At 39.1% G+C, this 71,652-nt stretch overlaps 2 protein-coding genes and 1 long non-coding RNA gene across 5 annotated transcripts in view; all 3 read left to right on the top strand.

The window, feature by feature from the left end:
* The window catches only part of tnfaip6 (tumor necrosis factor, alpha-induced protein 6), a 7,205-nt gene extending 3,155 nt beyond the window's left edge, over positions 1-4,050 (top strand). Inside the window, exons 4-6 of the mRNA XM_063499645.1 lie at positions 3,332-3,560; positions 3,759-3,799; positions 3,890-4,050. Coding sequence (XP_063355715.1) covers positions 3,332-3,560; positions 3,759-3,799; positions 3,890-3,990 — 371 coding nt within the window. The 3' untranslated portion in view covers positions 3,991-4,050. The remainder of the gene's footprint in view (positions 1-3,331; positions 3,561-3,758; positions 3,800-3,889) is intronic.
* A 10,950-nt stretch (positions 4,051-15,000) lies between these two features.
* Positions 15,001-43,822, top strand: rif1 (replication timing regulatory factor 1). 3 transcript variants are annotated; one of them, XM_063497422.1, is made up of 37 exons: positions 15,001-15,173; positions 15,643-15,691; positions 16,588-16,722; positions 16,809-16,887; positions 16,978-17,074; positions 17,252-17,382; positions 17,542-17,636; positions 18,698-18,887; positions 19,005-19,097; positions 19,274-19,412; positions 19,501-19,652; positions 20,457-20,574; positions 20,677-20,856; positions 21,258-21,368; positions 21,876-21,938; positions 22,598-22,698; positions 24,036-24,122; positions 24,208-24,281; positions 30,631-30,811; positions 33,512-33,619; positions 33,718-33,867; positions 34,138-34,237; positions 34,321-34,610; positions 34,705-34,907; positions 35,084-35,177; positions 35,259-35,390; positions 35,625-35,767; positions 35,855-35,944; positions 36,034-36,088; positions 36,418-39,046; positions 39,161-39,327; positions 39,429-39,557; positions 39,631-39,717; positions 41,344-41,459; positions 41,570-41,720; positions 41,811-41,934; positions 42,062-43,822. In XM_063497422.1, exons 3-37 carry the CDS (start codon positions 16,607-16,609, stop codon positions 42,349-42,351), a joined length of 7,065 nt encoding a protein of 2,354 aa, XP_063353492.1. In that variant the 5' UTR covers positions 15,001-15,173; positions 15,643-15,691; positions 16,588-16,606; the 3' UTR covers positions 42,352-43,822. The 3 variants fall into 3 exon arrangements, with proteins under 3 accessions (XP_063353492.1, XP_063353489.1, XP_063353491.1); XM_063497419.1 differs by having other exon boundaries at positions 36,418-39,327; XM_063497421.1 differs by having other exon boundaries at positions 15,001-15,180; positions 36,418-39,327.
* A 10,328-nt stretch (positions 43,823-54,150) lies between these two features.
* Positions 54,151-55,012, top strand: LOC134646310 (uncharacterized). The gene is made up of 3 exons (XR_010096655.1): positions 54,151-54,244; positions 54,413-54,475; positions 54,872-55,012. It is a non-coding gene; the product is annotated as an uncharacterized LOC134646310 (long non-coding RNA).
* Positions 55,013-71,652: the final 16,640 nt, after the last annotated feature.

Genomic DNA, 71,652 nt, shown 5'->3' with positions numbered 1-71,652 from the left:
AGGCAACTAGTGCAGATGAGACCATAGTGGGACCATTTTTTGTCTTGACTCACAACCATAATTTCAGTCATTAATTTCATGGTCAGAAAATGAATAAACCTGGTGGATGCCAGTGGAACTGATGAATAACAGATAACTAAGACACATTCTGGCTTATGAGCTCTAACAGCTCAATGTTGACCCTAAATAATACTGCATCATTTTCTATTGAAAGTTTAGTTTCTCTCCAGTTTAATGTCTCATTGTACTCTGAAATAAAAGCATAGTACAAATAAGCAATCGGAAAAAGAAACCAAATGAATTTACACACTAAAACCTTTGACTCATCAAAGTAGCCACCTTTGGCAGATATAACAGCTGAACACACCCGTGGCATTCTTTCTACAATAGACATCAAATATTCTTCATGAAGTTTTTCCGGTATCTCTAACAGAAGTTCCCATAAATGTGGCACTTGTAGGTTGCTTTGCTTTCACCCTTCTGTCCAGTTCATCCCAAACCAGCTGGATGGGGTTTAAGTCTGGAGACTGCGGTGACTGTTTGTTTAAGCATGTTTTCAAGCTTACCCTCTTCTTCTTTTTTCCTGAGGTAGTTCTGGCTTGGACTTATGTTTTGGGTCATTATCTTGCTGTAGGATGAACCCCTGACCAACTAAACGCATACCAGAGAGCACGCCACTGCAGAATGCTGTGGTAGCCGTTTTGGTTTAGTTTCTCTCTCACTCTGTACAAGTCACTGACCCTCAATCCAGCAAAACAGTCCCAGACCATCACAGTTCCTCCTCCATGTTCGACAGTTGATGCCACACACTGTGGAACCATCCTTTCACCTACTTGACGGGGTACAGAGATCCTGCATAATGAAGTGAAGATTTCAAATTTTGATCCATCAGTCCATAATACCTTCTTCCAGTCTTCAGTAGTTCAATGATGGTGTTTCATGGCCCAGGCAAGCCTCTTTGCCTTACGTCTTAGTAATGGCTTTCTTGCTGCAACTCGTCCTGTCAAACCTGCAGCTCAAAGTCTTCTCTTCACAGTTGAAACTGAGACTTGCTTACTACGACCACTATTAAGCTGTGCTTGAAGCTGTTGTCCTGTGAGCCCACCTATCATGTAAGCTGTTAACTCTCAGAAACTCGTCCTCTGATTCAGTTGTGTCTTTGGGTCTGCCAGACCTCTTCCTGTCACAGTTTGTTTCTGAGTGCCTTTTGATGGTGAAGGAAACTGTACTCACTGACACCTTGACTTTCTTTGCAATTTCTCTATAGAAAAGACCTTTTTAAGTGTCATGATAGTCTGTCTCTTTTCCATTGTTAATTGCCTTTTTCTTGCCATTTTTGTAGCAACACACTACTTTCTGCAGTGCAGTACTGTTCAACTGATACGAGGGTTTGGTACCATAGTGTGTTCTAACACTGCTTTTATGCAGACAAAGGGGGTTGTAATTAACCCAGAAACGTTGGAAAACCTGTAGGAATTAGCAGCTTTCAAGGCTTGATCAACCTCCATATTTGAGGAAATGTTCAGTTGCTCCATAATATATCGCACCTACTTACAGGTGTCACGATCAAGGGATAATTAGCATTATTCACTTCACCTCTTGGTGGTCATGATGTTATGCCTGTGCATGTGTGTGTATATACACACACATCAAAATTTGTATCCTTGATGAAATTTTGTTCAAGTCACAACTAAATACATAATGAAGAATTGGAATTGAGATAACCTTAGAAAGAGGCAAAACACTTAAGTGGCACTTAAGTAGAAAACAAACTGTTGCAGGATTGTCTCTTGCTGTCTTACTCCTAGCTAAGAACATGTTGTCTTATATAATGTATATGACAATACACACACTGATATGCAGAATAATAAAATACTGATGGAATTTAATGTTTCTTTTAGAAAATATTAATTTTAGTTAAACCAGTTTATGAAACTGGTTATAGTTCTCTCATCCCAAAATTTGGCAGTTTAGATCAGCACGTCAGCCAGCTGTTTAATCCCTCTCACCATGTCTGGATCAGACATTTTGGCTAAACTGTACCCTTTGATAGATGTTAGCTTACTGTTGCAAATCTGAACAAAACATGAAAGATTCTGTACAACATTAATTTCGTGTCGCTCAGCAGTGATTGTCACTGTCTCAGCATGTGTGTTTGATTTTTGTCTTGCTCAACAACAGGATTCCTTTTCTCTGTTTTGAATTTATTCAGAGCTCACATGAAAGGGACACCCCAAACTTAAATGTTTCATATGCTGAGGCACAGTCCCAGCAACAGACTAAAAGAATAAATTGTTGACACTACATTTTTCCTCCCCATTAGGTTATATTACCCAGTTACCTTTTTGTAAAGTCAAATCAGTTTTTTTAAAGTAGGTAAAATCATATATTTCATGAGTATATTCTAGAATAATCATGTGCTGCTTTTTACAGGTGTAAAATAAAGTATAGAAGGGAAATACGCAGCGAACATTGATTTTAATTTCAAAAGCCACCATATATCAATGTACTGCAAGAGCTCCTACCAGCCTTCTTCAGTGCTGGTGTACCCTACAATAACAGATGCTTGCCTTGCTATTAAAGTGATACAGAATTGCTGTATTGAGGTTATGTTCTGTAGTGCCCAGCACAAGAACACCACCAAGGAACAGTTTTTACCAGTGGAACATTCAGCTGAGCTCGGTGAGCTGTGAAAGATGTTGGCTTAAAGTATTAAACTAACTGTAATCATGTTTGAGTAAATTCTCAAAAAAGTCATGAGTATAATAAAGTATTATACATTACTTCTTACCTACACAACAGTTGTAGACTACTCCACTATTTTCCTTCTGCTGAAAATGAACTGAAATCATTTGATTGTAGCCAAAGTGCAGGAAGAAAAAGGCTGATTTGTTTGAATTTTATTTCAGTCCACCCAGGGTTAAGATAACTGAAGAACCATTGTGATTCGAGTAAGGACATTTGTGACTGTAATGTAATTACTGAATTAAGTACATGTACACATACATGTACTAAATACTGAATGCTGAAAAATATAATGTGATTAATGTTATGCATTACTTTAGAAGCAAAGTGTAACTTTGTAACTAGCAAACATGGAGTGTTTAATAGTTTAGTCCCAGTTAGCTAGCACTCTAAAGGTTCATGCAAAAAAAAAAAAGACAGTAATCTATTATGGTGAAGGTTGGGGGTGTTTATAGCTGCTGGTTCTCAGACTGATTAAACAGAAATAAAAATTTAGAGTAATAGCTGAATTTTATTTCCTTTATATAAATATATTCTCACATTATATTTTTTGAAAACCTTGATCCACTCATGTCATTTCTTATAGCCAAGGAGTGTGGCGGGGTCCTGACAGAGCAGCAGAAGATCATCCAGTCTCCTGGGTTCCCTGAGGAGTATGAAGATGAACAGATCTGCTACTGGCACATCCGAGTCCGCCTGGGCCAGAAGATCCGCCTCCACTTCATGGAGTTTGATGTAGAGGATGATACAGAGTGTCTGGCAGATTACTTGGAGGTTTACGACAGCTACGATGACGTATCGGGCTTTGCTGGGAGGTGAGAAAAACTAGCTGGGTAGTTATTTAGCACAGAAGATGTCCGAATTTAGGAAAAATGTCAGTTAAATGTTTCAAGAACCCAAGGTAACATTTTCACAGCCTCAAATGCCAAATCTTTTAATTACAAGAAAAACAATGCAAGAAAGTCTCTAGTCTAAAAAGAATGTGACCCTGACTTTATAAAATCTATTTCCAGGTTCTGTGGTGATTATTTGCCAGATGATATAATCAGCACAGGTGAGAGCCCTCACATTTTCACATCAAAAGAACACAAAGAAACATTTGGATTTACAGCAATACAAAACATTTGTTTGTGATGTTTTCCAGGGAACGTGATGACACTGAAGTTCCTCTCTGATGCTTCGGTTACAGCTGGGGGCTTCCAGTTACAGTATACTGCTTTTAATGCATCTCTCCCACATAAATAAAGCCCCTCCTTTGACTGATGGTTTAATACACTGATATAATCCTGTTGCTGTATTTATAATGTTACCTTATGTACTTGATTAAAAATTCTCTGTAGCTGATTAAAGGAATAATTATTTGAGAAAAATAAGGATACATTCTTTTTTTTATGTCAGAGCTGGTGAAAGACAGGAGAAGATAATAACATAAAGACAAGAAGGAGGAATCAAAAAAGTAAAGGGACAAAAAGAGAGAGAGAAAAAGACAAAAGTCGTTGATAGACCAAACAGATCTGTGTCAAACACACAATAAACAAACAGCACCTAAAAGACAAAACTGAGACAGGTAGACAACCAAACAGAATTTAGCTGTTGCAGTGAAGAGGTGATTGAGACCGCAAGGTGAGGAAAAGCAGACCCAGGACCCATGTCAACAGCCCCCACTGTCCCGACTGACGAGCTCAAATTGGGGGCCCAGCAAGACACGGGAACAGTAACCCACTCAATCGACAATGCTAAAATATTACATTTGCAGCATTCTTCATCTGTTCTAACCACTAATGGGTTCTGTGTTCATTCCAAGTTTAGTTTCAGGCATAAAATTTTATTCACAAAACAAAAACAACACTGGCTGTTACATAGGGTGACTGTAACTCAGCTGGTAGAGCAGAAGGTTGCTGGTTTAAAACCTTGGCTACTCCAGACTGCATGCTTGGGCGAGATACTGACCCAATAAGCACAGATAAAGTGCTTTGAGTGCTCAGGAAGAGTAAAAAAGCTCTATATAAGAACTACCTTAAAGTATAATGTTTTGTGCTGTCTGTTTTTTTTGTTTTGTTTTGTTTTTGTCTGTATACTTAAATACAGCAACCCACCCCAGATAAGCGGAAGAAGATGGATGCATGGATAGTTAAATAAATATCTACCATATTAGCAAAACATTTTATTATTAGCTGTCAATGTATTTTTTAGAACCATTCCTTTAAAAAAAAAAAAAAAAAAAAAAAAAAAAAAGAACATAAAAGAATAAGCAATAAAACGCTACACTTAAAACTGCCCATATGGAAAAGATATATATAAATCTTATAAAGTTTGTATCTGTCTTGTGTGAAACTTGTATGAAAAGCATACAAGAGTGAAAACAGATATAAGATCCCTTGAAAAATCATATCAATGAAACTTGTATGTTTTGGATACTTACTAAAACAATATATAAAAATGTAATGAGAAAGTGGCCACTTTCATGAGTAAATCATATAAGCCTTATATGATTCACTATATGAAGTAGGCCTCATCTTATGTAAGTCTTTCATAAGTTTTTACTATTTCTTTTCCATATGGGTGTATTATTGGCAAAATGCACATAAATTATCAAAACTAAAAGGCTAAAACTATCAAGGTTTTCCTTGATAATGTGCTAAAGGACTTATTAAAAGTTTCACACTGCACTCCAAATTGGTCAGGAAGAAAAAACTGTCTATTTGCTAATGCTAGTTTTGTTCCACACAAAATGTGGTTTGTAACTGATCTCAGAACAGTGAAAACAGAGCCAGCTTTAGCTTTCCTAGCCTGCTAATCTCCCAGCGTTTTCCTGTTAGACACTGATTTACAATGCACATGCTCAAACAACAAGGAAAAAGCTGCGAGCTGTTATCCTCTCGGCTTGACAAGCTGAAGTCATTGATTACAGGAGATGGACACTTTTATACAGTCACTGAGATGGAGATGCCCGTGAAATGGAGCCATGCTCCAGTTTCCAGTAAGAGCCAAGAGAAATATGCTTTCAGTGACAACAGTTAACTAAGGCAAAATGATAACAGTAATGTAAAGGACTGATAACGGACTCACACATTCCCACAGAGCTTAAAATATCAAACTGCTGTACAGAGCTTTTCCTCTCACACCACTTATTTATCTGCAGCAGCTGTCTTGCTTTCAAGCTGTGTATGTAACGCTTCTTTTTTTTTTTTATTCATTGTGCCAATGCAATTGCATCCTAAACATGAAAAACTTGATGAAGAGGAAATAAACACGAAAACCCTTAAACGTGGTAACTTGACATGAATAGAAGGAGGCATGGCATGTACCAAATTCTTCTCTCTATAATTTGGAGATTAGCTTTCATTAATTTCCTGTTGATGCTGTTGTTAGAACACAGTGGCTAATCAACATCCACAAGGACAACTTTAGTCCCACAAAAAACATCTGCGTACGTAGCAGGCACTTCAGTGAGGAGTCTTTGTTGTGACTGCTGGATGACTGTGGAAACTGAAAAAGGGAGCTCTATCACTCACTGTTTTCATGGGATGACTACAAAATACCCACAGTGAATGTTTGGGAGCAGCGATCACTTCAACGGAACTGAATGTCGACTCTGAGGCAGAGATGGAAAAAGCAGGGCCTGATCACGATTACTGGGTGACACCAAAAACAGCAGCGATGGCAAAGGAGATGGCTAATTAGAAACAAAGCCTTACAAACACCAGATAGAGGTGCTACAGCTGCAATCCCATTTTTGCATACAGCATTCTGCAAGCTCAGACGAAGACATTTGTTTTTACACCAGGTTGGTTGTGTAAATCTTTGGGAGACCACATCAGAATTCAGTGGCTCTGTGAGTTTGTTTCATGAATTGGAGGCTTGTCCATTCTTTTTTGTTGTTTGTTCTTTTCGTTGTATGTTGAGTAAGTTGAGTAGGTTGCTTATATTGTGTTGGGTAAGTTGCTTGTATTGACCTTTGTTCCCACTACTTTTCTGGTTGGCAATTTTTTCTTGCCTGTGAGGGTGTCAAAATGGAGCTTAAGTTGGAAGACTTCACTTTAAATCCAACTTAAGTAAAGTTGAATAGATTTAAGAAGGGTGAGTGCTTACTTACACTTACTTACCCATCCCAGTTATTGAAGAGCCATTTCAGCATGTTTTTGTTGAATGTCTCGGACTACTTCTAAAAACAAAATCAGGAAACCAGTACGTTCTCACAATGATGTGTACTGCAAACCGGGAGTGTGACGAGGGGCTGCCTCTGCTGTTATTCGCTGTCAGAGAGACAAATCAGAAACCTTTAGGGTTCAGTCCCACTGACTGTTTTTGGCCACACTATACGTGGACCATTGCGTCTGTTAAAAGAAAAATTCCTCTTGGACAAGTTAAATTCCAAAGAGAACATACTTGATTATGTTAGCTTGAGGCAGAGATGGAGCGACTGCATAATACCCGCAGTCTTGATTGTAATGTGCTTACAGGTGCTCAGAACAAAGACCCACTTTGGCAAATCGTCTGTTGCACGGTCCTTCCAGTCAGGTGACTGTGTTTTAGCTTTGTTGCCTGTCGCTGGCTCTGTGCTACAGCGCAAGGTTTTCGGGTCCATATGTCATAGAGCACAAACTCAGTGAAATTGATTATGTTGTCCTCACCCCAGACCGTGAAAGAAAGGTTGTTGTTTTTTTCTAAAATCAGTAATTGTATTATAATTACTAATTAAAAACACTATGTTGTTCCTGTTGCAGTAGTGATAAATGCAAGCGCACACTGGATAAATAATTGGATTTCTGTATTTTACATTGACCTCGTTATCTACATATAAATCATTTTGAATAGTGTGTGTTAATAATTGATTCATTAAACTGTCAAATTTTGACATATTCATTTTCAGTATTTCTTTAATAAGGTAATTATTTTAAACCTGAAATCTACAACATATTGCATTTAGTAATGTTAATCTAAAAACACAATATATTTAGAAGCTTTCAAGGAGCTTCAAAGGTTTACTGCACGAGTAGTACTCCTGCTTTAGCTGCCTTAACTCTTGCAGTTATTACATAGTCCAGTAAACTTTTTAGTGCTAGAGTATTTTCAGTGTGCCATTTAAACTTTCATTGACCTACATGTCATCAGGACACTGCTCCCCAGCACACGGTAACATAAATGGTTTTAAACTAGTTTTATGTTCAATGACAGTATTTGTCCTCAGTTCTATGTCTGGAATATACCAGGTGTACCAAAAGCATTATTATAACCTGTAGCAGCAGATTGTGAGCAGGACTCATGATAGCCAGCCGAAGGGCCCACTAGAGGGCCCACTTGCAAATATTACAAATGACATATCATACTTAGCAAACACTGAGAATTAAAAAGTCATTTCAGTCTAACCTATTATGTCAGACATACTCTAAATCTGCAAAGAATGAACATTTAATCATAGCTTGTACAGAAAGATCAAGAAAGAGTCTTCTCGCTTTCTTTCTGATGATCCCAAAGCACTTCAGATGTACATCCCAGTCATCTTGTAACAGTCACTACCACCCAGAGCTCCTGAACCCTATGCATCAGTCTTCCTTTTTTAACTTCCACCATTTATTGCTTTGTTTTCCCTTTACTGGTTTTCTCTTCTTGATTTCCACAGGCATTCTAGAGACTACCATCCAATGCTATCCTCATATCAACTTTCAGCCTCCCATGTCTTTCAGATTGCATCTTGTGCACACAGTAGTCCACACAGGTCTTATACATCTCCCTGCTCCTCCCTCTTGCAATGTGTTCAAAAAATCCATGTCCATTCTTTATGCAAAATCTACTACTATCTGCACATCTCTCCTTAACACCATACCAACACCTCCCCATCACCTCTGTTCCCTCCATCTACATGTGTGTTGAAGTCAGCTTCATTCAGCACTCTTCCCCCTGGGAACACTCTCTACCACTTTTAAAACGAGGCACAACTGTAAACAGCTATTCACAATAATAACTGTACGCTCTGTTGTCTCTCAGAGCCTTTTAAAGCTGACGCTGTCAGCCTGGGGTTCTCCTTGGCTGTATCCCAATTCAGGGTCTGCAGCCTTAAAGTACGCAGCCCCAACGATCCTCAAGGGCCGCGTACTCAAAGACCGCTAAGGCCGGAAGTGCGAGGCTTGTGAAATGGGACGGTCTAGCCTCCGTCGCGCTTCCCAGGTTGCCTAGCAACCATGATACTAACCGCTGGAAACGTTTCATACAACTTTGTTTGACAGAAATGAAGGAGAACATATTTTGTTCGTGTGTTTGTTTCTACACGAGCTTTGTGTGATTTAATAAGTATCTGAGGCTGAGACCACAGGACTGTAAAACATGATTGTTGGCCTTCATTTCTGTACTGAACAGTCATTTAAGATTAGCTAGTAAATAACAATTAGCTAATGTTGTTCATGAGACTAAAGTCAGTGTAAATATAATATGGCCAATATTATAGTTATTATATTAATCATTATAAGTTATTACAGCAGTGAGTTTGAACTCTCAAATCAAATCACTTCTATTGTCACATCACATGTGCAGGTACACTGATACAGCACATGTGAGTGAAATTCATGTGAGTGAACTCTGTGTCAAATACTGAGCTTCAGTAAAGATTCAAGTTGCAGTTATTTATATGTCCTATCACCTTAAATCTTCACTCAAAGACAAGTATCTTTGACAGTGTATATATAGATGTATTATATATAAGAGACAAATATTGTCCGTTTAATATGTTGGCATTACTAAATTTGGCTCAATGCTTACATATATGTGTAAAAAGAAAATGTACGAGCTGTGAAAACTGTTTCTGATAAACAAAGAGTAGACTGATATATTAAATATCCCTTTATTGGGTGAGAAAATCAGACCATGTCATAACTGCTTAAAGTCATACAGAATAGATATCAGAGCCTTAAACAGGCTGACTTCTGCTAAATGGGTCAAACTGGGCAGAAAGTATACAAACACATAACATCCTTATAGAATATGATGTAACACTATAGATCAACTTACCTCAGACTATATAAAGCATATAAACAATTACAGCAATATGATGCAACAAACACAGCAGTGCTACTAATCCAAAATACTCAAAGCTTCATAGAACTGAAACAAACATTTATTTTTAGGTCCATTCTGCTGCTGATACATACTTTAGGTTTCTGAATATTAAACTTGTTTCTGCCTTTCATAGTGTTTAACTTGAAGGCCCTGAGTACTTTTTCCCACACTGAAAACACTGGAATGATCAAATTATTTGAACATTACCTAATAAGACTGATTCAGGACAGACAATTAGTGATTTTAAACTTTTCTAGCAGTCCTTCACAAACAGGGAACAGTCTGTCTATTCTCTCCATCTGTCAGCTGCTGCTGGCTCTTCCTCCTCCTCTTCCTCACACACTGCTGAGTTTGTCCTGGTGGATCATCAGGGGTGCAAAGCCTCACAGATGATGTGCAGCAGTGGGTCCCTCAGTCTGTCCTCACTCTGGACACTTGCAGTTGTCACACATGGAAATCAAATGTGTGATAAGCTGCAGGATTCAAACACACGTGTAACTTATAAATACATGTTCATACTTTTATTCCACAATCAGAGAGAAAGAAACAGAGAGAGAGTGCAGGACAGACAGACAGGTGACAGTCTCAGGTGTATACACTGCTACAAAACAGCACAAGAGAAGGAGGATTTAGTGTTTGTGTTATTACGAGTGCTAAACAAGAAGAGTTCCCAGATGGTACAGTGGACACATGTGTGACTCATGTGATTAAAGCATCTTTCTTTCAGCTTAACGAGTGAACCGTCAGCTCGTTCAAACACACCTTAAAGTCCGTTTGGCTCGACACCACCGAACAGAGGCAGCAATTGACTATGTGCACGTTAGCATATGCTACTTCCGGTGCGGAAACTCCTGTGGGGAGCTTTGTTTCCGGTGTCCTATTCACGCCTTGTTTACGGTCCAAAACAAGTTAAGCAAATGAATGAATCAAGCGGCGATTTACATTTCTATAGATGTCTTGGGCATTTACCCAATATATCTGTAAATGATGTTCATCGACTTGTCTATATTTTTCCCCCGCGCCTCAGAGCAAAAGAGAAAAGGGATTCAAATGTTATATTTCTCAGCTGTCCCTCGTTTATCGCGGGTGTTATGTTCTAAAAATAACCAGCGATAGGTGAAATCAAGTAGCCAATTTTATTTTTTGACGCGTGGACATCGTGGACATACAGTACTGCACTTCAGAGTCACACTGCTAGCGATCGATGCAGCGATTCTGTACTGTACAGGAGAGACGTCACGGAGGAGATCGTCTGCAGCGATCAGGACGCAGGACACAATGTGATGTAAAAAAAAAAAAAAAGCATGCAAACTTGCACTAAAAAATCTGCGAAACAGCGAGGTGAAAGGTGAACTGCGTTATAGCGAGGGACCACTGTGATTTTGAAGGTAAGTCACAACATACCCTTCGTAAATACTAATGTATAGAAACCCTTACCAGCAATCGTTCATTTTTTTGTGTGGCTTTTTTTCATGGTTTGTTAACATGCTGTGTAGGTGTGTACTTGACTAGCTGATATCGACATAATGGGGAAACATCTGGTTTTACTATTCTTCACCTGTAGTTTGAATGCTGAACATTTGCCTGTTTAAATCATAAGACCAGTCACTATACAGAGATGTGCTTCTAAATGTGGACGATGTGTCTTCTGATTCTGTAATGCAGTTCTGCTTGTTTTGAGTGATGTAAACAACTGATCGATCTAAACTCTTTAAACGTCAAAATTGATCATTAGATTTTTTATGACACAACAGTGGTGAGTGTTCCCACCTTCTCCTCTTTGTAACTTAATGCGATCTTTCCGTTTTCAAGTTTTGGACATGATTTTGGAGTATATCTTCGCAGTAGCGATTGACCGCAAAGTAAAGCTACCAGAAATGTACAACCCCACATCCGGTCTCAAACCAGGAAGTTAGCATTTTCTCGTGCACATAGGCCGTTTCTCAATATGCGTACTTGTGCGTACTTGCGTTCTCGTGTACTCGTGATACGTCATCAGTCGGAGACCAAGTACTTTTCCAATTCGAAGTACGCATCACGCCGAGAACGCAAAAAAGTCCCGGATGTGTTCTCGATCCGCCGTTTTATCGAGCATGCATCGGTGTAGACTTGGGACAGCTAAATATCCCAGAATGCATTTCGTCCAAAACTCAACAGCGGACTCCCGGCACATCGTTTCCAACCCCCCCCCCCCCCAAACCGCTCGCGGACTTCTCACTACTCAGGTTAAAGAAACTCCAGCAGCTGTCTATAGTATTGAGTGTCCACTAGAATAGAAATAAAAGCGTTCTAACATCTCACCTGCATGTTTTTATTAAGGTATGTACACGTATGTACATGTACACTATTTTTATTAATAGAGAATAGAATAGAATAGAATAGCCTTTATTGTCATTGTACAGGGTACAACGAAATTGGAGTGCCACTCCCTTGGTGCAAAATGCAATAATAAATATAATAAAAAAATAGTAAGATATAAAAGGTACAATAAAACAAACATAAGTACTCAAACAAAAGTAAGTATGATATTTACAGGATAGCAGCATTAATATAATGACAGTATGACAGTATGAATAGCAGCATAATAATAATAGCATAATATAATGGCAGTGACAATATGGTATGGCTAAGCAGGTTCAATTGTTTTTGTGCTTATTTGCAATGGTGATAGCTCTGGGAAAGAAGCTATCCCTGAATCTGTTTGTTCTGGTTTTATGTGACCTGTACCGTCTGCCTGACGGTAATAGTTCAAACAGTTGATTGCTGGGGTGAGAATGGTCCTTGATGATATTGCCAGCTCTGCTGAGGTATCGAGAGTTTGCAATGACCTCCAGGCTGGGCAGAGAGCAGCCAGTGATCTTCTGGGCTGTGTTGATGACCCTCTGCAGTGCTTTCCTGTCTGCAGCTGAGCACCCTGCATACCATGTTGTTATGCTGTACGTTAGGATGCTCTCTATGGTGGCTCTGTAGAATGTCACCAGCAGCCTCTCCTCCAGGTTGTTCCTCCTGAGCACTCTCAGAAAGTGGAGACGCTGCTGGGCCTTTTTTACCACCGCCGTGGTATTTGCAGTCCAGGAGAGATCATCAGAGATCTGCACGCCCAGAAACCTCATGGAGTGTACCCTCTCCACACAGTTCCCGTGAATGTAAAGTGGGGCCGGGTCAGCTCTTCCCTGCCTAAAGTCCAAGATGAGTTCTTTAGTTTTTGTGGTGTTCAGTTGGAGGTTGTTAACTGAACACCACTCAGTCAGTCTGTTGACCTCATCTCTGTAGTCTGACTCATCCCCCCTTGAGATGAGTCCAACCACAGTGGTGTCATCCGCAAACTTTATGATGGTGTTTGAGAGATGGGTAGGGGAGCAGTCGGATGTGTAACCTCACTACTGAGGTTAAAAATGATATATAAGTCACTTAGATCACTTCTAAATGTTAATGTTTGGTTTATTTCAGTGTTTTATTTGTTCCTGAGTAAACCGGTTTGGCTGTGATTAAAGTTAAGCTTCATAACATGTTACTTACAGTTAAATTAAGAGGGGACGGCAGTAAAAACTCCGGACCTGTGACATCATCACGTACGCTGGTGTTCCGACTGTACAAATCACGAGTCCGTGCTCGCGTACTTGAGAATTGAGAAACGGCCCACGAGTCCGTGCTCGCGTTCTCGGCGGGTACGTACTCCCGTGCGTTCTCGGCGGGTACGTACTCACCGAGAACGCGAGTACGTACTCGCGTACTTGGGCATTGATAAACGGCCAGGCCGTTTATCAATATGCGTACTTGTGCGTACTTGCGTTCTCGTGTACTCGTGATACGTCATCAGTCGGAGACCAAGTACTGTTCCAATTCGAAGTACGCATCACGCCGAGAACGCGAAAAAGTCCCGGATGTGTTCTCGATCCGCCCATTTTATCGAGCATGCATCGGTGTAGACTTGTGACAGCTATATATCCCAGAATGCATTTCGTCCAAAACTCAACAGCGGACTCCCGGCACATCGTCCCCCCCCCTCCCCTCCCCGCCCGCTCGCGGTCTTCTCACTACTCAGGTTAAAGAAACTCCAGCAGCTGTCTATAGTATTGAGTGTCCACTAGAATAGAAATAAAAGCGTTCTAACATCTCACCTGCTTGTTTTTATTAAGGTATGTACACGTATGTACATGTACACTATTTTTATTAATAGAGGTTTCACTACTGAGGTTAAAAATGATATACAAGTTACTTAGATCACTTCTAAATGTTAATGTTTGGTTTATTTCAGTGTTTTATTTGTTCCTGAGTAAACCGGTTTGGCTGTGATTAAAGTTAAGCTTCATAACATGTTACTCACAGTTAAATTAGGAAGGGACGGCAGTAAAAACTCCGGACCTGTGACATCATCACGTACGCTGGTGTTCCGACTGTACAAATCACGAGTCCGTGCTCGCGTACTTGAGAATTGAGAAACGGCCCACGAGTTCGTGCTCGCGTTCTCGGCGAGTACGTACTCACCGAGCACGCGAGTACGTACTCGCGTACTTGGGCATTGATAAACGGCCACAGTCAATATAACATAGCTAACATTAACAGTGCAGTGAATCCTGCTTGTGTCGTGATATTCAGGACTGCAAACCGAGCAGCATCACTGACTTTCAGCTTGTTGTGTTTGTGGATATATGACTGACTTTAATTATCCATAAAATCATCACATTCTCTGTAAGATTAAAGTCAGCTATTGTATTATATTTTAAAGGCTTTAAAACCAAGTAAACGCTGAAAGTACAAACATCGCTAACGGCAAATAACTTTGCCGACATGTGGCCAACAGTAATGTTTTAATGTTCCTCATTATTAAACATTTGCACATAAATAAGTGACATAATATTCAGTACTTACGTTTAACAGTTTACTCTTCGGCCGCTACGCTTATCCACAGTGACTGCCGCGCTATGAATTGTGGGATATGTTGGGCCACGAAGTCTACATCGCCACAGCCTTAAAATTCAGGGAAATGAAGGCCGCATTTCAGGGCCGCATTTCGAGCAGCCTTTGAATTGGGACAGCCTTCGGCGCGCCGCTGTGACGTAATCGGCCTTAAAATGCAGCCTTTAAGGCTGCAGACCCTGAATTGGGATACAACCCTTATAAGTTCAAAGGGGCAGGCCGAGTGTGACGTAGCGGGGTCAAAGGTAATTTTGTACGTCGGCGTGGTGGTTTGGCGCCAGCAAATTTCGCGGGGTAACGGCACAAGACACAGAAAAGGAGGCTGCAATAGGAGCCATTAAAAGCTGCACTTCACAGAAAACAATCCAGATAGTGAAGCGTGGTGGCCGCTGAAGTGAAGCTTATTTGCTGCCGTCGGCGCTGTGTATGTGTCCCTTCTCATAACTCCGACCTAGGTGAGCAGTAAGTGTCAGCAGCGGGGACGTGCTGTGTGTGTTGGCTCAAACAAACAAACAAGCAAGCAAGTGTAAACAGTCGTTTGCTTAGCCATGCAGGTTTGTGTTCTTGTTAGTGAGGCGAAATAAGGGCAGATGAGCGGGGACGTTTTAGCCGCAGCGTCGTCTGCCTGTGTGTGCGCCGGCGCGAAGGCAACTTTGCTAGCCGGAGACTCGACGTTTAGCCTGCTAGTGCTGCTAATTTGTTAAAGCTAGTTAGCAGGCTGCTAATTGTTCAGTCACGATTCAGAAAATGCGTCCAGAGGTTTTGATGTATCAGTTCAAAATAGTTGCTCTATTTGTGTAGAATCCAGCAATGGCATTAGTAGCGAGACACTGACAGACTGATTTGGGAGGCGTTTACATCGCCAGCTAAAACCAACATGTGTCGCAAGCCTGTATTTGAAGCCCATTCTTCACTGTGTTACAGCTGTATCTACAGTGGCGGGTGATCGCAGCTTCACCTACTTCTCACTGAGGTACGTAAATGCATCTTTTTACTTGTGTGATTATTTTGCAATGTGACAGTTCTGGGGTAGAAGCCCGCTGTTATAAACAGCTAGCTTATGCAGTGTGAAATATTCAGACAAGGAAATTGCCCCCCCTTCAACCCCCCAACACACATATAGACACACAAAAACTAAATTCAAGTGGAAATCATCACTAGTACTAACGATGGAAAATTAGATAATTGGGATAAAAAAAAATATGTCAGAATATCAGTGATGCAAATATATGGCATTGACTAATATCTCCAGATATGGCGTCTGCCAGTGCTGTGTCACAACTGTGTCAGTTACAAATTTAACTTTGTATAATATTTATTAACACATCCAAACCCAATATCTGAATGAATGGGAGATGTGTTTACAGATGTGTTAGTAAAGACGAGTAGGAAATAAATGTGAGTTGTGAATGGAAATTTTTATTTTATGTATTTGTGTGTAGTTTTAAAAATTAAAAAGCAAAAGCTAAAAACCAATCTCCATATAGCTGGAGGGCAAACAGTGTGTACGTACCCTCAGGTGGTAAATGAGAAACGTGGTTGAAGAGAGACACAGTGGATTGGATGTTGCTGTGGTTTAAAGACAGTGAATTTGATAAACTCCAGAGTCAAACAGAACAACAGACGTTTGGTTTAAATTAACTGGGTGAAGATAAACCTGTACTTTTGGGATTTTATTACAAATGTGAGTCTGATTTCTACTTTTTCTGTTGAATTCTGACTTGAGCTGCCACTAGGCTGCACTTTTCAAGAAGATTCTGATCTAGGGCGCATAAACTCTGGACAGTCTATTACAGGGCACTTCTATAAAAGTTTCTTTTTATCCATTTTCCTGATGTTTCTCCTCCTTTTCTGCTCCCCCTCTTTAAGGGCGAGAAGGTGAGTAATAATGATGGCGACGGCAGGGCCTCCGAGCACCTCCAGCTTCCTCCCTCTCCTCGAGTCTCTGGAGGACAGCACTGCTGGACAGTCAGAGCAGACAGATGCCTACCTCACCATTGCCAAGTAGGTTACGAGCCCCGGTATGTCAGAGTTTGACGTTAGTTAGGACTAGACCACAAGTGACAGAATATCCTGTTGTTCCTGTACAGTCGGCTCAGTGGAGAGGAGGGGCGCCAGTTCCTCCCTGCAGTTGAAAAGCACTTTTCTCGCTTGGGTAAAGCCATCTTGGTGAGTCTTCTGTGCACAAAATTGTCGGAAACTTACATTTTCCATGCTTATATTTAAATTTTAAGCCTTATTTTCTTATGCCACTTCCAGGCTCACATAACTAGTCCAAATGCTGAGCTGAGCCAAGCTGCCTTACAAGCCTTGGGGTTTTGCGTATACCATTCTCATGTTGTCTCTGGAGTGTCAGGTAACTTCATGTGTACATCAGACAGCATTTGTGTCTTGCAACAAAGAGAGAATTTAATTGCACAGAGAAATGTTTTTTCTTCTTGTACATATGACAATAAACGCTTTGAATCTTGACATCATCACTGCAGATCTGACTTGGCCAGATGGAACTGTTATTTTTGTTTGTTTTTTGCAGAAGTCTTTGCAGTGGAAATACTGTCAGCACTATGCTTGCTGGTGTCGAAGGCGACTGATAAGAACACTTGCACCAGGGCATTGTGGGTGATTTCCAAACAGAGCTTTCCTGCAGAAGAAGTCGCTAAAAAAGTGAGCAGGACCTGAACCTTATGTGCTACAATTTCAGAAAGCATCGCTGTTACTGAAAATGTTGTCAGGTCAACACTGCTGAAAATGTAGCAGTGATTTCAGGAGCGGAGGCGTTTCCAAAGCTGCTGTATTGATTCGCGTTGCTTCTTCTACACTCAGGTGCCGTCCATACTGGGAACACTGGAGAGCGTGTGGAAAAGGGAAGACATCCACTCTGTGGTAATGGAGCATGAAGCCTTGAATGTCATAATCAGGTAAGATTTATTTGAAGCCAGACTTCTGGATAACCAGAGTATTTTATTCTGCCCTGTTTTCCTTTAATCATGCTCTGTGGGACATTCTCACTTTTGATCGAGAGAAATGTCACACAAAATGGAATATTAACACTCTCTGCAGCTTTCTAAAATAAGTAATTTTACATGATAATGAGAAATGGATTACACATTTTATTTGAAAACCCCAGCATTGCTTTTTAGTCTGGATAAATAGAAGTTGCCAATGTCCTTTCTTTAGTTGTCACACCTCTTTCATGTTAGCCTCTTGTGGAAGAAAACACATCTGCTTTTAGTGCTGTTGCTTAGTATAATATGAGTTAGAATACTGAGCATCTGTTTGTGAACAGATGTTGGGCAGGTAAATTGCATTTTTTTTCCCCTGCTGTGGAAGGCATGTCAGGGGCCTTTGGACTTCTGGCATAGACCAAGAAACATTCTTTCTAATGGCCAGCAGAGGGCAAAAAGTCCAGCTGTGTAGAAGTGTGACAAAACAATCATTATGAACGCTTTATGGATTCAGTTGCTAGTTTGAATTCCTCGTATGAATACACATACTTAGTCAATAAAGCTCATTCTGATTATTGATTACAACATGAAGGTAATTTTGGAACTTGTGGTCTTCATTATGGCCAGAAAAAGAGGAGTATAGCTAAGGTTGATTGGCGAGTTACTGCCATATGAGCATGCATGCATGAGCGTGTTCCTCACTTACTTAGTCAGAGCTACCCCTCACTCTTCACATCCAGTTTCAAAACGCTAATATGGCATTGGCCACACAAAGAAGCTTCACAGTGGGACTCTGTGTGGACCAGAGCTCTGACTGCAGCTGATCGGCTCTCGCTGAAGTGCTTCACAAACCTTCAGCCAACTCCAGCAGGGAGAGAAATTACACATTTTGGATAATGAATGTTCCCCCAAGTCTGATGTTACAGCAGTGGTGGTACTCTCCATTGGTGCAGCTTTCATTTCAGATCTAAAATTCTAGCTAAAATATTTATATTGGAAAATGAGATGGGGCTCTCTGTCCTTGGTGTTTATAGGATGCTGGAGCAGGTGCCCACCCAGATGGGCGAAGGAGCAGTACAGTGGGCAAAGCTGGTAATCCCTCTGGTGGTCCACTCTGCATCAAAGGTGCGTCTGCGGGCCGCCGCAGCCATGGAGATGGGCATGCCCCTTCTACTGGAAAAGCAGAATGAGGTGTCTGCTGTTATTGAACCAATGATGTCCACAGTGAGTAGTCTAATGTCTCTATGGAGTTTGATGCTTGGTGTTGCTTGTGCTGAACACCTGTCCAGATAAAAAGGGAATTGTAATAATCTCTGCTCAACTGTCTTTGTGTCTTCATAGAAACTGATCCCAGAACTGCAGAAACTTTTCATGTCCAAGAATGAAACCAATGTCCTGAAGCTGTGGCCTTTGTTTGTGAAACTGCTTGGGAAGGTAAAGTCTGTATATTTGGTGTCCGATATTTAAATAAATGAGTGTAACTTAGTAGTCATTGCGTCCAGAAATTCTGAGAAAGGCCTGCTGGGTTTGCTTAAAACTTTGGAATTCCTTGTTCTATTTGAATGATAAGAATGGCCTGATCAGCCAGGTTAACTGTGTCTCCTGCACAGCTGCTGCACAGAGGAGGTCCCTTCATCAACTCTCTCCTGCACCTGGAGGAGCTTGGTTTCCGCAGCTCGTCTCCTACCATTAAGAAGATCGCCTTTCTTGCCTGGAAGAGCCTCATTGATAACTTTGCTCTGAATCCAGGTGAGCCCCATTACACTCATCCTGTCTTTAATAGGAAGTTCAGTGGTCAAACTGAAATCTTAAACCTATACCCTTGGTGTTCCCGAAGACATCTTGTGCAGTGCCAAACGTATGAAGCTCCTGATGCAGCCGCTCACATCCATCAATGTCAGAACAGAAGCCCTGCTGCTCACCAAGGTGGAGGTGTGGTGGTACCTGGTGATCCAACTGGGGCCCAACCTGTCACCCAACTTTGATCAGGTTAGATTCCCAGTTTGTTTTTCCTAGAAAAAACAAAGATTATTTCACAGAATTAATTTTCTTCCTTGCAGTTCTGCTTCTGTGGCAGAGGGGACTGGCTGCAGCTCCACACACTCGTCACACTGATTTGCTCTGTTCACAGTAAACTTGGTCATACATTATCCCTAATTCTCTGACTTTGTGCGATTTTAGTGTGTGATTGCAGTCACTGGTGAAGCTATAGGGTAGTTTTTCTCAGTAATTAGTCGTGTTTAAAAGGTACTGCAGACTCAAGCTAATTGACACTGCGGTAATAACTAGAGATCTGTTAAAAGTGATTGCAAGTGTTTAAGTGTGGGACAATTACAGTAAACAGTCAGACATCCTGCACTGTGCTTATTTATTTATTTAAATGCACCTTATTCCAAATTCTTTTATCAGTTCAACTTTGACCAGTCTAAGATGAGCTAACCTTCAGTAGTACCAGAGTTGGGAACTTAGCCCTCTTTCAGCAGTAGATACTCGTCCTACTTTAATACTTCATATGCATCATAGCTGTATAATAGTGTAATCAACTCTTTGGGTTACATGCTGCTATGAGTCAATGTTTAGACATCTTGGTAACAGAGTTTACTTCAACAGGGAACAGTCACAGAGGTCCTTTTTTATAATTTCATGTAACAGTACTGCATTCTTCTTACTTCTTAACTCATGCAGACACAACTTTATTTCCATCTACACCGAGTTTACTAGCTTGTCAGTTTTTCCTAATGTGTGATGAAGTGTGAAACTCTGGTGTGAGTGAAGTGTTTCTGTGTCTCTCAGGTTTCTGTACCTCTGCTCCAGTGCACCATCGGCTCCGACTCCTCCTCTTCTATACCAGGCACTCCTTCCAGAGCTGTCGCTCAAAATAGCGCTGCTACTCCTAGTACACCCAAGACTGGTACGGTTACTCCTCCACAATCAATGCACTAATCCAGCTTACACAGACACTGATGTTGTGTTAGAGTGAGTGCACTGATGTAGTGTTTGTTTCTGTCTGCAGCAAGTGCTCCAGGCTTCAACAGCCCAGCCAACACATCTCGGATGAGCCTGAACTCCAGCATCCAGCTCGCCTCCTCGATACCGTCGATTCAGCTGCTCGGACTAGAGATGCTGCTGCACTATTTTCGAGGTCCAGAGGTTGTTGCGACTGCAGCAAAACACAAACTCATCCTGAGTCTCGGTGGGTCAGAGTCACATGTTGTCTGCATTAGCCTGCTTTATAGTTGTTCCTTCAGGCTCCACACAGGGAGGTGCAGAGATAAACACACTGTTTCTATGGAATGCTCCTTTTAAATTTCAAATACTTTTTCTGTTTCATTTTCTCCATTGCTCTATGTCCAGTTCCATTTTGGTCTTTTTTTTCTGGCAATGGGGCCACAGGGAAGAGAAAGTGTTTTACTGTAGATGTGGAAATGTCCCAGAAATGCTCATGTTTCTGCAAATCTGTCTCCCAAGTGCAAATTTAAAAAAATCATTCACAGGAACACAGACAAGAAGATCTCATCCAGTTTGGTGTTTAAAGAAGTAAGTTTAAAGAGTTTAGTGTGTCTCCTCTATACCTTTAATTGTTTTTCTTTGTAGAGCCCCTGAACCACCTGCTCCTCTCTGGTGCTTCCTCCTTTACTAAACATGCTGCTGTGCTCATCTCGAATACCAGAGATGGCTTCATCAACATCGGAAAAGATGCTCCAGGTAAACCTCACAGAAACATCCACTGACTGACATTCACCTCGACTTTGATTTTGTAGATGAATTTTCAAAACTAAATATATTTGAATGCATTAGAAGAAAAATGGCATTTTGTCACCTGTGCTTATTCACACTGGTCCAAACAAAGCCATTGCTGCTTTCAGGCGTGATGCGAACTGATGCATTATTTTGGCTGTAAAAGTTGAGCCTCGCCACTTGTAAATGAGTCAGAGGGCTTTTTTTTTTTTTTTTTCCCCTTCCTTTTTTTCCCCTTAATGTTGTCACTGGGAATCCTGATCTTAATGAGGAAATCTTTTTAAGATGAGGAGTTGGAGAAAGGAAGCAGTGTTAGGGCGACAGACTGCTAATCATGTAGGTCTGTGATAAGAGGTCTAAAAGTTCTTTGTCACACACTGTTGAAGGATTTGTTGGAAAATAGGGTGACTGATTACTTAAACCTGAAACCTGCTCTCCTAAGTCCATATAAACACAAGCTCTTTTCTCCTGCAGAATCTCTTCTGACCCTCATATGGACAAGTCTTGTCCGGTTTGTTTCCCTGACCATAGAGTCTGGTAAGTAGTGAAGGTACCTGATTGATTTGACAGTGAAGCTGACTGGTTTGTGTGTAATGTTTATGGTAGGATGTTTAATTCGTTTGCATGTATTTATTTGTCTCGTTAACAAATGTAAGTTAGATTTGGTAAAGAAGTAACAAAGCATGGAGAAAGCTGCGGGAGCCTTTATGCACACAGACTTTAGTAATCATTCATCTTTGCTGGCAAAACTGTGGCAGTGATTATCTGCACACATGAAATAAGCAGACAAACAGAAATGTCAGCAGTTTCCACTGCTCTTTGTTTTTGTTGTAGTTAAATAACTAATCATGGGTTAAATTTCTAGTTGTGTTGTGGCTGCTGCTCAGCAGGGTGGGCTCTTAAAGTCATGGGTCTGACCTCAAAGCACCACATAGAGCACTCAGATTGGGTCTGGGCTTTGTTCCATGGGAGGACGAGCGAGACCTCACTGTCCTCTTCTGCCTGACCCTGTCACATCTCATCATCAGTTTAAGTTGGAGCGTTCAGGTCTTCAGTCTGGACTGCTGTGACAAGACTACAATTCTGAGGGGATCTGTCCCCAATGATGACTCTCCTCTCATCTCAAGCAGAGCCTGAAAAGACGACAATATTGATGTTGGACTCGCTGCTGAATAATACTTGTGCTCTGTCGTTAGGCAATAAGAAGGAGCGACAGGGAAGCGAAGTACTGACACTGATACTTCAAGCTCTGCAGAGTATCATCGCCTCAGAATCTCTGCCTGCAGACAGAGTCCTGGTAAGGTTATGCAGAAAGCTTTAAGACTGACTCACTTACTGAAAATGTAACTAGAATTAGTCTGTTCATAAGAAACGCAGAGCTTTACAGACTGTCACTTATAGAAATAGTTTGAGAAGCAGCACCAAAGGATAGGTTTTTATGTCAGAGTGTATCATTCCTTGAGTTTTTTCTGATATTGTTAGCTTTTTACCTGTTTTAATGAATCAGAATACTTTATTAATCCCGAAGGAAATTATAGGTTACAGCAGGCAGCACACTAATGGCACATGCGCACTTACAAAGGAATCTTCTGACCAAACTTTACACAAACATCATATTGGGAAGACATGTCAGAGAGTTAGGCTGATAGGAAAAGACAACGAAAATACATAACATGAGGTGAGAGGAGCAGAAAAAAAACTCCACTCAGACTGAGCTCCTAATGGGAGAACAGTTTGAGAACAGAAAAAAACACTCCAGCACAAAAAGCACATGACTGTCAATACACCATAGAAACACAAGACAAGCAACAGGGGTGGGTAAGGGTGAGAGAGAGCCGGTGTAGACAGCGCATCCGGTCTTGCAGCATGTCTGCGCTGGTCCAGTCGACCTGCCATCTGCCCCGGGAGGGGACAAGCAAGGCGTTTGGAAAGGGAGGGGGGGATGAATGTGTATGTGTATGCGTGTGTGTGTCCAGAGTTCAGCTGAGACGGTGTCCTTCACCCTGCCAGGCTAAGTAAACAATCTTCCAGGTGGCCTTGCGTAGGATAGGAAGAAACAGTCTATGCACCGTCTGTTATCAGGGTGTTTTTGTTCAGCTCCAGCCTTGAGACCACAGCTGGCGCCGAAGTGGTAGCTGCATGAAATGATGGTGGTTTTTACATTAGTGCAAACAACTCATGTGAATTTCAAAGCTGTTCTAGCAGTCCGACACTGGTCTCTCAATCTCCCGTTGGAGAGCCGTGAGCTTCTCCAAGATGTTATCCAATTTTCGCTCAGCGGTCTTATTCTGAGTGTTCACGGTAGCCTCAAGCTTCTCCAAGATCTTATCCGTGCTGCGTTCAATGAGCCCATTTTGAGAACTCACAACTCGTCCCGTCGTTTCAATCACAGCAGGCAGCCTTGTGGGGTTTTGAACAGCCGGTTCCACTTTCTTTAATCTTTGATAAGCCAGGGCCAAGCCAGCTCCGATCAGCAAGAACCCTGTTATCATGGTTCCGAACAGGTAGATGTCTTCGATCGACAGTCCCGCCAGGCACTGGGCTGCTTCTTTGGGTGTTGGGTCTGTTTCAGTGCTCAGAAGTTGTAACTGCACTGACTGTTTTTTTTTTTTTGTTTTTTTTTCTTAACCTTAGGTTCTGTTTGAAGCCACAGTGAAAGGAATTCCTCAGAGAGTTCTCAGTTCTGCATCTTATCAAGTGGGCAAGATGGACGTGCTAAATGTGAGTGCTTCATGGTTCAACGATTAGCATAGCTCCATAGAAGTGCTTACACAGAATGTTGCTTAAATGTTGTTTAACTCCTCAGGGAACACCTGCTCTCTTCCTCATCCTCCTCCTCTACGACAGCAGCATGCTTCCAGCCTACGTTGAAGATGAGAGGTGGGTCTACTACTTAGTTTGATTCTCATTCCACAGGAACACAATAAAAGATACTGGTAACATCTTGTGCATTACTTCCAGTAATTTTACTGAAAACTCTATAAACTGGCGGGGGGGGGAAAAAAACAAGACAGTTCGTCACTTAGTCAATACCTGCTACAAATGGTAAATGAACTGTTTCTTGCATAGGGCTTTTCTACTCTTCCTGAGGACCATACATACAAGCACATTCTATGATTAAGTGCCTTCTATCTACCATGAGAGCTGAAACGGCTCACCTGGCTCCTTTCAGTGTTGAGGAGAAGAGGCTCTACTTTAAGTCTTGAGTCCCAGCCAACATTTGATGGAAAAATTTTTCCTTTTTTTGAATCTGAGACCTCCATTCTTTTGCTCACCACTCAGAACTCGGGACCACAGGTGAGGGTAGGAACGTATTAGACTTCTAAATTGACTGGGGCGGCATCACTGCTCCAGTCCGTCCGTCAATCTCACGCTCCATTCTCACCTCACTGGTATACTTAAAACGGCTCCACCTGGGGTAGTTACTCATCCCTGACCCAGAGTAGGCACTTCACCTTTTTCTGGTCTCAGCCTTGGGAGGCCCAACAGTCACTACAAACAAGTCCGACTTACTGGTGGCAGTACAACACAAGCTCTCGCTATGGTTGAACGGGGATCTAATGACCATAACGGGCCAGACACCCCGTACTCCTGAAGCACCCTCCACAAGGTCCCATTGGATGCTGCTCCTCTGTTGTGTCTTCCTGTGGACGCATCAGTACAAGTAATTATAACCACCTAAATTCAAATGAAGTGTACAATAATTTTTCAGCCTGTCAGCCACTTCCTCTATCTGCCGGTGGTACTTACCGTGCAGGCGCTTGTCCTTCCATGATGGTTCCTCCTCTTTCTTCAGTTTATGCTGCCTTCAGCTCCACTGAACGTGCAGCTGGTTGTGGCCATCTTCCTGATGTATTCGTGGATGTTCATAGTCTCATCCTGGACCGTGGTACTGGCACTCACTAGTCCCTGGCCTCCTTCCTTCTGCGTAGCATACAGCCTCAGCGTGCTGGACTTGGGGGTGAAACCCTCCTTGCATGGTAAAGAGCTTCCTTGTTTTGATGTCAGTGGGTTTGATTTCCTCCTTTGGCCAGGTTATTATCCAAGCAGGGGATCACAGGGCAGGGCGTAGGTGTTGATAGCCTGGATCTTGCCTAGGGACCCTTACTGGATACAAACCCCACCCCGATATCCATTTGCTTATATATTAGATATCTTTTTTTTTTTTTTTTTTATATAATTTTTTATTTTTCCATTGACATTCAGAAACAGACATTCACAGCGTATACATCACGTGAGAATACTTCTTGCATCTGTTGTCTGCCCTTATTGCCAAAATAGTATTTTAGTTTATATCCAGGTTATAAGAAAAAAAAAACTTACAGCTATAGCAACAGTTGGAACAAACAAGCAAAAAAACAAAACAAAACAAAAAAAAAAAAACTATGTACTGATAGGGAGTGATCTTACTCTTGCATACTCTCATACATCATAACTACTGGTTTGTGAAAATAAAATCTGGCCTATGAGGCGTGACATATTTGGCCCAGTTTTCCCAATATGATGTAAATTTATCCAATTTGTGATTAACAAAAGCTGTTATCTTTTCCATTTTATAGATGTCCATTGTGATGTCCATCCATATATTTATAGTTGGGCTCTCCGGGGATAACCATTTTCTGGTAATACCCTTTTTACAGGCCATCAGCAAAATATTTACTAAATGTTTATCACTTTTCGGCCATTCCTGAGGTACGTGTCCAAAAAACATAGTCTTACTCTCAAAGGGTATTTCACATTTGAAGATATACTGTAGAGCGTTGTGTGTTTCTCTCCAATAGTCCCTCAAAACAGAGCAATCCCAAAAAATATGGTAGTGGTTTGCACTTTGGTTTCCACAGTTTCTCCAGCAGACAGGGGAGTTATTATCATAGTGAGACTTCTGGGAGGGTGTTATAAAGTACCTAATTAGGCTCTTCCAGCCGAATTCCCTCCATTTTTGGGAGCTTGTACACTTCCATTGATACCTCCATATTGCCGTCCATTCTTCCTCAGATATTCTTATCCCTCCTTCCTTCTCCCATTTTATTTTAATATATGAAGTTGAATGTGATGTCAAGTCCAAAAGACCCTTATACAGACATGAAACAATTCTATCAATAGTTTCTGAATTATAGCTTTTTATAAACAAATCGATCAAACGTGTGCCTGTCTTTGTTGCATTTTTCGTCTTCGTATCCACATAATGCCGTAGCTGCAGATATCGGTAGAAATCTTGTTTTTCTAATAAATATGTCCTTTTAAGCGTTTTGAAAACTGAGCAATTTTCCATCTTTCATTATACTACATAAGTCTGTTATACCCTTAGCTATCCAATCTTTGAATCTAGAATCCAATTTATTAGGTATGAACTCTGAGTCATAAGCACACCATTTAAGAGCTATAATGTTAGCCTCTAGTTTATGTTCCTTTATAACAGTTTTCCATGTTTTAAGGGTCCGTTTCACCCATGGGTTATCAATGTTATTTATGTAAGTTTGTAAATTATTATCAGCTAAAATTGCCTGGATGGGAATGGGCAACATTTTTTCCTCAAGGTTTTTCCATTGGGCAGTGTATGACGGGTTACACCAGCATATCACTGCTCTCATCTGCACTGCAAAATAGTAATATCTGAAATAAGGCAAGCCCCATCCTCCCTTTTGCTTAGCCAGCTGTAAAGTTTTGAGGCGAACCCTTGGTCTTTTGCCTTGCCATATATACCTCGATAACATTTTATCCCACTCATTAAACTGATTTTGGTTAATCTCTATTGGTAGGGTTTGAAATAAATATAAGAATCTTGGCATTATATTCATTTTAATAGAGTCAATTCTTGAGCTAAGGTTAAAGAAAGGGATTAAATTCCATCTTGCTATGTCGTCCTTTATTTTTTTATGTATCGGTAAATAATTCTGTTCAAATAATTTTGTAAGATCTTTTGATAGGTTGATGCCTAGGTATTTAAACGACTCTGTTTGCCATGCCAAGGGGTAACTACTTCTTATTTCTTCTGGTGGGCTATAATTATGAGAGTAGCTGGGTTTTACCTATACTGATTTTGTACCCAGATAATTGGCCGTATTGTTCAAATGAGTGCATCAATTTAGGTAAAGAGTACGTTGGGTGTCCAAGATAAACCAGAATATCATCCGCGTAACAGGCCAATTTATATTCCGTCCCTTTAATAATGATTCCCTTGATGTCTTCGTTTTGTCTAATGAATTGAGCTAGTGGTTCCAAATATAGTGCGAAGAGTAGTGGTGACCATGCACAACCCTGTCTGGTGCCCCTTTCTAGGGTAAAGCTGTTAGATAAATATCCATTGATTTTAATCCTAGCGGTAGGATTGTCATATAGTGCCTGTATAGTTTTAATAGTTGTATCATGGAAGCCGAATTTATATAACACCCTGTAGAGAAAATTCCAATTAACGGAATCAAAGGCTCATTCAGCGTCTACGCTTATCACAATTGCTTTAATTTTGTTTTTTTGTATATGGTCCATAATATGTAGTGTCTTTCGTATATTGTCTTGTGTTTGGCGTTGATGTATGAAACCTGTCTGGTCGTTATGTATCAATGTTGGTAGAAACTCTTCTAATCGTTTGGCCATAATAGACGTATAGAGTTTATAGTCCACGTTAAGAACAGAAATTGGCCTATAAGATCCACATTCCATTTTATCCTTGCCTTCTTTTGGTATGGCTGAAATTATTGCCTCCTTCCAACTGGGTGGCGTTTGTGCCTTTTTCAAAGCCCAGTTCAATGTGGGAAGTAGAACAGGTATTAATTCTTTTTTAAATTCTTTATACCACTCTGCGGTGTAACCATCAGATCCTGGTGACTTGCTTAATTTAAGCCTACTAATTGCAGCTTTTAATTCTTCTTCAGTTATGTCCGCTATCATTGTTTGATTTTGTTCTTCATCAAGAGTGGGTAGATCTAGAGAATTCAGGAAGCTGTCAATCTGAGTTACCGTCCCACCAGGGACTTCAGAATAAAGAGCTGTATAGAATATTTCAAAAGCTTCCTGAATTTCATTTAATTTATTTTTTATCACTTTTGTTCTTGGGTCCCTAATTTTATAAATTGTATTTTCCGCTATCTTTTTTTTTCAGTTTCCACGCCAGTATTTTCGTAGATTTAGAGCCGCTTTCATAGTGTCTCTGTTTCAGAAACATTAAATTTTTCTTAATTTCTTGTGTGGCTAGATTATTAATTTCATTCCTAATATTTTTAATTTCTCTTAATGTATCCTGTGTAGAGTCTATTTTATGTTTTCTTTCTAGTTCCTTTAGTTTGTTTTTTAGGTCCTCTAATTTCCTATTCCTATTTTTTTTTTTCTTGAATGAGGATATTGCTATAATTTTCCCTCTTAGTACGGCCTTCAGAGTATCCCATAATATGGGAGGTGAGACCTCTCCAGTATCATTGAGCTCTAAGAAGAAGCTAATTTCTGATTTAATTTGTGCCTTAAAGGATAGGTCATTTAACAGGCTTGAGTTCAGTTTCCATGTATTATTTTTAAACCGTAGGTCAAAATCAATAGATAGATATATTGGTGCATGGTCACTTAGATCTATTGTCCCAATTCCACAAGTATGTATTTTATGCTTATCTTTGGCAAATGTTATAAAATAATCTATCCTTGTATAGAGAGAGTGAGAGGCAGAGTAGTAAGTGTAATCCCTTTTGTTAGGGAAAAGGTCTCGCCATATGTCAATTAATCCTACCTCTTCCAGAAGTGTATTTACCTTCTTATATAGGGATTTCATATCATGAGTTTTCCTACTAGACGAGTCTAACTTTGGCTGTAAATGTATATTTAGATCCCCTCCACAGATCAAAAGGCCTTCTGTTTCTGTTACCATAATATTAATGATATTTTGGAAAAAACTAATATCACTCCCTGGGGGGGCATAAACGTTCAAAAGGGTGATTGGATTCCCATCTATCTTTCCTTTTACTAAAATAAATCTGCCTTCTTTATCACCCATTTCGGATACTTTTTCAAAATTTAATTTGCTTGAAATAAGGATTGCAACTCCTCTCCTATGTCCTGATTTGTATGAAGAAAAGAACAAGTTAGTGAAGCCCATTCTCTTTAATTTTACGTGCTCCTTATCTGACAAATGGGTCTCCTGTAAGTAGGCTATATGGGCTTGTTCTGCCCTTACTTTAGATAGGATTTTGTTACGTTTAATTGGGTTTAACAGCCCATTAACATTAAAAGAAATAAATTTTACTTTGTCACTAGCCATGCATATTAACTGTGTGTCCACAGAATAAACAAAATAAAACTTAGTAGATCTACTCCCTGAACAAACAAAAACATCGAACATAGGCAACAGATAAAGAAATATAACTGTGATTCCAAGGCTGGGGTCTCTAACAAATGACCCTGGGCTGAGCTAGAGATAACATCTAGCTGTGAGGGAAAACCTCTCCCACCTGTGGGCTGAGGGCCCCCACCATGGCAGTTGAAGAAAAGGGGAGAAAAGTCTCTGTTCATTAAGCAGAAAGTGTGTCCTTATGCATCCCTCGCTTATGTATGTATGTATGTATGGATGGATGGATGGATGGATGGATGGATGGATGGATGGATGGATGGATGGATGGATGGAGAGAGAGAGAGAGATCATTCTCACCCAAGTGGGGTAGCGGTATGTGCAAATATTTTGGAGTGAGCGTAACACCGCATGTTTTGAGTTCGATTTAATTTTACCTCACTTTAGAAGTCAGTCAGTGCTTATAACTCCTCTGAAGAGGGTGTGACCTGTCTTCTGAAGGCACGCAGTCTCTCCCTGATGTTTTTCTCTCGCTCCTCATCTATCCCTCGCCGGTTCGGCCCTCCCGCTGTTTCCCAAGCGGTGCGGGACAGCTGCTCAGCCAAACTCTCCTTCGGTATAAAGACGCTGACTGGTAATCCTCTGTCCTTCATGTCTGTGGTCGCCTCCTCCGCTGTCTGATACAGACGTGTTCCATCCTCATAAAACACTCGTAGTTTAGCCGGGAACGGAGTGTGGAAGCGGATATTTTTCTGCTTCGCCTCCGCATATTCCTTCCTCTTCTGCAGTACTGCTGGAGGGTAATCCTGGTCAAAATATATTAGCCTCCTGTTCAGAAAAACCTTCTTCTTTTCCCAAGCTCTGCGTAATATCTATATATATTAGATATATTAGATATCTATGTGTGCACACACTGTCATCTTCTTTGCTTAATGCATTGCCTCCTGAATCTGTCTGCAGGTTTTATCACTGCCTTCAAACGCTGGTCAGCTGTGGACTGTCAGGTCCAACCTCCCCTCTAGCATTTGCAGAATCGTTGTTGGGTGCCATCAGCCGCAGCGCCACGTCTCTGCAGAACAAGGAGCAGCTGCTGAGAATGTGGAGCGTGGTCGTCAGCTCCCTCACTGACATCGTCACACAAGTAGGAGCGGGATTATTGACAGTCACTGCTGTTGTTTAATAGGGACATTTAAAAATCTTTGTTTCACTTTGTCTGCAACAAGTCAACTTTGAGAAGACAATATTTTTACCTGTCTGAATGTTGAAGTTGTAGTCCAGATTTTAGAGGCTTGTTTGATCGGCAGAGGGGTTCTAAGCAACACATTAGCCTGCTTTATAAAGTGGAACACAGGCACCGTGTGTTACACTTTCTTTTGAGGACTGGAGGCAGCACTGTTTAGATAAATGTAGGGGATAAACTAGATGGGGCCAAGGATCAACTCTGACACTAACCACTAAGATTAGGGTTTTTCCATTTACTATTACAATAACTAATGTAGTACAAGAACGTTTACATAAATTGAGAGTAGTCGTTGTAGTATTGGCAAGTAAAACTTAAAGCAAAGTATTAAGCTGTGTCCAAATCGGCTTAAGTTCTGCTGTATGTTACTCTAAAGAGAAACATTTTTCCAGGTGACTCTGAGTACTTAGTTTCTTAAATACACAACTGCCAAAAGCATGTTTAAAAATGATTACTTTTGATAGGGTCAAGGTTATTTAGTATCCTTTCATAATATCATGACAGTGTTAGTTTTTCTACCTGTGTCTGTGTGGTTTCTTCCAGCTTCCTCCCACAGTCCAAAGACATAGATGTTAACTGTTGACTCTAGCTCTTTACACATCTAGGGGAAAATTAAAGTGTGTAGAATGAGGAATGTATGACACTGAGTACTTTTCTTTTCGGATCCATGTTCAGGTTTAAGGTTGCATCTGCAGCAGAGCATCAAACCATATTTAACCCAATTTACAGACAGTGATGAAATGCTTTAGTTTACATTACCTGTTGAACATTGTATATGTTAAAAAAAACAAACAAACAAAAAAACGCAACATAATTCTCCAAAGCTGGAAGCAACTTTAGGGTTTGCAGTGCAATGGTGGAAACCCTGAGTACGAAGAACAAAGCCTTGCTTGGTGGCCCACTTATTAATATATGGATGTGGAAAAATGCAAGTTTAAAAACAAATAACTTTAGAATATACACCGTGTTCCAAATTATTATGCAAATTGTGTTTAAGTGTCATAAAGATTAAATAAGTTGTTTTTCAATTAAACCCATGGATGGAATTGTGTCTCAGGGCTCTTTGGATGACTGAAATTAATCTCGGACACCTATGATCATTAGTTTGCCAGGTGAGCCCAATTAAAGGAAAAACTACTAAAGAAGGATGTTCCACATTATTAAGCAGACCACCATTTTCAAGCAATATAGGAAGGAAAAATGATCTCTCTGCTGCTGAAAAGCGTGAAATAGTTGAATGCCTTGGACACGTAATGAAAACCTTAAATATTTCACGAAAACCTAAGCGTGATCACCATAATGTAAGAGATTTGTGGCTGAGTCAGAGCACACATGGGTTCGTGCAGGTAACGGCACAATGATGAAGGTTTCTGCCAGACAAATACATCAGATTAAGAGAGCAGCTGCTAAAAGGCCATAACAAAGCAGCAAACAGATAATTGAAGCTGCTGGTGCCTCTGGAGCCCTGCGAACATCAAGGTGTAGGATCCTCCAGAGACTTGCAGTCTCTAACCAATGCTCACAAGCAGAAACGGCTGCAGTGGGCCCAGAACTACATGAAGACTAATTTTCACTGTTCACTGATGAGTGCAGTGCAACCCTGGATGGTCCAGATGGATGCAGTGGTGGATGGTTGGTGGACAGCCACCATGTCTCAACAAGGCTGCAACATCAGCAGTGAGGTGGTGGAGTCATGTTTTGAGCCGGAATCACGGGGAGAGAGCTCGTTGGCCTCTTTAGGGTCCCTGAAGGTGTGAAAATGACCTCGGCAAAGTATGTGGAGTTTCTGACTGACCACTTTCTTCCATGGTAGAAAGAGAAGAACTGTGTTTTCTGCAACAAAAACCATCTTCATGCAAGACAATGCACCATCTTATGCTACAGCGAACACCTCTGCATCATTGGCTGCTATCTGCATAAAAGGAGAGAAACTCATGGTGTGGCCCCCATTCTTCCCTGACCTCAATCCTATTGAGAACCTTTGGAGCATCCTCAAATAAAAAAAAATATGAGGGTGGGAGGCAGTTCACATCCAAACAGCAGCTCTGGGAGGCTATTCTGACATCCTGCAAAGACATTCAAGAAGAAACTTTCCAAAAACTCACAAGTTCCATGGATGCAAGAATTGTAAAACTGCTATCAAATAAGGGGTCCTATGTTAATATGTAGCTTGACCTGTTAAGATGTTTTTGATTGAAATAGCTTTTGATTTCAGTAAAATTGATCTACTAATGCTGCAAATTCAACAAATGACCATTTTCAATTCTCTACAATCTATAAAATGTTTTGAAACTCTGTGCGTAATAATTTGGAACAGTGCATTTTAAGTTTATTTTATTTTTATTTTTTTTGAAAAACATAGTGTTTTCATTGGCAGTTTTGAGTAACATTTGAATTATACTCTAATTATGCTGACTGTCATTTGAATCGACTATTTAGGAAAATCAGAGAAAAATATCATAATTTGCATAATAAATTTGCATAATAATTTGGAACGCAGTGTAAAGGTTTTTATTTTTGTACCTTAACGTTCTGTTAAAGTCTTATTTAACAAATGTAACACCAGCGTTTAACTTCCTTTGACTCTTTTGCTTTTGACAGACTAATGAAGTGAACCAAGGTGACGCTCTGGAGCACAACTTCAGTGCCATGCACTCTGCCCTGATGCTCCCCATTACACATCTCTTACACGGCACACCACTGCCACAGGTCTGGTGCAAATGGAAAAACCATAAACAAATAACAAAGTCATGCTTTCCATTCAGTCAGCTTCAATGACCTCATTCTCATCCCTTTAATTTCTTCAGCTGGCTCAGAAGTCGATGCTTTCTTCATGGTCCAAGCTCTACAAAGTATTTGCTTGCTGCTCTGCATTGGTGGTCACAGCTGAGGAGAACATCTGCTGCGAGGAGCTCTGTGCAAAGATGGATGCTACAATAGACAGAGAAGCCCTAAGGGTGAGTACACTGTGACGTATAAACAGCTTTACATAGAAGCTTTCCAGCAGAGCCGAGTATAACAAGCTCAATCCTTAACTAGACTTATTTTTGGTCCATGTTCCATAACAAATATGGACAAAACATAAACATTTTCATAGATGTGAATATTTGGAAAATAAGCTGATTCATCAATCTGTCATGATTTTAAAAAATTCCACAGTGGTGAGAATATTGCTTGTAGCCTTTAAAAGAACTCTAATCTGACTCTGAAGCGGTCTGATCCTTCAGGTTCCTTCGACGTTGAATGCCGTTGCCAGTATCCTCCATGTCATGGTCGAGTGTGTGGACTTCTCTCCGTACACACCTCAGTTTCAGCAGAAGCTTAAGTGTAAGAACTGAAACGAGCTTTACTTCATCTTTTATACAAATTACACACATGCACTTAGTTTCTAACCCTGTCATTTCTTCCAGCCCCCCATACTCCTGTGAATTGGATGCGAAAGAGGAATAAAGCCCTGGGCAACCTGTCTATGTTCCAGTCCCTGCTGGTACAGTGTTTAGAGGTTTATCTGGAGGACCCTGAGACTTCCTCTGAGGCAGTAGGCTCGGCCCTGCTGTCCGTCCTTTCTGCTCTCTTCACCAACCTCGTTCTGGCAAATGTTGTCCAGGAGGCTCTGAACTCTCTGATTCAACCCCTCACTCTCCTTTATAAACATGCAGCCAGTGAGCCATCCAAGTTCACCTCACAGCTTCTGGGAAAGGTGGGCTCCTCATCAGCTGACCAAGTAGGTTTTTAGCATTTATCATTTTAGGGTTTAGTTTTAACATCTGTCCTTTTCTCTTCCCTTCCTACAGTTGGAGAAGCTTCTTGGTGAGGTTTTCAACTGCTTGCAAAGCCGTTCCTCTCTGGCCTACAATGATGAACTCCTGGCTTTGCTCTCTCCTGTGCTTTGTGTGGTGTTTCCGCACAAGAACAAGCACCTCCGCACCTCAGTCACCCAGTTCTGGAACTCCACCTTTGCCAATGCAGTCAGCCTCACGTATCCTGATGAGATGAGGTGATTGTCTTCATTAATTTTTTTTTAATGAGTTCACAATTTTTATTGCATTTAAAAACTACTGCTGTGGAAGAAAATACTCCTACAGAGGCTCCTAGTCCCTGCAGGGGCATTCCTATGGTTTTAAGACTCTAATGTCACTAATATTACCCCAATATTTTTTTAAATAAACACAGGCCAGTACTGAGCCAGGTGAAACAGAAGACCCCGATCATTCTTCCTGGCTTCGAGGTCGTCAGTTTTCCCGATGAGCTCAGTGGACAGTATTCAGTGAGTTGCCCTAGTTATCTTTGTTTTTCACTTTTGTGATTTCAGCTTTATTCAGCACTTTCTCTCTGTCTCTGTGTTCAGAGTGAGAATTCTCAGTTGGAGACAAAGCTCAGCGGGATGCCGGTTTCATCTGTGGGGAAGAGGGACTCGCTGCTGGGAAAGACTGCTGAGCTGAAGGAGAAGAGCTCAATGAAGACCAACAAGCCAGTTTCTGTAATTTTAGAATCAAACTTGATAATTTCCTGAGGGACATGTTGGATGAAATAAACACATTGGGGGGGGGGGGGGGGAGAAAAAAAAAAAGACACAATTTGAGCCTCAAATTAACCAGCCAGCTTATCCATATTGACTTGATTAGATACTCATATTAAAAACACAACATCAATTAGACATTTTATAATTAATAATCCCTTATTGTCGCCCTTAATCGCATCTGTTTCCCTTCAGACAAAACTGGACTTTGGTTCACCCAAGCCACCCCGCAGGGAAGTCTTGGAAGAAGAGGCATCCATCGACTTTGTGTTCATTCCTCCTGAGGCGAAGGAGAGAGTTCTGACAGAGCATCAGAAAGAGGTGAAAAGGACTAAAAGGTCAGGGTTCCCCTCTTTAGCCTGTTTTCATTTGCTCATTTGGATTTCACATGATTGTTTATGTAAAGCAAATGCTTTTCGTTAAAGAGTTGACATTCCTGCCATGTACAACAACCTTGATGCCTCTCTGGATACCACGGCCTTCACACAGTACACACAGAGTCAAGAAGACTCTTTGTAAGTTCTCAGAATCACAATAAATCCCTGCTTCCTAACAATAAAACATTCAGAATTAACAGAGAATTTATTTATATTTTCCTCCACAGGGACAAATTGCCAACTGAACAAGTCGATGTTGTAAACAAAGAGACTACTGACAAGGTAACGAAACACACAACTCTAGTCGGGTTCAAAGTTCCAAGTCTCCTCTTGGGGGAGGGGGTTGATTCCATGTTTTTGATTTGTTTGGACAAATCAAATGGACATTTTTAGTTGACTACATAAGCTAACAGCAATGAGTACATACAGAGATAACATAGACAGTGTTTTGTTTTTTTTCTTTTCTATAGGCACCGATCAGCTCAACATTGAAACCAAACTGTGCAATTGCCAAATGAACACTATATAGATATATTGATCAGTTAGTTCTGGTGTACATCTGTAGAGAGAGTTGATAACTTTTTATATTTTGTTTCTTTTACCTTCCTCAGATGGACACTGAAAAAGAAGAAGATGCTGAAATTCTAACGAAAGAGACTCAAGACTATGCCAGCCCAACAGATGCAGAGAAGTTGACAGAAAATGGCAAGCAGCAAGAGAATATCCCAGAGTGTGCAGATGTTTCGATGGAGAAGCATGCAAAGAGTGACGATAGGGGTGAAGATGTAGACAAAGAGTTTAAAGAAGGCACAAGCTCTAACATCTCTCCCTCGTCCGATTTGGTTTCAGGGACTCCCCAGAAACCCAACAGTCGTCGTCAGTCTTTTATTACTCTGGAGAAGTATGTTGAGGGAAAACCCGCCAGCCCCAGCACTGCGTCCTCATTTACAGGCCCTCTTTTAAAGATATCCAATAGCCAAGAACCCTCTAAAACCAGCAAGACATCAGCCTCTCGGGATTCACCTCCTGTCACTTGTCCAAACTCTCAGGATTCCCAATCCATTCAGACAGGAAAATCTAGCTCTCAGTGCTCAGTTAGCAATGCCGACGAGTCCCCTCGAAGACCCAAAGACTGTAGAACAAAAACTGAGCCCGTAAAGCTGACTGAGAGACTGTCTAGTGACTCGATGGAGGATGAAAATGTCATCCCAGATACACAGACTGAAATGGAGAGCACAAAAAGAGCTTCTATTTCACAGGAAATAATTCCCTCAAGTCAGGAAGAGGAATCTCAATCACCGCTGGAGGATTCTCAGTCATCTCCAAGTCAGACATCTCCCAGTGAACCCAGACGATCTGGACGCCAGAGAGTCAGACCTCAGCTCCCTGGAGAGGACCCTGAGGAACGGGAAGCCAAATACTCACATGTTAAAAGGAGACGTTCTGGAGAAGAGCCTATCAGTGATTCTCCAAAGTCTCTGATGCAGAGCAGACCAAACACAAGAAGTAAGCAAGCTGCAGAGGATACCGGTAGAGAAGGATTGCGCTCAAGAGCTCAGAGGGACTCGGGTGAGTCGAGCCAAACCAATTCTCAGGGTAGAGCTCGCAAGAAGATCAAACTGAACACCAGTTCACAGGAGTTACTTGATAAACCTGGGCGTAAAAGGAGAAGCACCAATGAGTCCAGCCAAACTGATTTAAGAGCAGACAAGCAGTCTAATCATGAAAGCCAATCACAGGGTAGACTTAGTCAACAGAGCAAAGCATTCAGTGATGAAGATGGATTGGAAAAAAACGTTTTTCCTGACACAAAGGAGTGTTCTCAAACTGCCACAGATGAGAAAGTAAACCACATTGAAAAAGACAAGGAGTCAGATACAGACTCCCAAGCAATCATTCTTTCTCCTCAAACTGGCGGTGAGTCCCAAAAGTCAGAAAACAATGGCGAGAAACAGAAGGACCCTGAAATGGTTATTTCTTCACCTCAAGTTAAAGGCCAGTCGCAGGAGTCTGAGCCTATTGGAGACGCCAAAAAGGATTCTCAAGTTGTCACTACTTCTCCAACTAATAATTCCCAAGTTGGCTCAAGCACGACAGATATTTTAGGCAAAGAACTACTCAAGGATGAAGACAACGAACTAGAAAGTAGAGAAGACTCTCAAGTGATCACACCTTCATCTACTGATAGCCCCTCTAAACGTAGATCAAGAAGAAGTAAGGCATCATCTGAAGTGTCAGAATCTGAAGACAAAAATAACGATACAATTTCATCAGGAAGGCAAATGAGGTCTAATTCTCAGATAACAAATTCTGTAGTCAGCCAGGCAGACGCTCGAATTGGAGGAAGGACTAGAAGGAGCAAGTTATTAGAGGAGCAACTAAAATCAAGTCCTAGCTCTACACCAGAGAGTTCTCAGTCATTAGATCTTTCCGGTTCAGAGTCCTCTCAAGGCAGGGGCAGATATTCCAGACGAAGGTCCTCTCCAGCGTTAATGGCAAGTATGGAGTCCTCAGAATCTGAATCCTCTGAGGTCAGAGAAAACTCAGTCATTCCCAAAAAGAAAAGAGGGAGGCCCCGAGCATCACTTCAGAGACTTCTTGCAGTCGAATCGAAGGACACTATTGAGAAAGATATGGAAAAGGTTGACACCGATGCCTCTCAGGAGTCGGATAGTCAAATCACCGAAGCAAAAGATGTCACTGATTTGGAGGAATCAAAAACCCAAGATTCACCTAGTTCTGAGTTGATCCAGCATACAAATACAATTGAAGCTCAAAGTAAAGAAGAGTTGCCAATGGAAGTAAATGATGTTCTAGGTCCAGAACCTCAGGCTGATGACTCAAAGACTGTGCCAGCTAGTGAGACAGAGCAAAGAGACTCTGAAACAAATGGTGATGATTCCACCACACAAAATCACACAGGGGACTTGGAAATGATTGAATCTGTCGAAGTGTGTAATGAACAGACACTTGCACCTCCTAATGAGGCAACGCACAGTGTGCAGGTCAGGGAGTCACCAGAGGAGAAAGCTGATGAAGTGGTGACAGAAAAACAAATGTTGGATTTAAATTCAGATCCCCAAGGACCTCCTGAGGAGAACACGGACACGCAAATGGAGAGTCAAAAAGTTACTGGTGACCTTTCAGAGGAGGAACAACATGCTGCTTCAATTCAGCATTCAGAGGCCAGTGCTGCGAAAGAGACCACACCACCACAGGAGAATGAAAAAGATGGTCAAAGTGAGATTGTGGAGGATGAACAGAGTACTGCCAGCACTGATGCTTTGACTGATGTTTGTAACACTTCATTGCAATCAGAACCTACAAGTAAAGGCGATTTTCTTGATTCTCCAGTGAAACAGAAGGACCTGGAGACTGTAATGGCTCCAGATACTGGACATAGCCCCAGCAGTGGCAAGACCAGAGGTACCTGGTCTCCTTCTGCTTCACCCTCTACCAGTATTCTTAAGAAGGGCCAGAAGAGACCACTGGAAGTGGACACCCCTTCACCTCTTGTTAAAGTGAGTGATGAACACATTTTGGTAAAATGTATTTCAAATGAACATTGGCTTGAAATATTTGTAACTTTTTTGTTGTTGTTGTTGTTGTTGTTGACTTGTAGTCCAGGCGTGTGTCCTTTGCTAATCCAATCCAGCAGCAGGAAACTGCAGACGACATCGATCGTCGTAGCCCAGCCATCAGAACCAGCTCACCTAGAAGGTCAAGGGTTACTAATATTCCACAGCCAAAGGTATGTTTGAGCATGTTTGTAATTGCGATATTTTACAACCATGCAAACCCTGACGGTCGTCTTCTTCTTTTAGCACGTCACTACTCCAACAAAGGGCTTGGTGATACTGAGTCCTAGAAATCTTCACAGCCCAGGTTACAAGAGCTCCAAGAAATGTCTGGTAAGCACACAAATGTGATATTTCTCACCAGTAAGCTGCCACACACAAACAACGTTTTAGCCCAGTGTGTTCTTTACTTCTAAAGCTTAGTTTCAGACTTCAGAAAAATACATGTGGCTTTTCTTTTGGATTAGATGGTGCCAGTTAGCTGCCCAGGTAGCATGCTGGCTGGTCAGGTACAAATATGAAAGAACTTTAATGTACCAATCAGATTTTCTTCCTAAAGAAGTTCAGAAAGGAGTGCTGTTGCCATTGGAGATTATTAATACTCTGGTCTTTAATAGTTATTGATAACGCTGATCTCTCTTTAATGTCCCATCTCTCTCCCCTCATCCCCAACCAGACTCAGCAGATGTATTATTGTAGGGTCTTCACCTTCAAGCGACTGTTGTTGGGATTTGGCACTGTATAAATTGAATTGAAAAATGTAGCCTCAGGCCCATTTAGTACAGATGGATTTCAGTACCCATCCTTAGTTTTGCAACTGGGATGTATCTGGAATAGGGCTGCCACAAACGATTATTTTGATAGTAGACTAGTCACCGGTTGTTTTTGTGATTAGTCGATTAATCAGATCATGCGTCCATTGGCCGTAAAACGTACAGCTTATTGCACCAGCATGTGTCTGCTCTTATATAACTATCATTAGCTTACAGCTTTAAGTGTTTAAGGTATGTGCTAACTAAAAATAAAAACAGATTATAGTTTATTAAACTTTTAATGAAATTTGCAGATTGTCTCAGTGGAATTTAATAAACTCAGCGGTCTGCTCCTTGCTATCTAAAATATAACAGGACACTGGAGTAAATTCGATGTGCTGGGAGTTTGGTGTTCTCGCCGGCTCTAGTGAGCCTTGAACCCCAGCTAGCTATCGAGCTGGTGGGTAACAGATGTCTCAGAAAATGTCCGATCACTTTTGCAAATATGTGATGTCTTGATAAACCAAGAAGATATTTGAAGTTTACACAGCTACATTCTTGCCTGAAAATATGTTAAAAGTTTATTTTGTGACCCAGAAAGAGTAATAAGAGTAATATTAAAACTACGTAGCTGCCGCTATTGTTGGAAACTGGAACTGGCTGAGCTGCGCTATGAATTCTGGGATAGGTTGGGCCACGAAGTATACCTTTGTCGCGTTGCTGTAACATAATCGGCCTACAAATGCAGTCTCTGAAGGATGCGGCCCCTGAATTTGGACACAGCTATGATACCGGACACTGCTTTTTCTTCTTCGGGGTTTAACGGCAGCTGGCATCCTTGTACATGCAGTGCTGCCATCTTCTGTTTCAGTCTGCTATTACACTCTTAAATCCTACTACTTATTCCTGCGTCTTTCGGGATCTTACAAAGCTTCAAACGACGCGTTGACTATTAAATTAGTCGTCGACGTAATTGTGACTAGTCGACTAATTGTAGCAGCCCTAATCTGGAATCCTGCATGAGGCTTCACTCATGTTTTTAGAATAATTTTTGGTGTTGTTTTCTTACCAGAAAGAGAAGGAATGACCCAAAAAACGCTGGCATGGGTCCAGAATTTCAGTCGTAGTAGCATTAACATCTTGATTATTTCAGCTTTACATAGGTATCAGACTTCATCCTAATGGTACATGGAACCTTTTTTGTCAGATTTCTGAAATGGGCCAGGAACCTCGACCTGTCTCCAGAGACTGCATCTACCCTGCCCTGGTTGGCTGCTCTACACCTGTGGAAGCTGTGCTGCCTCAGATTTCCTCTAACATGTGGTGAGGACAGCACGGGGTTCACCAAAGGAAAATTTTGGTCAAATATTTATTCTCTGTTAATCTCTGACCAAAGTAACAAAGACTCATTTAACCTTCAATCTTCCTCATAGGTCTCGAGGTTTTGGGCAGCTTGTTCGTGCCCGAAACATTAAAACGGTCGGTGACCTGAGTGCACTGACTCCCAGTGAAATCAAGACTCTGCCAATTCGCTCCCCAAAGATCTCTAATGTGAAAAAAGCACTCAAAATTTATGAACAACAGGTACCTCAGTAGGCTAACACCACCCAGCACAAACACTAACATTACTGCAGCTTTTCCACATGTACCTGATGTCTCACTGTCATTTTCCAGCGTAAAGGACGGGGCGGGGATGAATTGAAGAGTTTTGATGAAACAGAGATGATGACTTCTGAACTGGAAGAGACAAGTGTCCCTCAAAACGCAGAAGAGGATAAACCCTCAGGCGACACACTGGGTATGTAATAATTGCGTATTACATCAGTGACAAGTTAATGTCCTGAGTGATGCCATGCTAATGATCTCTTGTGTAAGTGTTGATCTCTTTAGAATTATGTAAACAGAATTCCTCTTTGTGTTTGTAGCAACAGAGCTGGTGGACGAGCCTGTCTGTGCAGATGAGAGACCTGAGCAGGATGCCTCTGGGAATCTGACACCAGAGGTGCCAGATGGAGATGAGAAAATTGAATGCCAGCTACCCCGAGACAGTCTGTCATCAGAAATAGAGGCACTGTCCTGCAGAATGACACCACAGGAACTGAGCGTCTGCTCACCACAGCAGCTTGTTGAGATGCACGATCAGTTGGGAGGCATGATGAGACGTGTCGTGGTTGAACTGCAGACTCGCCTTTGCCAGACAGACGGCAAACACTGAAAGGACTGAAGCATCAGATGGCTGTATCTGTTATGAAGCACACACCGAAGGGTTTCAAGGACTCTGCAACAAAAGATACAAATATGAGAATGGTTTAATGAGCCCATTGTACAAAGAAGATTTTAGGGTTTTAACTTAGTATCCCTTTCGGGGGGGGGGGGGTGGCGTTTCCCTCTTGCTTGAAGGACTTTTTAATAAATGCGAGCAACACATTTCACATCATCTCTCATGCTATGCTTGAGGTTGGGTTTATACATTTAAGAAACACTGAAAGGGAAGCACAGTTGCACAGTGAGGATTTTTAATAGCTGCAGTCTCTGCATTTTACATTTCAACTTTCTCTGCACATTGTTTTAAAGGACTGAGACATTTATAAAGTAATTCAATGTGCCCCATGTGCAGCTGAAGCCTTCATGCCTTGTACATATGCTTTCCTCCCATGTGCCTGTTCTACAGGCTGATAAATTCCTCTGTGTTGTGATGTTTTGTAGTTTCAGAGTTTCTTTGCCTTTTGTCATCTCACTTAAATATCCTGTTTTGTTTTTTGTTTTGTTTTTTACGTAGACATTCAGCACTTCATTCTTTGTGATTTTTATTTTTTTTTAATGCTTAAATAAAATAATTTGAATATGCTCATTAAATCCTTAAACAGGTCTACATCTCCTTCTGAAAAAGTACAAAGATATTCGGTGCATTTCTCAGTTTTCTTGACATGTCTCCACATTGGTTGCTGGTCACAGTAAAGTTTTCTGCGCAGATTGCTGACTTGAAACAAAAGTCATTGCATTGAAATATACTTTTAAATACTAGTACTGCTTGTTTTGCTTACCATCTGATTTCACACTTCCTTCTATTATGGGATCATAGCCGTTGATATGCTGCTGTTATACATTATTGCAGTTATTGATTAAAAGGAGGAGAGGAAAGGAACACTCTTAAATCCATAATTTTCCAGCTCCAGTCTTGGCACAGGCATCATTTTAGCGTCTCCATTTGGATCAAACTGATCTGTTAATACGTGAAGTATTTTATCAATATGCCACACAGATGTGTGAATTAAAGTTAATGATCTCTGCTGTGTGCTCATGTTGTGTTTTTGATATCAATCTTTGCTGGAAATTCAAAATGCATCCAATCAGCACCGTCACTTTGAGTTATTTCCAAGCACTTCTATCTACGTTGTAAATGTTTCCCTGTCCCTTTGCTGCCTGTTGCACCTGAAGCCCCTGTCATAGTGCACTGATGACAAACCCTGACACACCATAGTAGCCAGAACACTAGAAAGAAGTTATATAAAAAAAAAGAAAGAAAAAGACCTAGCCTTCCTCATAATGCTCTTCCCTCAACCCTCTGTTCTTCTCTACAACACATCAGATTACAGGTAAACACATCTGCCTCCTACATGACTTCACACAGGATTCAGGCCCCACTAGTCCAAATGAAAGTGCTTTATGCAAAGGAAGATATAAAGAACCTGTATCGTTATTATCATTTAACCGATTATTAAATGCATATGAGAGCATTTGCTTACATATAATTAAGTTGGCTTAATGCCAACCTAAACTGATTAGCATAGCTATTGCTATTGTAGACAGAGGTACCACTATTCTTAATTCTACTATTGCTAATAATCAAAGGTTAATAAAATGTCTTGTAAATGATAAAATGACCTGTGTTCATAATAAAAATGGTTGGCTTTGTACCCTGTTAGCTTGCTTAGCTTTAATTTGTCAGGTCTAGGCAGGCTACAGCATAGCCTGTATAAATTTAATTTACTTCTGTGGTGGAAAAAATGCTAATCTCAGAAGCTAGTGTACACTTTAATATACTCACTGTAATAGAACTTTAATGCCTGTTACAGGTAAACTAATAAGTTGGAAATTTGGTCTCAACAAAGTGGCCATTTCCAGGGCTGAATGATATCAATTTCGCAATCCTACTACTACTTGAGGCTGCTAAAATGTCCATCTTAACAGAATGAAAAAGTATGGTCAAAGCCTGGTGCTGTTAGAAATAGGTTAATAAGTTTCTTTTTAACATTAATTGCAATGTATGCTCATAATAGAGTTGTTACCTCGTTAGAAGGATACAAGCACTAACCCCACAGTGTAAAGCGTTAACTAAGAAGCAGGAAAGCTGATTGTTGAAGGGAACATTTCTACCCGCTTACACAGCACAGTTTCACATAGGGAGAGGCTGCCTTGTCCTTGTGTGGGGGTATAGCATGATGTTCCAGTACTGCTGATAGTGCAACAAAAAACAGAAACCACCAGTTAAGGCTGACACTAATGTAGAGATAAAACATGTCCGGTAACAACTGTAGAGTAGGAAGGAGTTTCTCACACAGGACAAGACCCCTGACTGAAGGACAAAGGCTGTTGCCATGTGGAAGGACCATGAGGAGAATGAATCAGGGAGCGCAAAGTCTAAACCACGGCCTCTGCCCATCGATAGCCAATCACAAATATTCCTGTTTTGAAGTGTCAAATATATGCTTTGAATTATGAATTGTCCTTCACTTTTCTGTGCGCAGACTGTCTGACACAGAATGGGTAGCTTTGATGAAATTCAAAAAACAAAATTTGGTGTTTGTGTCCAAACCACATTGATCTCATGAGGAAATTTATGTAATTCTATACCGATGGTGGGAAAAACTTTGGGGCCACTTATTGGATTAGGTTGAACAATATGGGTCTAACATGATGCCCATCTAGGTCCCATCTGGGGAAACACAATTGAAACTGAGGACAAAGACAGCTGGGTCCCAAGTGGGCCCCAAGTATCAGACCTGCTTCTATTCATCTGGGCCCCACACATGTTTTGGTTGGCTGGGCCTGATTTGGGCTCATCCAAGGCCCATCATTAACCCATCTTGGCAAACACACTGGAAACACCATGGAAACTGAAGACAAAATTAGCTGGGCCCCAGCTGGGTTTCTGAAGTGGGCCCCAAATTTTAGCCCCGCTACTTCCCATTTTGGCCCCATATGTGTGTGTTGGCTGGGAAGAGACCTTGACCAAGCAACCATATATGACAAGTAAGGAGTGAGAGAAAACAAGCGAATGAAAGGTACTAAGATGTCATGGTTCCTTAACACGTTCTCATCTCAACCTGTAAAATAACAACGATTGAAATGAGAGCAGGCTGGAATGAATCTATAAATGTGTTTTGTGTGTGAAATGAAAATAATAAACCTAACAAAGCATTATGTATGTTAAATCTGTTCACTTTCAGATCCTGAATCACTTTGGAAAACACTATGTGATGGCCACAACATGAAGCTATTTTATTGTTGAATTATTAGTGATACTTTGATGTGTTTGTGTTTGAATGGATGGCTGGAGCCTCTAAGCATCTCTTATCGCCAGCAGGTTTATATTGGAGTCAATTGAGAACCCAGAGCATATAATAAGGACATGGAAAGGTACCTTTTGCTTCAGTATGAGAGCCCTAGGGGTGTGACAAATCGCCAGTATTTTACACGTTGGGAATGATAATGTTCTGGGTCCCTGTTTCTCCCCAGCTAGCTCACTCTTGGACATGTTTGTTGTTTTTTTGTTTCCTCTCTTGCTCTCTCTCCACTGCCTCCTGTCTGTCTGGGCAGAGCTCATTATGGGCACCTGCCCTTGGCCCACGCACCTGGACTGATTATCTCCAACTGCTGGTCATTGACCTAGTTTCCCTAGCAACTACTTGTGTCTCAGAGCGTCTCAATGCTGGATCGTTGTACAACCTGAGTTCGTGTAGCCCCGGCAAATTCCTCAGCTTACTTCCTTGTGATTTTCTAGCTTTTTTCTAACTATTTGTCTCTGTAAATAGATTCCCTGGACCTGCCCCTGTAACCTGTCCCAGATTCCCGAGTTCGGCTGAGTGCCATGGAGTGAGAAGGAGTGAGTGGCAGAAGAGCAGTGTGTGTAAACAGAAGAGAGTGTGGTTGTGTGCGATTTCCTTCCCTTGGAGCCCTGGACCCCTGCACATTGTATATATTTTGCAAACACATACACACACACACACACACACATTATGTTTAAAAAAACATAAACAGACGGGCTGTTCTGACTATTTCACAAACTGATGATCTTTGAATTTTCACGCACAACCATTTGTACTTAGAATGATCTGAAAATGAGAAAAAGAATCCAGTGATCATCACTTCTCTAGGTAAAAACGCCCTGTTGATGTCTTATATATACAGTCTATCACAGACAGAACATGTTTTTTTTTTTCTGTATTTTTCTCTCATCCACATCGAAAGGAGCCAGTTAAAGTGGTTCTGGCATCTGACAAGGATTCCTCCTGGGCGTTTCCCAGGTGAGGTGTACTGGCCGTCTCCCACCAAGAGGAGGCCCTGAATCAGACCCAAGACATGATGGAGTTCCCCTAGATAAGCTGGAGGAGGTGGATGTGGAGAAGGAGGTCTGGAGTTCTCTGCTTAGGCTGCTGCCCCCACAACCACCACAGCCACAGATAAATGAAATAAGTAGACCAAATATAACTTGGTGTTCTAAAGAATATTGTTGTTTCCTTGCAGGACACCAGGAGAGATGAGCCCTCCATCACAGATGGTGTGGTCACCTGCAGGTTCAAGGTCATTGCATCTCCAGCCCACATCTACTGCCACTGTACTTAAGGGAAGTTGGGACAATGTTAAAGACTTTCTTCAGACAATTGCATTTGGATGACCTAAATTCATGACAGGCATTCAAGCAGTAATGCCTCGACTGACAAACGAACATACCAAGCTTCTGTGTTGTTTGAGCCAGAGACTGCACTTGTGGATGAATAATAAAAACATTTTATATTTATTATATTAGTAATGTAACTTGCAATAAAAAGTTATGGGAAGCTTGAACTTAGTTTCAGAATAATTAAATCTGAGACTTTGTTTTATTGAAGTTTTAAATTGTGTGACAAATAAAATAATAAATTATTAAGTAACACCAGCTACAATATTGGAAATATGTGTGTTGTTCAGCAGAACAGTGTCCAGTATGTTGGCTGAAATGCTTTATTTAAATTAAAAAATAAAAGTTGGGCTGATTTCAACGCATTAAAAGGAGTGTTTTAATTATTATTATTTTAAATAAGCATACAGTGTTTATATTACGTGTTGAATTAGAAATAAGTTCAAAGATAATAAAAGGTAATGTGATTTAGTTGCATTCAACTTATATGCAGCAAAACTAAAAATAAGTTACTGAAGTGTTCAAATAATATCTGTGCTTTTAAAAATGCTCGTCTATTTAAAGACTACATAATCTGTGTTAATTATAATTATACCAAAATCCCTTGCCTGTTGTGTTAAATATACATAAACAGTATGTGTTATCAGATGAAAGTACAAAACTCTCAAGAACCCCCCTCCTTGCACTGGTTGCATAAATTTCAGGTGGCATTTTTAAAACATGCCATGACATAACACACAGCTGCTATAATCATACAGTGAGGTCAAATGTCAGTTATCGTTATAGGTTCTTGCTATATGCTATGACATAAACAGCACAGTTGTAAGAATCATAGTTTCTAGGTTCTAAGGCTTTTTGTCAGCTGGAAACAAGACCTCAAGCAATCCTAAGGCTAATTACCACGGCTAGCATTTTAAAAGACATTTGCTAAATGTTGTCATTGCTAGGATATACCTGAATTACAGCATGGTAAGTAGCGAGAATGCTAAGTTTTTGTTACCTTTGAAAAGAAAAATGTGAAAATGTAATATTAGCATGAGCTATGCTAATGATTTTCACTCAAACAAACATCTCAGGTACTGACTTGCTGCTTTCTAATATCTGTGTTTATTTCTGGATATACCTACATGGTTATTAGACATCCCACATAAAGGGTGACAAAGGCAGTAACTATAAATGACCATAACTTTACTGTAAATTACACTGCCATGGGCTCAATTCATATAGTTCTATCACGTGCACACGCATGTTAGCAACCGTAACCAAGGCCCGCTGTAGGTATATAAATGCTGCACAAGGTTCCAGTCGGCCGTTACACTCGCTCTTGGACTTGTCTTGACCTGCTCCAAGCTCAGCTTGTGGAAAGATAACGTTTGGAGAATATTTCTACAGAAAGCGGATTTTATTACAAAGCGACAACAACTACTGCATCTTTGGATCTTTTGTACTTGTGTTTCATCATAACAGCAAAGCTTGAAGATGGCTCGTCGTGGACCCCGACTCCTCGACAGACACCTGGTACATTTCAAAATTTCTTCAATTATTTGAAGAGTCACTAGATGACTGTAATAATTTAACAAGTTCCAGTGTGAATATCAAGTTTTAATGTGATCAAAATAAGTGTATTCCAAGACTTTTCCCGGTAAATTGCTTTTATGCTTTAAATTTTCCAGGAGAGGTGTAGAATTTATTACCGACTAGTGTATGAATGTGAAAAAAGGTGTTACTTTGATTTGAAGCCTTCAAATTTGACACTTTTTTCCAATGAAATTGTTAAAATTAGCTTAAAATTCGTAAAATGCCCCTCCCCCAAATATACATATGTATATGTGTATTTCGGTTTCTATGGTAACAGCATCTCCTCACAATGGTAGAACATGTAGGAGTAAACATCCCAGATCCGTAGGTCCTAACATCATTTTCTTCTCTGGATCAAAGGCTTCATTTAAATAAACTATAACTTTTTCCCAGCTACATAATGCGATGATAAAAAAAATAATAAAAATAAAATAATACAAAAAAAGAATATTGAAAACATTAATCATAGTCAAAAATAATCATGAAGTCAAACTGTTACGAAAATTTGTTTTCTTATTAAAATTGTGCTTGGAGTTCTACTGCCTTTTTTGTATTGGCAATATTTACGACATGGAATTGGTACATAGTGAGTTTAAATGTAGCGTTATATTTTGCATCGTTAATGAAAGAATTAAAAAAAAAATAAGGGAATGAGCTGCGAAGATAGTAATAAATTTACTGTAGTGTATTTATATAAAAAGCTGTTCATGTCCAGTTCTTTACAAATCAGTACCTATTATCCATTACCTACTCCAACACAGTGTTTGAATAAAGGTTTAAAAAGAACAAATAAACAAAATGAACGTATACAAAATACAATACTGTTACCTTAAAAGTGTAGTATGCACAGAGTGAGCTGCCTTGGCAGAGATTTGGTGCTCTTCTTAAAAAAAATGGATGCTTCACTTAATGATTGTGGACATAGTTGAAATCTTGTTTTATTCTCACATGAACAAGTAAAGTGTCATTCAGTCTGACATAAATGTAGCCTGTAGCTTTAGCACTGGGTGTTTACTACATTCCTAATGTTATTTTAAACTTGTTTCCTTACAGGCTGTCGTGACTACATTGTTGAAAGTCCCGAGAACAAGACCTTTCTGAAGTCATCAGGAACCCTGATGACAGTCTCCTGAGCGCCATCTCTTCTGATGAAGCATGGGACACTGATATCGAGCGTGTCAGTAAAGGTGAGTACATCGCCCTCTCCCCCTCCCCCTCTTCTCACGAAGAACTAGATGCTGATGCGTATCAGCGAAGTGGAAGGTGAGTACCCCCCCCACCCCTCCTCCCTTTCTTGCACTGAGGTCTGCTTATTGTAAATATCTTGTACTTGTTTGAACACCTTTTAATGTTAAAGTTGGCCTCTGTGCTTTTCAGTGTTGGAAAGACACTTTCTTGCACTGAGGTCTGCTTATTGTAAATATCTTGTACTTGTTTTTATACCTTTTAATGTTAAAGTTGGCCATATGTGCTTTTCAGTGTTGGAAAGACACTTTCTTGCACTGAGGTCTGCTTATTGTAAATATCTTGTAGTTGTTTGAACACATTTTAATGTTAAAGTTGGCCTCTGTGGTTTTCAGTGTTGGAAAGACACTTTCTTGCACTGAGGTCTGCTTATTGTAAATATCTTGTACTTGTTTGAACACCTTTTAATGTTAAAGTTGGCCTCTGTGCTTTTCAGTGTTGGAAAGACACTTTCTTGCACTGAGATCTGCTTATTGTAAATATCTTGTACTTGTTTGAACACCTTTTAATGTTAAAGTTGGCCTCTGTGCTTTTCAGTGTTGGAAAGACACTTTCTTGCACTGAGGTCTGCTTATTGTAAATATCTTGTAGTTGTTTGAACACCTTTTAATGTTAAAGTTGGCCTCTGTGCTTTTCAGTGTTGGAAAGACACTTTCTTGCACTGAGGTCTGCTTATTGTAAATATCTTGTAGTTGTTTGAACACCTTTTAATGTTAAAGTTGGCCTCTGTGCTTTTCAGTGTTGGAAAGACACTTTCTTGCACTGAGGTCTGCTTATTGTAAATATCTTGTACTTGTTTGAACACCTTTTAATGTTAAAGTTGGCCTCTGTGCTTTTCAGTGTTGGAAAGACACTTTCTTGCACTGAGGTCTGCTTATTGTAAATATCTTGTAGTTGTTTTTACACCTTTTAATGTTTAAGTTGGCCATATGTGCTTTTCAGTGTTGGAAAGACACTTTCTTGCACTGAGGTCTGCTTATTGTAAATATCTTGTACTTGTTTGAACACCTTTTAATGTTAAAGTTGGCCTCTGTGCTTTTCAGTGTTGGAAAGACACTTTCTTGCACTGAGGTCTGCTTATTGTAAATATCTTGTACTTGTTTGAACACCTTTTAATGTTTAAGTTGGCCATATGTGCTTTTCAGTGTTGGAAAGACACTTTCTTGCACTGAGGTCTGCTTATTGTAAATATCTTGTACTTGTTTTTATACCTTTTAATGTTAAAGTTGGCCATATGTGCTTTTCAGTGTTGGAAAGATACTTTCTTGCACTGAGGTCTGCTTATTGTAAATATCTTGTACTTGTTTTTACACTTTTTAATGTTAAAGTTGGCCATATGTGCTTTTCAGTGTTGGAAAGACGCTTTCTTGCACTGAGGTCTGCTTATTGTAAATATCTTGTACTTGTTTTTACACTTTTTAATGTTAAAGTTGGCCTCTGTGCTTTTCAGTGTTGGAAAGACACTTTCTTGCACTGAGGTCTGCTTATTGTAAATATCTTGTACTTGTTTTTACACTTAATAATGTTAAAGTTGGCCTCTGTGCTTTTCAGTGTTGGAAAGACACTTTCTTGCACTGAGGTCTGCTTATTGTAAATATCTTGTACTTGTTTGAACACATTTTAATGTTAAAGTTGGCCTCTGTGCTTTTCAGTGTTGGAAAGACACTTTCTTGCACTGAGATCTGCTTATTGTAAATATCTTGTACTTGTTTTTACACCTTTTAATGTTAAAGTTGGCCTCTGTGCTTTTCAGTGTTGGAAAGACACTTTCTTGCACTGAGGTCTGCTTATTGTAAATATCTTGTACTTGTTTGAACACCTTTTAATGTTAAAGTTGGCCTCTGTGCTTTTCAGTGTTGGAAAGACACTTTCTTGCACTGAGGTCTGCTTATTGTAAATATCTTGTACTTGTTTGAACACCTTTTAATGTTAAAGTTGGCCATTGTGCTTTTCAGTGTTGGAAAGACACTTTCTTGCACTGAGGTCTGCTTATTGTAAATATCTTGTACTTGTTTGAACACCTTTTAATGTTAAAGTTGGCCATATGTGCTTTTCAGTGTTGGAAAGACACTTTCTTGCACTGAGGTCTGCTTATTGTAAATATCTTGTACTTGTTTGAACACCTTTTAATGTTAAAGTTGGCCTCTGTGCTTTTCAGTGTTGGAAAGACACTTTCTTGCACTGAGGTCTGCTTATTGTAAATATCTTGTACTTGTTTGAACACCTTTTAATGTTAAAGTTGGCCATATGTGCTTTTCAGTGTTGGAAAGATACTTTCTTGCACTGAGGTCTGCTTATTGTAAATATCTTGTACTTGTTTGAACACCTTTTAATGTTAAAGTTGGCCTCTGTGCTTTTCAGTGTTGGAAAGACACTTTCTTGCACTGAGGTCTGCTTATTGTAAATATCTTGTACTTGTTTGAACACCTTTTAATGTTAAAGTTGGCCATTGTGCTTTTCAGTGTTGGAAAGACACTTTCTTGCACTGAGGTCTGCTTATTGTAAATATCTTGTACTTGTTTGAACACCTTTTAATGTTAAAGTTGGCCTCTGTGCTTTTCAGTGTTGGAAAGACACTTTCTTGCACTGAGGTCTGCTTATTGTAAATATCTTGTACTTGTTTGAACACCTTTTAATGTTAAAGTTGGCCATATGTGCTTTTCAGTGTTGGAAAGACACTTTCTTGCACTGAGGTCTGCTTATTGTAAATATCTTGTACTTGTTTGAACACCTTTTAATGTTAAAGTTGGCCTCTGTGCTTTTCAGTGTTGGAAAGACACTTTCTTGCACTGAGGTCTGCTTATTGTAAATATCTTGTACTTGTTTGAACACCTTTTAATGTTAAAGTCGGCCTCTGTGCTTTTCAGTGTTGGAAAGATACTTTCTTGCACTGAGGTCTGCTTATTGTAAATATCTTATACTTGTTTGAACACCTTTTAATGTTAAAGTTGGCCTCTGTGCTTTTCAGTGTTCACTGTAAAATGTAATATTGTGTTTACTTAAAAATATTAAATAGGCTGAACTTAATTTTTATCAATTTGTTATCAGAACTCGATTTAAATACGTTACCAGTACTTTTTATGCAAAAACGCTGATAAACTCAATTTATTTGAGTTGTCTTAACTTAGAAAAACTAAGTAAGCTGGAAGTTTTGCTTCTCAGGGCGGAAGGATGAAAGATGTGTTTTGAAAATGCCACGTGACTACCGTCCTCCTCCCTCCCGGATCAGTCCGCATGTTCATGGCGCCAGCATTTGTTATGGAATATATTGAGCAAACCTGGAGATATTATTGTTGTCATTGCTGTGGATCTTTACTGACTTGGTGAGTAAATGTTTACTCTTATTCAAACTGATTTTGTGGCTTCTCTTAGTTTAGCACCAGGTTTCTAATCTTGCTAGCTAGTTAGTGTTAGCCTAGCGTTGCTGCTGCCGCTGGGCTCATGTTACTTAAAAATTAACACCACAGCTTTAAAAACCTTATATACAACTATGTCTGTGAAATTTTCTGTTGATTGTTTGAAATAAAAAAGTGAGATAAGAGCCCAGACAAAATTCTTCGGGAGGCGCAGCCGTTAGGGGTGGGGTGGGGTGGGGTGTGGGGGATATTTTCAATCCATAGCCATAACTAACTAACTAACTAACTAACTATATATATCATGTTTAACCTGAGTAGCAAAACACCGCAGGGGGGTTGAAAACAATATGCCAGGAGTTAGCTGTGCTCCCGGACTCTATCAAGCCTTGACCTCCCGGTCAGCTATCGCGCTGGTGGATAACAGAGCTGTCCGAAAACGTGGAAGCACTTCTGCAAATATGTGATATTTTGATAAATTAAGTAGATATTTGAGCATTACACAGCTACATTCTCGCCTGAAAATATCTTAAAAGGTTATTTTGTGACCCAGAAAGGGTAATCTGGGGAAAAAGAGGATCGCATTTGTCGGCCACGGTTGTCGGAGCATGTGTACTTGTAAGCGCGGCAATGGCGGAGGAGCGCGGCTAAAAAACTTATTACTTTTTCTGGGTCACAAAATAAACTTTTAAGATATTTTCAGGCGAGAATGTAGCTGTGTAAAGTTCAAATATCTGCTCGATTTATCAAGACATCACATATTTGCAAAAATGCTCCGACGTTTTCGGAGACGTCCATTTTTTTTCATGCTTTGTGGCAGCTTTAGAACATCTGTGGCATCTATTGATGTCAAATCTAGCCTTTATTTATCAACATAAGCAAACTCTAAGTTACAATGATTGCACAGCCATTAAGGATCAAATCAGTTTCTGAAAAATGTTCTGTTTTTTTCTCCCTCTGCTTGCTTCTTACTGTCTTTGAGGCTCGGGACCAGCACTCCTGTTGTTGGACAGAAAGACATCAACTCAGTGGTAAGTGTTTTGGTTTTCCAATATATTAGCAACTGTCAGTGACATTTATATTAATCAGGCTGAACTTTAATCATACTTTAGATCAGCCTGTTTTACTTATTGTTGTATTTGTGCTTTGGTTTGGGGAAGTTGTTTCTTTACTGATCTTTTCCTGTCTTCTGTTATTAGACTTGAGATATGACTGCACTATGCTGTTGCTGTGACTCCAGTTAATTCTACAAGACATGCTGTGTAAGTAAACAAACAACAACAGTTTGGTCTGCATTTCTTGAAAGATCACATCCCAAACTTAGTTTAGAGGGTCTACACTGTATATAGTGAAGTCTGCAAGTTTTCTAACAGCAAAATTTGTTTTGTGCCCAAATCATTTTGCACATCATTAGAATGAAAGTTATTGCCCATGTTTGCATAGCCCTTTTTAAAATGATGCTTTCATGACAATATTGTGTGTTGTGTGGTGGTCACAGCTATCCAGATTGACAATTGGGACATTGAATGTCACCTCTCCGGTGGGGAGGGAGCCTGAGATTGTCTAAATTGGAGTCTGTTTTATACCAAAAGCAGAAAAAAATGTTTTAAGAAAGCAATTAAGTTCATGTTCCAAAAAATATGATTGTTTGCTTGCAGGACACCAGGAGAGATGAGTCCTCCGTCACAGATGGTGTGGTCAGTGAAGATGGTCGCCTGCAAGTTCAAGCTCATTGCATCTCCAACCCACATCCACTGCCACTGTACTTAAGGGAAGTTAAAGACTTTCTTCTGCACTTACATTTGGATCAGCTCGATCCATGACAGTCATTCAGGCAGTAATACCTGGACTGGAAACAAGCATCCTTAAAATATTACAACATTCCAGCTCATGTGTTGGAATGCAAAATATATGTGTTGTTTAAATTAGAGACTGCACTTGTGACAGAACAACAAATATTTTATTTTGATAATATAAGTAATGTAAGTACAAAACAAACTTGTGGTAGGCCTAAACTTACTTTCAGAATAATTACATCTGAGACTTTGTTTCATTGTAAGATTATAACAGTGATGGCAATATAATTGTTTGTTGTTCAGCAGAACAGTGTCCAGTATGTTGGCTGTTGTACTTTGTTGTGTTTGAAAATAAAAGTTGGGCTGATTTTAACATCATTACAAAAAGTGTTGTTAATTATTTTTAGTCATAATCAGGTTACCACAAATTGTTTTTTCATTTAGTTGAACTTGAAATGTTTGTCAGTAGGTAAACAATTAGTATTGTACAGTCAGAAATATCAAGTTATTCTTAATGCTGCAGACTTGCAATGTATAAGGTGTCCTAACAGTCATCTTAAGTAAGCTTTACTTAGTTTTTTTGAGGCAACGAGTTTCCTCAATTTTTTTGAGTTCTGGGAACTAACAAGGCTGTACAGTGTACTCAAAATGAGTAAGTTGCCGTAACTTGGTCATCTTACGTAAACTTGATCCAATTTTTTTGAGTTCTGGGAACAAATGAGCTTGTACAGAGTACTCAAAATAAATAAGTTGTCCTAACTTAGTCATTTTTAGCTAAGCTTTACTCAATTTTTTTGAGGCAACGAGTTTCCTCAATTTTTTTGAGTTCTGGGAACTAATTAGATTTTACAGTGTTGGAAAGACACTTTCTTGCACTGAGGTCTGCTTATTGTAAATATCTTGTACTTGTTTTTACACTTAATAATGTTAAAGTTGGCCTCTGTGCTTTTCAGTGTTGGAAAGATACTTTCTTGCACTGAGGTCTGCTTATTGTAAATATCTTGTACTTGTTTGAACACCTTTTAATGTTAAAGTTGGCCATATGTGCTTTTCAGTGTTGGAAAGATATTTTCTTGCACTGAGGTCTGCTTATTGTAAATATCTTGTACTTGTTTGAACACATTTTAATGTTAAAGTTGGCCTCTGTGCTTTTCAGTGTTGGAAAGACACTTTCTTGCACTGAGGTCTGCTTATTGTAAATATCTTGTACTTGTTTGAACACCTTTTAATGTTAAAGTTGGCCATATGTGCTTTTCAGTGTTGGAAAGATATTTTCTTGCACTGAGGTCTGCTTATTGTAAATATCTTGTACTTGTTTGAACACATTTTAATGTTAAAGTTGGCCTCTGTGCTTTTCAGTGTTGGAAAGACACTTTCTTGCACTGAGGTCTGCTTATTGTAAATATCTTGTAGTTGTTTTTATACCTTTTAATGTTAAAGTTGGCCATATGTGCTTTTCAGTGTTGGAAAGACACTTTCTTGCACTGAGGTCTGCTTATTGTAAATATCTTGTACTTGTTTGAACACCTTTTAATGTTTAAGTTGGCCATATGTGCTTTTCAGTGTTGGAAAGACACTTTCTTGCACTGAGGTCTGCTTATTGTAAATATCTTGTACTTGTTTGAACACCTTTTAATGTTAAAGTTGGCCTCTGTGCTTTTCAGTGTTGGAAAGACACTTTCTTGCACTGAGGTCTGCTTATTGTAAATATCTTGTACTTGTTTGAACACATTTTAATGTTAAAGTTGGCCTCTGTGCTTTTCAGTGTTGGAAAGACACTTTCTTGCACTGAGATCTGCTTATTGTAAATATCTTGTACTTGTTTTTACACCTTTTAATGTTAAAGTTGGCCTCTGTGCTTTTCAGTGTTGGAAAGACACTTTCTTGCACTGAGGTCTGCTTATTGTAAATATCTTGTACTTGTTTGAACACCTTTTAATGTTAAAGTTGGCCTCTGTGCTTTTCAGTGTTGGAAAGACACTTTCTTGCACTGAGGTCTGCTTATTGTAAATATCTTGTAGTTGTTTGAACACCTTTTAATGTTAAAGTTGGCCTCTGTGCTTTTCAGTGTTGGAAAGACACTTTCTTGCACTGAGGTCTGCTTATTGTAAATATCTTGTACTTGTTTGAACACCTTTTAATGTTAAAGTTGGCCATATGTGCTTTTCAGTGTTGGAAAGATACTTTCTTGCACTGAGGTCTGCTTATTGTAAATATCTTGTACTTGTTTGAACACCTTTTAATGTAAAAGTTGGCCTCTGTGCTTTTCAGTGTTGGAAAGACACTTTCTTGCACTGAGGTCTGCTTATTGTAAATATCTTGTACTTGTTTGAACACCTTTTAATGTTAAAGTTGGCCATATGTGCTTTTCAGTGTTGGAAAGATACTTTCTTGCACTGAGGTCTGCTTATTGTAAATATCTTGTACTTGTTTGAACACCTTTTAATGTAAAAGTTGGCCTCTGTGCTTTTCAGTGTTGGAAAGACACTTTCTTGCACTGAGGTCTGCTTATTGTAAATATCTTGTACTTGTTTGAACACCTTTTAATGTTAAAGTCGGCCTCTGTGCTTTTCAGTGTTGGAAAGACACTTTCTTGCACTGAGGTCTGCTTATTGTAAATATCTTGTACTTGTTTTTACACTTAATAATGTTAAAGTTGGCCTCTGTGCTTTTCAGTGTTGGAAAGATACTTTCTTGCACTGAGGTCTGCTTATTGTAAATATCTTGTACTTGTTTTTACACTTTTTAATGTTAAAGTTGGCCTCTGTGCTTTTCAGTGTTGGAAAGACACTTTCTTGCACTGAGGTCTGCTTATTGTAAATATCTTGTACTTGTTTTTACACTTTTTAATGTTAAAGTTGGCCTCTGTGCTTTTCAGTGTTGGAAAGACACTTTCTTGCACTGAGGTCTGCTTATTGTAAATATCTTGTACTTGTTTGAACACCTTTTAATGTTAAAGTTGGCCTCTGTGCTTTTCAGTGTTGGAAAGACACTTTCTTGCACTGAGGTCTGCTTATTGTAAATATCTTGTACTTGTTTGAACACATTTTAATGTTAAAGTTGGCCTCTGTGCTTTTCAGTGTTGGAAAGACACTTTCTTGCACTGAGGTCTGCTTATTGTAAATATCTTGTAGTTGTTTTTATACCTTTTAATGTTAAAGTTGGCCATATGTGCTTTTCAGTGTTGGAAAGACACTTTCTTGCACTGAGGTCTGCTTATTGTAAATATCTTGTACTTGTTTGAACACCTTTTAATGTTTAAGTTGGCCATATGTGCTTTTCAGTGTTGGAAAGACACTTTCTTGCACTGAGGTCTGCTTATTGTAAATATCTTGTACTTGTTTGAACACCTTTTAATGTTAAAGTTGGCCTCTGTGCTTTTCAGTGTTGGAAAGACACTTTCTTGCACTGAGGTCTGCTTATTGTAAATATCTTATACTTGTTTGAACACCTTTTAATGTTAAAGTTGGCCATATGTGCTTTTCAGTGTTGGAAAGACACTTTCTTGCACTGAGGTCTGCTTATTGTAAATATCTTGTAGTTGTTTTTATACCTTTTAATGTTAAAGTTGGCCATATGTGCTTTTCAGTGTTGGAAAGACACTTTCTTGCACTGAGGTCTGCTTATTGTAAATATCTTGTACTTGTTTGAACACCTTTTAATGTTAAAGTTGGCCATATGTGCTTTTCAGTGTTGGAAAGACACTTTCTTGCACTGAGGTCTGCTTATTGTAAATATCTTGTAGTTGTTTTTATACCTTTTAATGTTAAAGTTGGCCATATGTGCTTTTCAGTGTTGGAAAGACACTTTCTTGCACTGAGGTCTGCTTATTGTAAATATCTTGTACTTGTTTGAACACCTTTTAATGTTAAAGTTGGCCATATGTGCTTTTCAGTGTTGGAAAGACACTTTCTTGCACTGAGGTCTGCTTATTGTAAATATCTTGTACTTGTTTGAACACCTTTTAATGTTAAAGTTGGCCATATGTGCTTTTCAGTGTTGGAAAGATACTTTCTTGCACTGAGGTCTGCTTATTGTAAATATCTTGTACTTGTTTTTACACTTTTTAATGTTAAAGTTGGCCTCTGTGCTTTTCAGTGTTGGAAAGATACTTTCTTGCACTGAGGTCTGCTTATTGTAAATATCTTGTAGTTGTTTTTACACCTTTTAATGTTAAAGTTGGCCATATGTGCTTTTCAGTGTTGGAAAGATACTTTCTTGCACTGAGGTCTGCTTATTGTAAATATCTTGTACTTGTTTGAACACTTTTTAATGTTAAAGTTGGCCATATGTGCTTTTCAGTGTTGGAAAGACACTTTCTTGCACTGAGGTCTGCTTATTGTAAATATCTTGTACTTGTTTTTACACCTTTTAATGTTAAAGTTGGCCATTGTGCTTTTCAGTGTTGGAAAGACACTTTCTTGCACTGAGGTCTGCTTATTGTAAATATCTTGTACTTGTTTGAACACCTTTTAATGTTAAAGTTGGCCATATGTGCTTTTCAGTGTTGGAAAGACACTTTCTTGCACTGAGGTCTGCTTATTGTAAATATCTTGTAGTTGTTTTTATACCTTTTAATGTTAAAGTTGGCCATATGTGCTTTTCAGTGTTGGAAAGACACTTTCTTGCACTGAGGTCTGCTTATTGTAAATATCTTGTACTTGTTTGAACACCTTTTAATGTTAAAGTTGGCCTCTGTGCTTTTCAGTGTTGGAAAGACACTTTCTTGCACTGAGGTCTGCTTATTGTAAATATCTTGTACTTGTTTGAACACCTTTTAATGTTAAAGTTGGCCATATGTGCTTTTCAGTGTTGGAAAGACACTTTCTTGCACTGAGGTCTGCTTATTGTAAATATCTTATACTTGTTTGAACACCTTTTAATGTTAAAGTTGGCCTCTGTGCTTTTCAGTGTTGGAAAGACACTTTCTTGCACTGAGGTCTGCTTATTGTAAATATCTTGTAGTTGTTTTTATACCTTTTAATGTTAAAGTTGGCCATATGTGCTTTTCAGTGTTGGAAAGACACTTTCTTGCACTGAGGTCTGCTTATTGTAAATATCTTGTACTTGTTTGAACACCTTTTAATGTTAAAGTTGGCCATATGTGCTTTTCAGTGTTGGAAAGACACTTTCTTGCACTGAGGTCTGCTTATTGTAAATATCTTGTACTTGTTTGAACACCTTTTAATGTTAAAGTTGGCCTCTGTGCTTTTCAGTGTTGGAAAGACACTTTCTTGCACTGAGGTCTGCTTATTGTAAATATCTTGTACTTGTTTGAACACCTTTTAATGTTAAAGTTGGCCATATGTGCTTTTCAGTGTTGGAAAGACACTTTCTTGCACTGAGGTCTGCTTATTGTAAATATCTTGTACTTGTTTGAACACCTTTTAATGTTAAAGTTGGCCTCTGTGCTTTTCAGTGTTGGAAAGATACTTTCTTGCACTGAGGTCTGCTTATTGTAAATATCTTGTACTTGTTTTTACACTTTTTAATGTTAAAGTTGGCCTCTGTGCTTTTCAGTGTTGGAAAGATACTTTCTTGCACTGAGGTCTGCTTATTGTAAATATCTTGTAGTTGTTTTTACCCCTTTTAATGTTAAAGTTGGCCATATGTGCTTTTCAGTGTTGGAAAGATACTTTCTTGCACTGAGGTCTGCTTATTGTAAATATCTTGTACTTGTTTGAACACTTTTTAATGTTAAAGTTGGCCATATGTGCTTTTCAGTGTTGGAAAGACACTTTCTTGCACTGAGGTCTGCTTATTGTAAATATCTTGTACTTGTTTTTACACCTTTTAATGTTAAAGTTGGCCATATGTGCTTTTCAGTGTTGGAAAGACACTTTCTTGCACTGAGGTCTGCTTATTGTAAATATCTTGTACTTGTTTTTACACCTTTTAATGTTAAAGTTGGCCATTGTGCTTTTCAGTGTTGGAAAGACACTTTCTTGCACTGAGGTCTGCTTATTGTAAATATCTTGTACTTGTTTGAACACCTTTTAATGTTAAAGTTGGCCTCTGTGCTTTTCAGTGTTGGAAAGACACTTTCTTGCACTGAGGTCTGCTTATTGTAAATATCTTGTACTTGTTTGAACACCTTTTAATGTTAAAGTTGGCCATATGTGCTTTTCAGTGTTGGAAAGACACTTTCTTGCACTGAGGTCTGCTTATTGTAAATATCTTGTACTTGTTTGAACACCTTTTAATGTTAAAGTTGGCCATATGTGCTTTTCAGTGTTGGAAAGATACTTTCTTGCACTGAGGTCTGCTTATTGTAAATATCTTGTAGTTGTTTTTATACCTTTTAATGTTAAAGTTGGCCATTGTGCTTTTCAGTGTTGGAAAGACACTTTCTTGCACTGAGGTCTGCTTATTGTAAATATCTTGTACTTGTTTGAACACCTTTTAATGTTAAAGTTGGCCTCTGTGCTTTTCAGTGTTGGAAAGACACTTTCTTGCACTGAGGTCTGCTTATTGTAAATATCTTGTACTTGTTTGAACACCTTTTAATGTTAAAGTTGGCCATATGTGCTTTTCAGTGTTGGAAAGACACTTTCTTGCACTGAGGTCTGCTTATTGTAAATATCTTGTACTTGTTTGAACACCTTTTAATGTTAAAGTTGGCCTCTGTGCTTTTCAGTGTTGGAAAGACACTTTCTTGCACTGAGGTCTGCTTATTGTAAATATCTTGTACTTGTTTGAACACCTTTTAATGTTAAAGTTGGCCATATGTGCTTTTCAGTGTTGGAAAGACACTTTCTTGCACTGAGGTCTGCTTATTGTAAATATCTTGTACTTGTTTGAACACCTTTTAATGTTAAAGTTGGCCTCTGTGCTTTTCAGTGTTGGAAAGATACTTTCTTGCACTGAGGTCTGCTTATTGTAAATATCTTGTACTTGTTTTTACACTTTTTAATGTTAAAGTTGGCCTCTGTGCTTTTCAGTGTTGGAAAGATACTTTCTTGCACTGAGGTCTGCTTATTGTAAATATCTTGTAGTTGTTTTTACCCCTTTTAATGTTAAAGTTGGCCATATGTGCTTTTCAGTGTTGGAAAGATACTTTCTTGCACTGAGGTCTGCTTATTGTAAATATCTTGTACTTGTTTGAACACTTTTTAATGTTAAAGTTGGCCATATGTGCTTTTCAGTGTTGGAAAGACACTTTCTTGCACTGAGGTCTGCTTATTGTAAATATCTTGTACTTGTTTTTACACCTTTTAATGTTAAAGTTGGCCATATGTGCTTTTCAGTGTTGGAAAGACACTTTCTTGCACTGAGGTCTGCTTATTGTAAATATCTTGTACTTGTTTTTACACCTTTTAATGTTAAAGTTGGCCATTGTGCTTTTCAGTGTTGGAAAGACACTTTCTTGCACTGAGGTCTGCTTATTGTAAATATCTTGTACTTGTTTGAACACCTTTTAATGTTAAAGTTGGCCTCTGTGCTTTTCAGTGTTGGAAAGACACTTTCTTGCACTGAGGTCTGCTTATTGTAAATATCTTGTACTTGTTTGAACACCTTTTAATGTTAAAGTTGGCCATATGTGCTTTTCAGTGTTGGAAAGACACTTTCTTGCACTGAGGTCTGCTTATTGTAAATATCTTGTACTTGTTTGAACACCTTTTAATGTTAAAGTTGGCCATATGTGCTTTTCAGTGTTGGAAAGATACTTTCTTGCACTGAGGTCTGCTTATTGTAAATATCTTGTAGTTGTTTTTATACCTTTTAATGTTAAAGTTGGCCATATGTGCTTTTCAGTGTTGGAAAGATACTTTCTTGCACTGAGGTCTGCTTATTGTAAATATCTTGTACTTGTTTGAACACCTTTTAATGTTAAAGTTGGCCATATGTGCTTTTCGGTGTTGGAAAGACACTTTCTTGCACTGAGGTCTGCTTATTGTAAATATCTTGTACTTGTTTTTACACCTTTTAATGTTAAAGTTGGCCATTGTGCTTTTCAGTGTTGGAAAGACACTTTCTTGCACTGAGGTCTGCTTATTGTAAATATCTTGTACTTGTTTGAACACCTTTTAATGTTAAAGTTGGCCTCTGTGCTTTTCAGTGTTGGAAAGACACTTTCTTGCACTGAGGTCTGCTTATTGTAAATATCTTGTACTTGTTTTTACACTTTTTAATGTTAAAGTTGGCCTCTGTGCTTTTCAGTGTTGGAAAGATATTTTCTTGCACTGAGGTCTGCTTATTGTAAATATCTTGTAGTTGTTTGAACACATTTTAATGTTAAAGTTGGCCTCTGTGCTTTTCAGTGTTGGAAAGACACTTTCTTGCACTGAGGTCTGCTTATTGTAAATATCTTGTACTTGTTTGAACACCTTTTAATGTTAAAGTTGGCCATATGTGCTTTTCAGTGTTGGAAAGACACTTTCTTGCACTGAGGTCTGCTTATTGTAAATATCTTGTACTTGTTTTTATACCTTTTAATGTTAAAGTTGGCCATATGTGCTTTTCAGTGTTGGAAAGACACTTTCTTGCACTGAGGTCTGCTTATTGTAAATATCTTGTACTTGTTTGAACACCTTTTAATGTTTAAGTTGGCCATATGTGCTTTTCAGTGTTGGAAAGACACTTTCTTGCACTGAGGTCTGCTTATTGTAAATATCTTGTACTTGTTTGAACACCTTTTAATGTTAAAGTTGGCCATATGTGCTTTTCAGTGTTGGAAAGATACTTTCTTGCACTGAGGTCTGCTTATTGTAAATATCTTGTACTTGTTTTTATACCTTTTAATGTTAAAGTTGGCCATATGTGCTTTTCAGTGTTGGAAAGATACTTTCTTGCACTGAGGTCTGCTTATTGTAAATATCTTGTACTTGTTTGAACACCTTTTAATGTTAAAGTTGGCCTCTGTGCTTTTCAGTGTTGGAAAGACACTTTCTTGCACTGAGGTCTGCTTATTGTAAATATCTTGTACTTGTTTTTACACCTTTTAATGTTAAAGTTGGCCATTGTGCTTTTCAGTGTTGGAAAGACACTTTCTTGCACTGAGGTCTGCTTATTGTAAATATCTTGTACTTGTTTGAACACCTTTTAATGTTTAAGTTGGCCATATGTGCTTTTCAGTGTTGGAAAGACACTTTCTTGCACTGAGGTCTGCTTATTGTAAATATCTTGTAGTTGTTTTTATACCTTTTAATGTTATAGTTGGCCATATGTGCTTTTCAGTGTTGGAAAGACACTTTCTTGCACTGAGGTCTGCTTATTGTAAATATCTTGTACTTGTTTGAACACCTTTTAATGTTAAAGTTGGCCTCTGTGCTTTTCAGTGTTGGAAAGACACTTTCTTGCACTGAGGTCTGCTTATTGTAAATATCTTGTACTTGTTTGAACACCTTTTAATGTTAAAGTTGGCCATATGTGCTTTTCAGTGTTGGAAAGACACTTTCTTGCACTGAGGTCTGCTTATTGTAAATATCTTATACTTGTTTGAACACCTTTTAATGTTAAAGTTGGCCATATGTGCTTTTCAGTGTTGGAAAGACACTTTCTTGCACTGAGGTCTGCTTATTGTAAATATCTTGTAGTTGTTTTTATACCTTTTAATGTTAAAGTTGGCCATATGTGCTTTTCAGTGTTGGAAAGACACTTTCTTGCACTGAGGTCTGCTTATTGTAAATATCTTGTACTTGTTTGAACACCTTTTAATGTTAAAGTTGGCCATATGTGCTTTTCAGTGTTGGAAAGACACTTTCTTGCTCTGAGGTCTGCTTATTGTAAATATCTTGTAGTTGTTTTTATACCTTTTAATGTTAAAGTTGGCCATATGTGCTTTTCAGTGTTGGAAAGACACTTTCTTGCACTGAGGTCTGCTTATTGTAAATATCTTGTACTTGTTTGAACACCTTTTAATGTTTAAGTTGGCCATATGTGCTTTTCAGTGTTGGAAAGACACTTTCTTGCACTGAGGTCTGCTTATTGTAAATATCTTGTACTTGTTTGAACACCTTTTAATGTTAAAGTTGGCCTCTGTGCTTTTCAGTGTTGGAAAGACACTTTCTTGCACTGAGGTCTGCTTATTGTAAATATCTTGTACTTGTTTGAACACCTTTTAATGTTAAAGTTGGCCATATGTGCTTTTCAGTGTTGGAAAGACACTTTCTTGCACTGAGGTCTGCTTATTGTAAATATCTTGTACTTGTTTGAACACCTTTTAATGTTAAAGTTGGCCTCTGTGCTTTTCAGTGTTGGAAAGATACTTTCTTGCACTGAGGTCTGCTTATTGTAAATATCTTGTACTTGTTTTTACACTTTTTAATGTTAAAGTTGGCCTCTGTGCTTTTCAGTGTTGGAAAGATACTTTCTTGCACTGAGGTCTGCTTATTGTAAATATCTTGTAGTTGTTTTTACACCTTTTAATGTTAAAGTTGGCCATATGTGCTTTTCAGTGTTGGAAAGATACTTTCTTGCACTGAGGTCTGCTTATTGTAAATATCTTGTACTTGTTTGAACACTTTTTAATGTTAAAGTTGGCCATATGTGCTTTTCAGTGTTGGAAAGACACTTTCTTGCACTGAGGTCTGCTTATTGTAAATATCTTGTACTTGTTTTTACACCTTTTAATGTTAAAGTTGGCCATATGTGCTTTTCAGTGTTGGAAAGACACTTTCTTGCACTGAGGTCTGCTTATTGTAAATATCTTGTACTTGTTTGAACACCTTTTAATGTTAAAGTTGGCCTCTGTGCTTTTCAGTGTTGGAAAGACACTTTCTTGCACTGAGGTCTGCTTATTGTAAATATCTTGTACTTGTTTGAACACCTTTTAATGTTAAAGTTGGCCTCTGTGCTTTTCAGTGTTGGAAAGACACTTTCTTGCACTGAGGTCTGCTTATTGTAAATATCTTGTAGTTGTTTTTATACCTTTTAATGTTAAAGTTGGCCATATGTGCTTTTCAGTGTTGGAAAGACACTTTCTTGCACTGAGGTCTGCTTATTGTAAATATCTTGTACTTGTTTGAACACCTTTTAATGTTTAAGTTGGCCATATGTGCTTTTCAGTGTTGGAAAGACACTTTCTTGCACTGAGGTCTGCTTATTGTAAATATCTTGTACTTGTTTGAACACCTTTTAATGTTAAAGTTGGCCATATGTGCTTTTCAGTGTTGGAAAGACACTTTCTTGCACTGAGGTCTGCTTATTGTAAATATCTTGTACTTGTTTGAACACCTTTTAATGTTAAAGTTGGCCTCTGTGCTTTTCAGTGTTGGAAAGACACTTTCTTGCACTGAGGTCTGCTTATTGTAAATATCTTGTACTTGTTTGAACACCTTTTAATGTTAAAGTTGGCCATATGTGCTTTTCAGTGTTGGAAAGACACTTTCTTGCACTGAGGTCTGCTTATTGTAAATATCTTGTAGTTGTTTTTATACCTTTTAATGTTAAAGTTGGCCATATGTGCTTTTCAGTGTTGGAAAGACACTTTCTTGCACTGAGGTCTGCTTATTGTAAATATCTTGTACTTGTTTGAACACCTTTTAATGTTTAAGTTGGCCATATGTGCTTTTCAGTGTTGGAAAGACACTTTCTTGCACTGAGGTCTGCTTATTGTAAATATCTTGTACTTGTTTGAACACCTTTTAATGTTAAAGTTGGCCATATGTGCTTTTCAGTGTTGGAAAGATACTTTCTTGCACTGAGGTCTGCTTATTGTAAATATCTTGTACTTGTTTGAACACCTTTTAATGTTAAAGTTGGCCTCTGTGCTTTTCAGTGTTGGAAAGACACTTTCTTGCACTGAGGTCTGCTTATTGTAAATATCTTGTACTTGTTTTTACACTTTTTAATGTTAAAGTTGGCCTCTGTGCTTTTCAGTGTTGGAAAGACACTTTCTTGCACTGAGGTCTGCTTATTGTAAATATCTTGTACTTGTTTTTACACTTTTTAATGTTAAAGTTGGCCTCTGTGCTTTTCAGTGTTGGAAAGACACTTTCTTGCACTGAGGTCTGCTTATTGTAAATATCTTGTACTTGTTTTTACACTTAATAATGTTAAAGTTGGCCTCTGTGCTTTTCAGTGTTGGAAAGATACTTTCTTGCACTGAGGTCTGCTTATTGTAAATATCTTGTACTTGTTTGAACACCTTTTAATGTTAAAGTTGGCCATATGTACTTTTCAGTGTTGGAAAGATATTTTCTTGCACTGAGGTCTGCTTATTGTAAATATCTTGTAGTTGTTTGAACACATTTTAATGTTAAAGTTGGCCTCTGTGCTTTTCAGTGTTGGAAAGACACTTTCTTGCACTGAGGTCTGCTTATTGTAAATATCTTGTACTTGTTTGAACACCTTTTAATGTTAAAGTTGGCCATATGTGCTTTTCAGTGTTGGAAAGACACTTTCTTGCACTGAGGTCTGCTTATTGTAAATATCTTGTACTTGTTTGAACACCTTTTAATGTTAAAGTTGGCCTCTGTGCTTTTCAGTGTTGGAAAGACACTTTCTTGCACTGAGGTCTGCTTATTGTAAATATCTTGTACTTGTTTTTACACCTTTTAATGTTAAAGTTGGCCATATGTGCTTTTCAGTGTTGGAAAGACACTTTCTTGCACTGAGGTCTGCTTATTGTAAATATCTTGTACTTGTTTGAACACCTTTTAATGTTAAAGTTGGCCTCTGTGCTTTTCAGTGTTGGAAAGACACTTTCTTGCACTGAGGTCTGCTTATTGTAAATATCTTGTACTTGTTTTTACACTTTTTAATGTTAAAGTTGGCCTCTGTGCTTTTCAGTGTTGGAAAGATATTTTCTTGCACTGAGGTCTGCTTATTGTAAATATCTTGTACTTGTTTGAACACCTTTTAATGTTAAAGTTGGCCTCTGTGCTTTTCAGTGTTGGAAAGACACTTTCTTGCACTGAGGTCTGCTTATTGTAAATATCTTGTACTTGTTTTTACACTTTTTAATGTTAAAGTTGGCCTCTGTGCTTTTCAGTGTTGGAAAGACACTTTCTTGCACTGAGGTCTGCTTATTGTAAATATCTTGTACTTGTTTGAACACCTTTTAATGTTAAAGTTGGCCATATGTGCTTTTCAGTGTTGGAAAGATACTTTCTTGCACTGAGGTCTGCTTATTGTAAATATCTTGTACTTGTTTTTACACTTTTTAATGTTAAAGTTGGCCTCTGTGCTTTTCAGTGTTGGAAAGATATTTTCTTGCACTGAGGTCTGCTTATTGTAAATATCTTGTAGTTGTTTGAACACATTTTAATGTTAAAGTTGGCCTCTGTGCTTTTCAGTGTTGGAAAGACACTTTCTTGCACTGAGGTCTGCTTATTGTAAATATCTTGTACTTGTTTGAACACCTTTTAATGTTAAAGTTGGCCATATGTGCTTTTCAGTGTTGGAAAGACACTTTCTTGCACTGAGGTCTGCTTATTGTAAATATCTTGTAGTTGTTTTTATACCTTTTAATGTTAAAGTTGGCCATATGTGCTTTTCAGTGTTGGAAAGACACTTTCTTGCACTGAGGTCTGCTTATTGTAAATATCTTGTACTTGTTTGAACACCTTTTAATGTTTAAGTTGGCCATATGTGCTTTTCAGTGTTGGAAAGACACTTTCTTGCACTGAGGTCTGCTTATTGTAAATATCTTGTACTTGTTTGAACACCTTTTAATGTTAAAGTTGGCCATATGTGCTTTTCAGTGTTGGAAAGATACTTTCTTGCACTGAGGTCTGCTTATTGTAAATATCTTGTAGTTGTTTTTATACCTTTTAATGTTAAAGTTGGCCATATGTGCTTTTCAGTGTTGGAAAGATACTTTCTTGCACTGAGGTCTGCTTATTGTAAATATCTTGTACTTGTTTGAACACCTTTTAATGTTAAAGTTGGCCTCTGTGCTTTTCAGTGTTGGAAAGACACTTTCTTGCACTGAGGTCTGCTTATTGTAAATATCTTGTACTTGTTTGAACACCTTTTAATGTTTAAGTTGGCCATATGTGCTTTTCAGTGTTGGAAAGACACTTTCTTGCACTGAGGTCTGCTTATTGTAAATATCTTGTACTTGTTTGAACACCTTTTAATGTTAAAGTTGGCCATATGTGCTTTTCAGTGTTGGAAAGATACTTTCTTGCACTGAGGTCTGCTTATTGTAAATATCTTGTAGTTGTTTTTATACCTTTTAATGTTAAAGTTGGCCATATGTGCTTTTCAGTGTTGGAAAGATACTTTCTTGCACTGAGGTCTGCTTATTGTAAATATCTTGTACTTGTTTGAACACCTTTTAATGTTAAAGTTGGCCTCTGTGCTTTTCAGTGTTGGAAAGACACTTTCTTGCACTGAGGTCTGCTTATTGTAAATATCTTGTACTTGTTTTTACACTTTTTAATGTTAAAGTTGGCCTCTGTGCTTTTTAGTGTTGGAAAGACACTTTCTTGCACTGAGGTCTGCTTATTGTAAATATCTTGTACTTGTTTTTACACTTAATAATGTTAAAGTTGGCCTCTGTGCTTTTCAGTGTTGGAAAGATACTTTCTTGCACTGAGGTCTGCTTATTGTAAATATCTTGTACTTGTTTTTACACTTTTTAATGTTAAAGTTGGCCTCTGTGCTTTTCAGTGTTGGAAAGACACTTTCTTGCACCTGAGGTCTGCTTATTGTAAATATCTTGTACTTGTTTTTACACTTTTTAATGTTAAAGTTGGCCTCTGTGCTTTTCAGTGTTGGAAAGACACTTTCTTGCACTGAGGTCTGCTTATTGTAAATATCTTGTACTTGTTTTTACACTTTTTAATGTTAAAGTCGGCCTCTGTGCTTTTCAGTGTTGGAAAGATACTTTCTTGCACTGAGGTCTGCTTATTGTAAATATCTTGTAGTTGTTTGAACACATTTTAATGTTAAAGTTGGCCTCTGTGCTTTTCAGTGTTGGAAAGATATTTTCTTGCACTGAGGTCTGCTTATTGTAAATATCTTGTAGTTGTTTGAACACCTTTTAATGTTAAAGTTGGCCATATGTGCTTTTCAGTGTTGGAAAGATATTTTCTTGCACTGAGGTCTGCTTATTGTAAATATCTTGTAGTTGTTTGAACACATTTTAATGTTAAAGTTGGCCTCTGTGCTTTTCAGTGTTGGAAAGACACTTTCTTGCACTGAGGTCTGCTTATTGTAAATATCTTGTACTTGTTTGAACACCTTTTAATGTTAAAGTTGGCCATATGTGCTTTTCAGTGTTGGAAAGACACTTTCTTGCACTGAGGTCTACTTATTGTAAATATCTTGTACTTGTTTGAACACCTTTTAATGTTAAAGTTGGCCATATGTGCTTTTCAGTGTTGGAAAGACACTTTCTTGCACTTAGGTCTGCTTATTGTAAATATCTTGTACTTGTTTGAACACCTTTTAATGTTAAAGTTGGCCATATGTGCTTTTCAGTGTTGGAAAGATACTTTCTTGCACTGAGGTCTGCTTATTGTAAATATCTTGTAGTTGTTTTTATACCTTTTAATGTTAAAGTTGGCCATATGTGCTTTTCAGTGTTGGAAAGATACTTTCTTGCACTGAGGTCTGCTTATTGTAAATATCTTGTAGTTGTTTTTATACCTTTTAATGTTAAAGTTGGCCATATGTGCTTTTCAGTGTTGGAAAGATACTTTCTTGCACTGAGGTCTGCTTATTGTAAATATCTTGTACTTGTTTGAACACCTTTTAATGTTAAAGTTGGCCTCTGTGCTTTTCAGTGTTGGAAAGACACTTTCTTGCACTGAGGTCTGCTTATTGTAAATATCTTGTACTTGTTTTTACACCTTTTAATGTTAAAGTTGGCCATTGTGCTTTTCAGTGTTGGAAAGACACTTTCTTGCACTGAGGTCTGCTTATTGTAAATATCTTGTACTTGTTTGAACACCTTTTAATGTTAAAGTTGGCCTCTGTGCTTTTCAGTGTTGGAAAGACACTTTCTTGCACTGAGGTCTGCTTATTGTAAATATCTTGTACTTGTTTGAACACCTTTTAATGTTAAAGTTGGCCATATGTGCTTTTCAGTGTTGGAAGGACACTTTCTTGCACTGAGGTCTGCTTATTGTAAATATCTTGTACTTGTTTGAACACCTTTTAATGTTAAAGTTGGCCATATGTGCTTTTCAGTGTTGGAAAGACACTTTCTTGCACTGAGGTCTGCTTATTGTAAATATCTTGTACTTGTTTGAACACCTTTTAATGTTAAAGTTGGCCATATGTGCTTTTCAGTGTTGGAAAGACACTTTCTTGCACTGAGGTCTGCTTATTGTAAATATCTTGTACTTGTTTGAACACCTTGTAATGTTAAAGGTGGCCATATGTGCTTTTCAGTGTTGGAAAGATACTTTCTTGCACTGAGGTCTGCTTATTGTAAATATCTTGTAGTTGTTTTTATACCTTTTAATGTTAAAGTTGGCCATATGTGCTTTTCAGTGTTGGAAAGATACTTTCTTGCACTGAGGTCTGCTTATTGTAAATATCTTGTACTTGTTTGAACACCTTTTAATGTTAAAGTTGGCCTCTGTGCTTTTCGGTGTTGGAAAGACACTTTCTTGCACTGAGGTCTGCTTATTGTAAATATCTTGTACTTGTTTTTACACCTTTTAATGTTAAAGTTGGCCATTGTGCTTTTCAGTGTTGGAAAGACACTTTCTTGCACTGAGGTCTGCTTATTGTAAATATCTTGT

The sequence above is a fragment of the Pelmatolapia mariae genome, linkage group LG16_19 (genome assembly GCF_036321145.2).
Source record: "Pelmatolapia mariae isolate MD_Pm_ZW linkage group LG16_19, Pm_UMD_F_2, whole genome shotgun sequence".
In the NCBI taxonomy this organism is placed as follows: domain Eukaryota; kingdom Metazoa; phylum Chordata; class Actinopteri; order Cichliformes; family Cichlidae; genus Pelmatolapia; species Pelmatolapia mariae.
This window is presented reverse-complemented; position numbering and strand designations above follow the sequence as displayed.

Coding starts and splice junctions, on each gene's coding strand:
- rif1 (XM_063497419.1), top strand. CDS start 16,607: ATGATGGCGACGGCAGGGCCTCCGAGCACCTCCAGCTTCCTCCCTCTC. Junction 33,620..33,717: donor ACGGCACACCACTGCCACAG/GTCTGGTGCAAA, acceptor TAATTTCTTCAG/CTGGCTCAGAAGTCGATGCT. Junction 35,945..36,033: donor CAGAGTCAAGAAGACTCTTT/GTAAGTTCTCAG, acceptor TTTCCTCCACAG/GGACAAATTGCCAACTGAAC.